This window comes from Mytilus californianus, unplaced genomic scaffold (assembly GCF_021869535.1).
Source record: "Mytilus californianus isolate M0D057914Y unplaced genomic scaffold, xbMytCali1.0.p SCAF_9, whole genome shotgun sequence".
Classification (NCBI taxonomy): Eukaryota; Metazoa; Mollusca; class Bivalvia; order Mytilida; family Mytilidae; genus Mytilus; species Mytilus californianus.
In genome coordinates this window covers 56,910,806-56,982,894 of record NW_026262745.1, presented here as the reverse complement: position 1 = coordinate 56,982,894, position 72,089 = coordinate 56,910,806, and the positions used below count along the sequence as shown (strand labels likewise).

Genomic DNA, 72,089 nt, shown 5'->3' with positions numbered 1-72,089 from the left:
TCCCAACCAACATGGCCTACACGGCTAAAAATAGAGCTTACGGGGTAAAAATGCTAGTTTTGTCTATTATCTTGACAACTGCTATAAATAGAGAAAATCTGACAGGGGTCGGAATTTTCAAAATGTTGAGATCTCCCTACCATCTTTTTACGTCAAAACTGTCAGACGAGCTCGTGTTGGAGTTTTTGCCCTTAAATGACATATTTTTTGCCTATTATTTTAAACTCTGCAATAGATAGATACTTTACAATACAAAATTCGTAAGGGGTTCCTCGGAACCCTGTGTCTCGCCTGTGATTGCTGTTGTCAGTGTAAAAGTGTAATGTTGACCTAAAAGGTGAGTCCATTTATCAGTAAATACAGAATAAAAAAAAACAATTTTTTTCTTAGATGCTATTTCTTGGTCTTGAAGATTAGCGTCTGTCCAAGTTTCATAACAATCCATGAAGGTTTACAAATTAATCATGTCAAAAAAATTCAATCCAAGATTGTCTGTAAATGTAAACTGTAAAAAACTAAGTCCATCTTTCAGAAAAATAATGAAATGAAAAAAAATATTTTTTCAAAAGTTTGCTTCAGACATTAACTCTTAATCATAAAAAAGCTTCTGCAAAAAAGGATAAAATTGTATGTAGGTTTGCCAAAGTAATTGATGTGTAACAAATTTTAACCCCAGACTGTAACTCTTGTTAACTGTAAAAAGAACTAAGTCCATTTATCAGTAAAATACGTAAAATGAAAATAAATATTCAATTATTGAAGATTTTTAACAATTTTTTGCATTTTTGCCTTGTATCTTGAAAACTACAATCTATAGATAGAAACTTTAAAAAGCAAAAAAAAATAAATTTATAATTATTTCATAGAAAGAAACATTAAAGTACATGAGATGAGTTTAATTTTGACAAGTTAACTGTAGTAAAAATATGACAGCACAAATTATTTTAGAAGTCTGTTTTTATAATTGGATTTCTTTGTATTATCTCCTTGGTTATATAAAAATCAATGTTATGGTGACTGTAATTTGTTAGGTATCTACACCTTGTTAGATTATTGCTCTTTTTAAAAAATACACTTTAAAACTACATGGATATACAGATTTGTATTTTAAATTTTGACATTTTTCAACAGAATCATAGAAAAAAATCACAATCAGTTTTTTGGTCTAAACATTCTCTTATTACACCTTGGTATGCTTTGTTTTATATTTTAATTTATGAAAAGAAAGGAAATATCGAAACACTTATGATGTATCAAGAGCAGAATGCTTAATTTGAAGAAAAAATAGATACTTTTTAAAGATATTAGAAAATGCATTTTTCACTGAATTATCTCCCTTTGTACAATAGAAAATCAATACTTATGGCATCCTTTATTGTAATTGTATTATTTTCATTGTTAGTTTAACTTACATTGTTAAGTATAACAGGAGGTTCTCAAGAGCCTGAATCGCTCACCTGGAACGTTTTGCTTAAATCTATCATCAATGATTATTTTTGCTTTTCAATATATATTAATGAGTGGCTTAAAATGCCATTTAAATGTTCTTTGTATCTGTCATATTTTCTTCAAAAGCAAAAAATGCATTTTACCCCTATGTTCCATTTTAGCCATAGTGGCTATGTTTCTTGACGTACAAGGAAGTGAAATTCTAAATTTATACTAGATACTCTGAAACTCATTCAGCCCAAGTTTGGCTGAAATTGATTCAGCAGTTTCAAAGGAGAAGGTTTTTTTAAAGTAAGCAAACTAGATGAACAAATTGTGAAAATTTTTCTTTAAAGGACAGTAACTCCTTAAGGGGTCAATTGACAATTTTGGTCATAAAACTTATTTGTAGATCTTACTTTGCTGAACATTTTTGCTATTTACAGTTTATCTTTATCTATAATAATATTCAAGATAATAACCAAAAACTGCAAAATTTCCTTAAAATCATCAATTCAGGGGCAATAACCTAAAAATCAGATACCCGATTTGGCTGCTAATTTCAGGGAAAGTAGACCTTGACCTAATGAATATTTTAACATCTTGTCTGATTTGCTCAAAATGCTTTAGTTTTTGAGATATAAGTCAAAAACTGCATTTTACCCCATGTTCTATTTTTAGCCTTGAAGGCCATGTTTTCTGAGGAAACAGAAAATAAAACACAAACTTTATTCTAGATAGCCTAAGAATCAGCTTAAGTTTGGTTTAATTTGGTTCAGCAGTTTCAGAGGAGAAGATTTTTAAAGTTAGAAAACATGATAAACAAATTGTGTAAAATTGTCCTTAAAGGGCAATTACTCCTTAAGGGGTCAATTGACAATTTTGGTCATATAAAAACTTATTTGTAGATCTTACTTTGCTGAACATTTTTGCTGTTTACAGTTTATCTTTATCTATAATAATATTCAAGATAATAACCAAAAACTGCAAAATTTCCTTAAAATTACCAATTCATCTGAAAATTTCAGGGCTAATAGAATTTGACCTAATGAACATTTTTACCCCTGTCAGATTTGCTCTAAATGCTTTAGTTTTTGAGATATAAGCCAAAAACTCATTTTACCCTTATGTTCTATTTTAAGCCATGGCGGCCACGTTTTTTTGACGAAATAGAAAATAAAACACAAACTTTATTCTAGATACCCTAAGAATCATTCAGCTTAAGTTTGGTTGGAATTGGTTTAAGTAGTTTCAGAGAAGATGTTTGAAATAGTTTACACCGGACGGACGACGACCGACGACGACGAACGCCAAGTGATGGCAAAAGCTCACATTTCCTTTGGAATGGTGAGCTAAAAATGCTTTTAAAAATGTAAAATTTATATATTATCTACAGATTGATATCTAAAATTCATTGATTCTGTAAGAGAAATTGTAAATTTTGACATTATTCAAGGAGAATTCTAGAAAGTACTAAAACAAGAGCCCACCAATCGTATATGCTAAAATGCGTTATCAACTCTGTCACTTAAAATAACCAAATAGAGATATGTTTATATTTTTAATGGACCGAAGGCTGTAAGTTTAAAAAAATGTAATTTTAAGATTTAAAAAAAAGCATTTTTACTGGATTATCTCCCTTTGTACTATATACATTAAATATTTATGGCATCTTAAATTGTAATTGAACTATTGTCATTGTTACTTTGACTTATTTTGTTAAATATTATAGTGCTGTTGAAAAAGAAACACTTACATTTCCAAAATTATCTACAGAATACTATTTTAAAGGCATTGATTTATTGAGAGAAAATGTAATTTTAGGCATTTTTCGAGTAGAAATCTAGAATGTACTGCAATGAGACCCCAGCAAGTTTACTACCTAAAATGCATAATTATGTATTCCAATTAATAAATCATATGGAGTTATCTTTATATTTTTAATGGACCAAAGGCTGAATAGTTTTAAAAAGTTGTACTTATTATGATTTTCTGAAAATACTTTTTTACTGGATTATCTCCCTTGGAATAATCCACAAACTGTTTCTTGTAAATTTAAGTACTGATGAGTTACTAAAGCTTCAACACATGATTATTCAATAAATCATCATTCTTCATCTCGTTGTTTCTGCATTCATAAGTTTCAGGGTGTTAAAATTTGCCATTTTCACAGAAAAATACTGCCTCCAACATGGGGAAACTGGTTCCCGGTACATTACAGCATCTCCTAACTGAAAGGCATGGGAACCAGATGATATATTTGTTTTATGGAATTCTTTCATAATGTTGTTTAAGCATACAAAGTTTCAATCAAATCTGATGACCCCCATTGTGGACTGTTTTGCATGGTTTTATGGAAGACTGGGTGTTAATATCATCTTAAGATCATCTTATCTGCTAAGAGTGTATCTTGAAGTAATCTTAGAATGATTGACAGCCCTTAAATTTCATGTTGCACTCGCAACCCTAAGAGTACTCTTTATCCTTCTCGGAATGCTCTCTTAGTTTTAATCTTAACGACTGGGTATCTCGATCGTCGATAATCAACTTAAGATCGTCTTTGATTACTCTTAGCAAATTTTAAGTGTATCAGCATTCGTTTTTTACTGAAAACTTAACTAAGAGTGGTTATGGGCACCCCTATCTCTCTCTTAATTGATAAAATGTTGCTTGCAATGTTCTTGCTTGTGCGTTCATGAGAGCAAAATAAAATATCCATAAGGATCTTCAGAGATCGAACAAATCCATTGGATTTCCTAGACGACAGTATGATTGTCCGTGAAAATAGGAAAATGCCCCGAGTACATGTAACAGAATTTTTTTCATCATAATAACTGTCAGCATTGTTTCCGATTCGTATTTGTTAAAGTTGGCTTTTCTTATAATAATAAGATGTGGTATGATTGCCAATGAGACAACTACAATCGTACGGCCTTCAGCAATGACAAAAAACTATATCATATAATCGGCTATTAAAGGCCCCGACATGAAAAATTTGAACAATTCAATTGAGAAAATCAACGGCCTAATCTATAACAAAACAATTTACGAAAATCAATAATGACAGACATGAACCATCGTCAACCACTGAACTACAGACTTCTGACTTGGAACAGGCATATAAAGAGTGTTGCGGGGGTAAACATGTTCCAGAGCGCTCATCCCTCCCCTAACCTGGGACAGTGGAGTTACAGCACAACATAAGAGCAAACTCTGAAAATCAGTTGAAAAAGGCTTAACCATCAGATCGACACAAAGCAGAAAAACAGCTAAAAAAAACACAAACCAGACGTGGCAGGGTATTTATACATCCCTAACTACAAAAAAAGACACCAAGTTCAGATCTAAGTGTACATGTTGTTATTGAAAGCTAGTTCAAAGCCAATAACGACTACTTTAAAAAACCATTTATCTAAGACTAAAATATCAGTCAGTATAATCCAACATTCAATGAATTTAGTGTAAAGACGTCATAAACAGTCTGAGAAACATATCACCTTTTGCAATGCCAAAATATAGGTATCGACAGATTCTAGTGAAAGTGCATACGTGTATAACAAATATATTTAGTATGGTTTAATTCACTGATAAAATATTTCAATATAAATCAATATTTATACCAATTAAAACAATATTAAAGGTATAATAACTACAGTGTTTAATTGTAACCTTTTACATGTTTTAGAATAAGTTCATTTAAAGGAGTAATAAGTAAATTTTCAGGCTCGGTAAACAAGAGGGTAGGAATGTCCTTTACTGTCAAGAGGTCATTTTCAGCTATCGTTAACGTCAAAAATCGTGATTTGTCAAAATATCCTTATAGTGATTCGTCACAGGTCTCAAATAATCATCTGTTAACGTTTTATTTTCGGAAAGAATTTATCGTGACTTTTCAAAATCAGCCTTGTTTTTATCGTCATAAAGAAAATGTATATTATATTGTCATGCATTAAAAATTATCGTTAACGTCATTTGGCAAGATATTTTTACCGTTATTCGTCATAAAGGTACCCCCATTACAACCCTTAAACTACATCACCGTAAAAATTAGGATGTGCCATTCTGTTTGAAATAAGTTTTCTACAGGTACAGCCAAACTCACAAACCAAATCTGTGTATCTAAGGACAATTTAGTAAAGGCTTTAAGTAACTTGTGGTAACGAAACCCTCGACTCAATAATAATTTACCAGTAATACATACATCAAGTTCATTGAAATCTAAAACCTCACTACATTCAAGGACAAAGCGAACGAGTTGAGAAATATATAGGTTGGTTCCCTCCGTAAAATATTCAATATGCCTTCGGAATATACAAATATTATATATATTGTCAAGATTGTCAATAACGGCCTGGTACCAGTCTAAAAAATCAAAACATCACAAGACGATGCCAAAGGAACACCACCGTCAAAAAATGGAAAATTAACAATAGAAAAAGAAGAATCGTCTCTTGTTTTCTTCTGAACTTTTGGAGCACCTCTTTCTGCGATTTTTGTTTTTTATTCAATGTTTGAAAAAATTCTTTCATATACAAATAAAGAGATATGGTATGATTGCCAATGAGACAACTATCCACCAAAGTTCAAATGAAGTGGGTGTAAGCAATTATAGGCAATAGTAGGGTTTTCAACAATCATAAAAAGGCTATAAAAGGAATAGACATGACAAATATGAAACTATTCAATTGAGAAAACTAACGGCCTAATTAGTAACAAAACAATATGACAGACATGTACATGTACCAACGACAACCATATGAGCAAACTAGAGGCTCTCAAGAGCCTGTGTCGCTCACCTGAATTTACTGATGCTTTGGAAATCATGTAAAATAAGGTTAAAATCATGATTAATAGTATTAGATATGAGATATTATAATGATATCTAAGATAATAACAAAAAACTGCAAAATTTCTGTAAAATTACTAACTCAGGGGCAGAAACCCAACAACGGGTTGTCAGATTTATTTGAAAATTTCAGGGCAGATAGATCTTGACCTGATAATCAGTATTATCCCATGTCAGATTTACTCTAAATGCTTTGGTTTCAGAAATATAAGCCAAAATCTACATTTTACCCCTATGTTCTATTTTTAGCCATGGCGGCCATCTTGGTTGGTAAGCGGGGTCATCGGACACATTTTTTAAACTAGATACCCTAATGATGATTGTGGCTAAGTTTGGTTAAATTTGGCCCAGTGGTTTCAGAGGAGAAGATTTTTGTAAAAGTTAACGGACGACGGACCGCGGACGACGGACGACGGACGACGGACGCCAAGTGATGAGAAAAGCTCACTTGGCCCTTTGGGCCAGGTGAGCTAAAAACGATAACCACTCAATAACACTCAATGCTCAATAATCAACTAAAGACTTTGGACAGGCACATATAGGATCATATAGAATATGACGGGATTAAACATGTTTGTAGGCCCCAAGCCTCCCCTAACCTGGGACAGTGGTTTAACAGTACAATATAAGAACACACAATAAAAACAAGTATTGAATTTAAGTATGTTTTTCGACCGTTCTATTAAACGGACAAATGACTTTTACTATCGATTTTGCCTCAAATTCTAATATTCTCTTCAAAAAACAAAGACGGTCACTTCGGAAAAGTCGATAAGAGTTATATCTTAACTCGCCGTCAGTATCATGAAAACCTATCTTAAGTTTCATTTGAGATAAAACTTACAAACGCTATACGAAAACATTCCGATGTTGCTAAGAGCGTATCTCTAATCCCCTCGTGGGTTACTCTTAACAATATTATAGCTATCTGAGGATACACTTACGACTGTGAGATATATATAAGATGGCACTCTTATCGACTTTTCCGAAGTAACCGTCTTTGATTTTTAAGAGAATATTGGAATCCGCGGCAAAATCTGTAGTAAAAGTCATGTGTGTGTTTAATAGAATGTTAGAATATAGATTAAGAATCATTTTCAAACATTGAATACATACAAAAATACCAGAAGGAGGTGCTCCAAACGGTCCAAAGAAAACAAGAAAAGCCAACTTTAACAAAGATGAATTGGAAATAATGCTGACAGTTATTCGGTTGTTGTGGTTATTTTTGAGGCCAAAATATGAATCAATGTCTAGAAATAAGATATATTTGTGAGAATTAAGTATTTATTACAACATAAGCCAATGGAGTGAATTATGTCTCCCAAGTGTAGCTTAATAATTTGATAATACAGAAAAATATAACGGTAAATCCCAACAAGTTGGACATGAAACAGCAAATGACAGTTTTCAACAAAAACCACTCTAACGAATATTAACATTGTTAATACTTGCTTCCCATAGTTAGAGGAGAAACCTCATTGATTTTAAAATTCAGGGGCATTGAAAAGAATTATTATACCGGTACAACTATGGCCACGTCAGGATTGTTCAGATGTTTAAAGTTCAGTTTCGATCATAAACATATCAGTATACCAGCATACAAGCCTTTAATTCAGTCGTAGGCGTTTGTTGCTGTAGTTCATATTTGTTTTTCATTTAGTGTATTTGTATATAAATCAGGCCGTTGTTTTATCGTTTAAGTTGCTTTACACTTGTCATTTTGGAACCAGTTATAGCTTGCTATGCGATGCTAGCCAAGACTCCGCAATAAAGGCTGTACAGTAACCTTTATATATACAATTGCTTACATCAACGATATTTGGTCTTAGATGTAGAGTTGTCTCATAGGTTTTCATACCACATGGTATTTGTGGATGGAAGATTTGTTCAAAATATGGTACATTTGAAGTTTGGTTGACATCTTATCATAAAGAATAATATAAATAGGAACCTTTTTACATCAGCGACGAAAGACTTGAAAATTGGTATTTGCTGCTTCTCCGCTAAGCACACAACATTAAGGAGTTAGAGCAAAGACTGGTCGGCCCGGAGTAGGAATAATGTGTCCGCGTAGGTTGTCATGTCTTCCTGCGAACTGTTACCTTGTGAGCTAGCCAATGAAATTCTGGCTCAGCGTGTCTGTCAAGTACAAAGCAGGTTCAGTATTCATTTCTCTCTATCATGTTCTCGTCCTGAATATACATCTGACCTGCCGCTGGACTTTAAAATCATCCATCCATATTTTACATAAGGGACCTCACTTTGAATGTTAAGTCGTTTATGTTTGAACTATAATAGACACTTGTGTTTTATCTTTCGCAAAAACTATCAGTGAATATCATATTGACACCTATTGCACAAAATGTTTTATTTTGTAAATAAACAACTAGTTTACATGTTTACAAACACATTTTCGATGAGATAGTTTCTCTGAATACGTCTCTCTGCGTTGTCAACAGATAATTCCTCATCCATATTGAGTTCATTGTCACATTCTTCAGGGTCCAAATGAGAATCATCTAATGGAATTCTTCTTTCTACACAACGGTTATGGAGAACAACAGTTGAAAATATGATAATGATATTTTAGTCTGGTGTGAAAGTCATTTTTTGTTAACAAAGATTTGAATCTCATTTTTGCAGATGCCGTAGGTGCGTTGCGTTCAATAACGGATTTTGTTGACGTTGTTTCTGGTGAAAGATTTGGTGTTAACAGCCACGATTTTTAACCATTTGCGCTGTCGCCAAGGATCAATCCATTTTCGATTACGTTACTTTTAAAATGCATCTGAAAAAGAACATGTATTCCATATGTGTGGATCGTGTGTTGATCCAGGCTATTTTGTTACCACATTAAGGAATCGATTTTCTGATCGCAAACACATTGGATATTCAAGGCATGATAACCTTTTCAGCAAACGTAAACATATTCATCAAACTTGGAGCTTTGATTGGTACTAATGTACCATCAATGGCTCCGAAAACCTGTGGAAATTGTTTTATATAAAAAAAAACCCTTATACACTGACAGCTGTTCCTCTTGCCCCATTGGGAATTTAATGAGCCGATGGGCATTTTCGGCAAATTATGCTGATTGTTGTGGAAGCCACCGTGGAGCAGACATCTTACAAACCCAATGTGCATCGCCAATAACTGACAAATAGCTTCCGGATTCGTAATACCTCAGTGCTATCATAACCTGACACAAAACGGGCATTGAGCACGATATTTTAGTCGGTATAAATTATTTTAAAAATAGCTTGCCTAGCTAGAATCATGGACGATCCTGTGGTCGTCTAGGAAATCCAATGGATATTTTCGATCTCTGAAGATCTTTTTTGATATCCTACTTTTTTCTCTTGAAGGCACTTGCAAGAACATTTCAAGCGTTATTTTATCCACTAAGAGAGAGATAGGGGTGCCCTGATCACACTTAGAGTTTTCAGTAAAAACAAAACAATGCTGATACACTTAAAATTTGCTAAGAGTAATCAAAGACGATCTTAAGTTGATTATCGACGTTCGGGATACCCAGTTGATAATATTAAAACTAAGAGAGCGTTCCAAGAAGGATAAAGAGTACTCTTATGATTCGAGTGCAACATGAATTTTAAGGTCTGTCAATCATTCTAAGATTAATTCTAGATACACTCTTAACATATAAGACGATCTTATCAGATGATCTTAAGCACTGAGATTGCTTCATGATACTGGCCCCAGATATTTTAACTGTGTGTATTGAAAACAAAATGATGAAGGCAGAGATGCATAATAATTATGATCATAATCACATTAAAAATAACTATTATAATAACAAGTTCTTTATCATGTTTACGACTTTGAGTAAATGAATTGTAATTTGTCTATTTTTTATTGAGTCCCTCAAACAAAGACATGCATACAGTACATATTAAAAAGCAAATTACTATAAACATACGTAAATCCATTTTACACCAAAATATCTTTATGTACAGTAAGTAAACATTTCATATTATAACGCAAAACAGTAATATTAATAGATTTAGATAATGTCTTACATACATACTATTTAAAGAAAATTAGTTTTACTATGATTCTTGAACTTTTATTACATTAAGACAATTTATTGTGATGGTAAAACAATACAGAACTTGACTGCAAAATAATGAAGAAGATTCTTGTAAAAATAAGTATATGGTCTTAGAAAATATACATCGTTATTAGAGACTGATCTCAAATTGAAGTGTTGAACATCTCCATTAGTTAGTATTGATAAGTAATCCGGTGTAAGTTTATCTACAATTTTATACGTGTATGCATAGAATTTGGAATTGTAATCTTTTTGTAATTGTTAACATTATCATACTATATTGTTAATGTGTTATTGTTAAACCAAGATTGTATTTCATTCAAATTATTTAAAGGTGTTATTGATGTTTTTAAATATATATTCTTAAATTTGTATCCGTGGCTTATAGGATTTATCCAATCGAGATAGTTAAATTATCGAATTTTAAAATTCGAGCTTTGGCGAGGACATTAGAATTCGACGGTTTAACTATCGAGACTGGGTAATGAAAAGCTATCAACCCACAGGTTAATATTTAAGAATAAATTTTTATTTTTGATAAACGAAAATCCCCGTCGAATGCCTTCCACATTCCTAATTTCAACGTCAAAAACACGTTGATTTTTTTTAAACAACGGGTCCAGAAAGAGTTAAATTGCCAAAGAATTAGAGAAATGTTTTTATTATGAAAATGCAATGTATAATCTGCATAATTTATGATTTACATTGAATTACTTTACATGAAGAGATATATCACTCATACAAAATCGAAATAATTGAGAGCCTCGGCGAGGACATTAAAATTCGATGATTTTACTATCGAGACTGGGTAGTTTAAAAAAAGCTAACAATCCACGAGTTAATATGTAAGAATCTGTTTCTCTAATGATGATCAAATAATTTTCATTTCTGATAAACGAAAACCCCCTTTGAGTGCCTTCCACGTTCCTGATTTCAACGTCACACGCTTAATTAATTGATTCGCAGAAACTTCATCTATATCTCTGGAAGCAAGTACATTTTGTTTAATCCAGAGAGCTGATAACGGTTATGACCTTTTAACTTGTATTCAATACTCTACTAAGATCATCCTCAACCACACGTTGATTTTTTTAAACAACGGTTCCAAAAAGGGTTAAATTGCCAAAGAATAAGATAAATGTTCTTATCATGAAAATGCAAAGTTTAATCATCAGCATATGATTTACCACTTGATGTAAAGCAACCCAATACCGATCTGTATAAATTAGTATTTGATTACATCACATGAAGCGGTAATGATATCACTCATACAAGTTAGAAAAAATAGAGAACCGAAAATGGAACCTTGGGACAAGCTTTCTATAAGTTATTTATTTGATTATTAAACTTCTTGCTAATCATCCAATACATATGATTTTAGCCAATGTATCACATGTTCTCCAATTTGATAAAAAGCAAGCGTTCCTAAAAGTATGCATAGTTAATAAGGTCAAAGGCCTTACTAAAATCTCAAAAACAAAACACTTTACCTATTATTTCTCCATATCAGGAAACAGGAAAATACATTTTAAAATTTTGTCAAGTATTTATACGATATATGCATAGTTTTCAAAGTTTTAAAGCTTTGGTATTTTTGAAGTGCTGCAAGGTTCAAACTATTTATATTTTAGCCATGAAGGTCTGTCTTAAATGTTTCACCATGAAATATTTCTTGAATATAATGAAATTAGTTGAATTAAGTAATTGTTGACTTGAAGTTACTGTATAAATTGCATAATTGAGATTGATATAAAACAAAAACACTATTATACACAAGTTATGTTTCCAAGTGGAAAAATAATCATAACATGACTTTTTTTCATATCGGATGTCTGATCAGCCCCCGGTCGATATCTTAACCAGGGTTGATGAATTGACAATCATTTGCGAATACTTTTGTTTAAAGAATAAATAAGTTTACAGTACGTGGCTTGCATCTACATGAGTGAAATTTAAGAAAGCCTGTCTATTGGGTCTTGTTGTGCAGGTAGATTTTTCCTTTCCACCTCTGCATAGATTCGTATGTTCGTGTCTTCCAGACTACACGATATGTCAACAGTACTTTCAATTGCGTGTTCTTGACCACTTTTATTTGAATTTGTCGGTGACCCATCCGTTATTTCCATGGATTCAAAACCACTGGTGGTTGGTATTTTGATAGGTATTTGAAGATGATCGTACGGATTTTGGAGCAGTGTATTAGACCGTAGATCTGTTGCACTATGATGCGCATCTAAAACGAAGTTGGTCATCATTTTTAGATGTACCAAAGAATGGTACGGATGGAGATATCCTTCATCGTCTTCTGTTGGAGATATCGTAGAACCGCTATTTGAATCCGTCTCGCTTTCATGTGGGGTGTTATCGATGTTCAGGCTAGCATTAATCATATTTGTTTCAGCTATTTCCTCGTAGTCATGATCTAACATATTCATTTCAATAACGTCTACGTCGGGTACAGTTGCAGACTGTGGTGGATTTTGACCAGCTATTGGCATGATTTCGATCATTGACATTCCTTTCCTCTTTCTATAAAAAGCGTACAAAAAACTAATACACGTTATGAAGAACACGGTCATAGCGCCACCAATTACTATGTAAATAATTCTTTGCCTTTCAAAACCTAATGAAAATTCAAAATACAATCAGTCTATAAATGTCGTTTTTGTATGTATATCAAACTCTAAATTAAACATTAGAAAAACGCAAATAAAATCAGATTTATTTGATGACTGTTGTGCAAATTGTGGCAAAATTTTAAAATACTTATCATGTGTGTGTGTGTGTTGGTGTATTTGTGAATAAAAAAATGTTAAACAGCTGATTTATGACACAAAGGCAACATACAATTTGGTCAAGTTATTTTATTGATCGTTTATTATGAATTTCTACACCGTATTCCTTCTTTTCCACCAATTTCGCTAAACGACAATAACATCAGGATGTATCTTCAGAAAACCACTAACGAGGTCGTAGACATCTAGGACAGGTACATGTTAATGAGACATACAACAGTAGTGTCTTTTTTTTTATTTCAACCTTCCCCTTTCAATCTCGATCATAGGAATAACAAAAGTTAGATAAAAGAACGCATACAAACTAAGGGATTAAAACTCTTGATGATAAATTCGTTCGTCTAATATTGTAATATTTGCTGTTGTTCTTCGCTGTAAATTTCATATAAACGCGTCATTAAAATCATTTTGCAATTTCCAGAGGAAATCTGTACATTTATAAACTATCAGGCTATCTAATAGTATCTATTTATCATCTTTTTTTTCCTTAATGTGTTTATGCCTAAATAATAAATAAAAATTCCACCCAATAGATTTTAGTATTTAAAAATACATTTGGAATGTGAGTATCTTAAGATTAAGTCGAAGTAATTCAGGTATAAAAAAGTAAATAATAAGCATCAAAACATGACTATGGAGGTTTATTTCATCCAAGAAGTTGTTACAAACAGTCCTTTTATACGCTAATTTATGAGATAAATATAGTTTCATAAAAATGTGTTCACGAACATCAATATATTAAAAGACCGCATTTCTAAGTTTTGAAAAAAAAAAGATGTCTGGTATATAGGTGCTGTATTATGGTGTATTGGAAATGAGCAATTTATTTGTCTGAAATAGTAATCATCATTGATTTCTTTTTTTATTACAATACACATTAAAAATTGCGGCAAGATGACAATTAAACTTTCAGTACCACATGGTAGTGGATAACTTTGATTGATTTAATAGAAAAACAAAAGGAACATGGGGTATCCATCCATGACAAAAAATCAGTACATGCACAGCAAAATACACACAAAAAGCAAAGAAACGGCGCTTTTATTGCTGTTCTTCATCTCAAAGTCACAATAAGGCCTTCAACAAGGAGCAAAAAAAGAAAAACTCTTACCTCACTGCAAGTTTAAGACTACACCTAGCATTCTTTGCAAACATAGTTTGGATAGACTTTGAAAGATGTAACACCAATAAATCGGGCTTGGTCAAAAAGAGCATACTGGAAAGTAGTACATATTTATAAGAAACTACTTCCTATGCATATGTATAAATATAAAACTATGTAGAATATGTATTATTAATTTTAATGTATCAGATGAAAGGTGAAGGACTTGTGATCCTTGTAGAACACATATTGACTGATAATTTTGAATAATACAAAAATGCATGAATGAATTCTTGAATTGGGGGCATATCTTGCCTGTTTCTCAGATATGAAGTACCTGGTTTAGTCTTCAATGGTACCGACTTGTACATTTTATGTTACCTGTGGATTCCTTTGCACTTGCTGTTTCAGTCGGTTCGATACTATTGGTGTCCGTCAATTCTGAAACTAAAAGTTTGAAATGGACAGACAATGAACACTGCATGTCTAATTGGATGTATAGTCCATAGAAATGAAGTAAGTAGAAAAACATGTAGAAGACAACATATAATCTTACTAGATAAAAAGTATTATACGCTCTCACCCCATATGGAATTTACTGACCCAATATATATCGTATTAGGTCACTTACACACTATGTAAATAATAATATCATTTGTCATGCTTTGAATCGACAAAGTTTAAGGGACGCGAGTGGTAAAAATATCTGTCTTTATATTAAAGGATCTCTCCTCAACGACAAATTATCTATATAAATTAATCAAAGATATAACTAAAGACAAACACGACTTCAGGACTCAGCCTGATCCGTTTTATTTTCGATCAATGTTATAACAAACTATGAATGGCGAAGATACAGTACTTTTCAGACTAATCTGAACTCTGTAATACCTACCAGGGTAAAATAACGGATCAGGATATTTCCTGAAGTTTTGGATCCAACCAAAGAGTTGTTAGTGGTGTTCACAAAATAGAGTATGTTTTAGTTCTTGACATTTTACATCTTCCTGAGATAGATTACGCGTTATCAAAAAAACTAGATTTTCGGAAACATGAATAACTCATTTGTTCTATTCCGCTGCTTTATGATTGCTACAATAACTTAGTAAGAATGGTAGATATCGATCACAAGGAGGGTCTGAATTATTCAGTTAAGATTTAAAATTAACTGGATTAGTTGTCTTTTTTTCTTTTTTTGTGTTACTTATATCTCATGTATATGTTTGATGCTGCAAGATTTTAAGCATTCAGGGCACCAATGCAAATTATTTTCGAAAAAAATACACTTAGTGTCTAGTAGTTGTATTTTATAACCCCTTGTTCCATAGGGAAATGCGTATACATGTATGTAGAATGACAACATATTTTATTGTCCATGGACTTTAATTTATGTCAGTTTTTAAACAAGGAGACACAGGTAAGCCGTACACTACAGTAAAATCTGTAAATGAAACATATATAAAATCATTAACTAAATTTTGACTAGTTTTGATAGTTGCATTTATTTGACTTCAAGATTGAATGATTTTATACTTGAGAGGTGTTCTTTTTAATATTTTAATCAAGTAAAAGACTGGTATTTTACTTATCACATTATAATATAACTTTTAAAAAATTGAGTCTGATGTTTAAATTTAATTAACATAAAATTGTGTTTACTAGCATACGTCACAAAATCAAACTTGTAAGTCTGAAATATCAAAAACTTCAGAATCATAACCGATGATACTCTAATACGGTACTTTGTATCTTTTGTCTTTTTATTAGATTTTTTTTTGCTTCGTATCGATCTGATTTTTAACTAATTTTTACAGTTTATTCTGATTTTGTGCTGTTACATATTTGTCCAAATTCAACGGATGGTTCAGCGCTCACAAGCATATTCATTTTCTATGTGCCTGTCACAAGTCAGGACCCTGTATTTCAATGGTTGTCGTTGGTTGCTGTCCATCATATTTGTTTTTTATTTGTTTCAGTATAAATCAGGCCGCTAGTTGCCTCGTTTGAAAAGTTTCACAAATTGTAATGTCTTGACTGTTACAGAATACAATATGGGCTTTTGCTCATTTTTAAAGGTCATACGGTGTCCCATTTTAACATGTTATAGTTACTTACATCAATGTACTTTTTTATGAAAAAGTGCCGCATAAGCAATCAAACAACAATCTTTTTGTATCATGATTTTTTTTTTATAAACTTAAAAGCAATTGTACCAATTGGATTTATCACAAAAGCACTACATTGATTTTGTGAGAAGGGACACTTTGCATTATTTATTTATTTTTTTTTTTGTCGTGGAAATATGAGACGTCTTTTGGTTACTTTAGTCGCAATAATGCTGTCTCGTTGACGTAAACTGCACTTCTCTTCTTATTCATATTCTCGTGTATTCTATAGCAATACATATCTTACTTATATTTCATAGATTGTATAGTTAATTTTTTAAAGTAACTCATGAAAATTTGTGAGTCAATGAACTTCAAGGTAGATTTTGCACCCAAACGACCTGATTCGTAAGATAAAGAATGTTTTTCCACGCATATGGCGATGCTTGTATATCCAAGGAAATTTTATCATTGGAGTCGTCCTTAAGACTGAATGATTCAAAGTTTGTTCCATGCAAAAGATTCACAAACTAGATGAAGAAAAATGAATTTCAAACAAGGTTCGGAGTTTTATAAATCTAGAATTCATAGCGTGGAAATCTTTTTTCTCGTAAGAATGCTTTGTGATAGACCCGCAGAGTTTGAAGTTTGGAGCAAAGAAAAAATCGAAACGTTAATGCATCTTATTGCAAAACAATTATGTGTAATGAAAGGAAATGGGTATATAGTGATTTTCGATATTCTCGATGAAACGCTCCTGTGAACTACTACCGGATGGGAAATGTCCATAGATTACCATATTTGTATACCCCAGTCAACTCTTGGGGTCGATTTCATTTAAAAGAAAAGAACAAAAACCGACAGAGGTCATTAGGTTCTATAAACGTTTGTCTTTATATACGGTAAAATTTTATCGTTTTCTTTCAATCTCATATCGGTATAACTACGCAAATATTTCAACTTGTCAGGTTTTTCCCGTTTGTGCAGCATTGTAATCTTAAACAGATCTTTATTCATTGCTGATTAGTTTCTTGATGTTTAAGTTGGAAATGATCGGTATATTGCCAGGTAAACAACAACCAAACATCACATTATCAACAATTACATGTATGAACATACGAAGTTGGAGACAACAATAATGCATATTTCTAAATAATAAAGCATTTTTTTTTATTAACAAATTTTGTTATTACTGTGAGAGAAAACAAATATTAGCCACAGGAAGGCAATATTGCACTATCATGACTATGTCTAGTCCATCATCTTTTACGTAGATCATCCTTAATTTATTCATCAATTTACATATGTATACAAGTCAAAATGTGTAAAATTAATGACAGAATCAATACATTTATAAAATACTCTACAAATCAAGCAACATTTGTTTACACATAATCTTCGTCATTTGGTCTAATTCATTTCATTTTTACGCATATTGTAATTAGAAAGTGTAAATCTGATTACAATACAGATCCTGTATGTCCAAGCTTTGATAACAAGGATCTGAAAGCACCCCATTCTACTTACTGTTTCAAAGACCTTTCTGGATCCCCCTTTTTTTAATGAATACTCTCCTTTAAAGATTTCATTGCTTGAAGTATTATTTACCAGAACAGAAGGTAAAACATAGTGTTGTCAGATCCTTGTCAACAAAGCTTAGAGACAGGATCTGTATTCTAATCAGATTGACGTTGCATCATGATAGTGGATTTCTCTTTAATTTCCAAGGCTAAGAACGTGTTCGTCGTCAATTAATTCATATCCATTTCCACTCTTGTCTACTTCAATAAACAAACGAGGCTGCACTGGTGGTGCTAGAATTGGCGGAATAGACGAATTGTTTACCCCATGTTCAGGTGAACTGTGTGGTACATTCTTTTGGTTATTTTGATATTTATAAACCGCAGCAACTGAGCATAAAACTAGTATGATGAGACCAGCACAGATCATGTATATGAGTATTGCATAGTTTGTAGTTGCTGTATAAAGAAAACATTCTTATACTTATGGATGAACATTAAGCAAATGAACATATACATAATAATTATTGTTAACTTATCTTATTTTATCACTGTAGTTTGTGAACTAAATCAATTGACTTTGTATATATATATATATATATATATTGTACAAGATATAATTTTTCTACTATTTGCGACGTGATGATGTCTCTTTACAATCAACATTAAATTAAACATTAGGTTAATAAAGTATGAATTAATTTTAATATTTTTTTCTGCTGACCTAGAGGATAAAATAAATGACTGAAATAAACCAAAATAGGGTATTTTTATCCGTTATCGTCACTCCCACTTCATCTTCTACGTTTATTTATCTTTACTATGGTTCACTACACTCCTTCTGTATCAAGGCAGGATTTTCAACTATTTTTGCTGATGGCTTGTTTTACTGTTTGTTGTTTGCATTATTCACAACTTCATTCGACACACAGAAATTCACATTGCCATATTATTTTAAATGTTTACAGTCGCCTCATTTTTAATTTGGCCTTTTTAACTTGTTTGATTCGAGCGTCACTGTTAAGTCCTTTGTAGTCGAAACGCGCGTCTGGCGTACACAATTTCAATTCAAGTATATACGAGGATACAAATAAGGAGATGTGGTTTGATTGACTAGTTTATTCGTGCTTACTTTTAACCTAAACTAAACCTTTGATGTTAGCAGTAAGTCTTACACGTCTTAAAACATATGACTGTAAGATGAGTAATTTTTTTGGAAAAGATTTGCATTAAAATTCGTGACTTTCAGCATTGGTATACAACATTCCCGTTGATGTGTTGCCGTTATGTTCGATATTTTCAAATATTCAATATAATGAAAATTACTACATGTAATATCTGTTGTGTGACTCACCTACAGCTACATATTTTGCTTGATTGGCATCAAATCCCCTCTGGCTTTGTTCTGTAGTTGATTGGTTTTGGTATTCTATGGAAACATTTCAACTACAGTTGTAGTCTTTGAAAGTAATATAACATAACCAGCATGTCAAAAACGTGCACAATTGATTTCTTTTTTCTGATTATTATTAACATCCAGACGAAACGTGAAATCAAAAACAGGGATTCACAATCATTTTGGAAAACTTGTTTGATTTCGATACATCATACATAGAAAATGATGTGAAAAAAAAACTAATCATAAAAAATAGATTAAGATTATGCCATGAAATTTTCAGTTGATTTGTGACTAATAAGTTTGACTATCTCAGGAATTGTCCGTCTCTCGCTTAAGCAAAGGGAATGGAAAAAAAAATAAATACATTAATTATGACCAATAGTGTTTTTAACAATATGTGATCATATAGCAACATTTTCATTGATCGGGTTTTGAAGACACATACTGTAATTAAATTAGATCCGGATTCTGATCATCTGTATATAATTGTTTCTCCCCTTCCTGATGTGTTCCCAATTTTATTAATCATTCAAGCCAATATAATATAAGTCATATTGTTGAGTTAAAATTTAAAGATGACGTATTTATCATCTGAATCTAATAGTTTTGAATCGTGGTACTAAGCACACACAAGCGCTACAACGTCCAGTTTGCCTAAGGTCTTTCCCAATTCACCTCTTGTACGATGATATACCTCCCATGAGACCGCATGGATCAGTTTGTTTAAAACAAATATTTTTTTTTTGGCATTTGGGAGTGAAATCTAGTTCATTACGGGTCATGGCGTTAGCGATACATCTATGCGAGAAACATGATATCCTCACTCCCTCTTTCCAATAAGGGTAGTTGTATTAATCGGCTGCTAATTCATCTCTTCCCTTTGAAAATGGTATTGTTCTCGTCTTTGTACTTCTGTTTTTTTGATACGAATAATGAGACAGCATCCAACACCGCGAATATTCTTGCGAAAAAATCTTCCGCATGCATAGATATTATCCGTTTTCAGTGAATTTTTCCGTTTGAATAATCTAATTAAGATATAATATTCATAACGTTGGAAAAACAATGTCACAGTACTTCGAATTAGCATGTATTTATTTAGGTTATAATCGTTATGAGATCTTATGACTCTACATGGCTGCTACATATGTGGCAGTATCTGCTTACCCTGTCGCCTTGCCTCATATTACACTCGCTTTGAGTGTTTTATTTATTGATCAGTCTTTATATGTGGTCTATGTAAAGATTTGTTTCTAATGTCCTGGTTGTTTGTTTTATTGCCATGGCGTTGTCAGTTTCTCTCTAATTTTAGAACTTTGATTGTCCCTATGGTATCATCCAACTCGTTTTTTAAACATTTATGACAGTGATTGACTAAATTAATTGAAACTCAATCGAACAACCTCATGTATGTTTTAAACATATGACAAAATCGCAACAGTTTCAAAGTCTGAAGACTGCACAATTCAACTTCGTATTCCGTCTCCCATGACTATGACATCTTTAGAAATATTTCAAGCTTAGTTTCATTTTACATTTCGAGAAACAACGATCAAAAATGCAAAACATAATCCAAGGAACTGTTTTATTTTCTGAAACGGAAACTCAATTTACTTTTTATCAGGACTAATAACAAAAATCGAGTTGTAAACTTACCCACTATTTGTGAAATGCGTCTTATAAAGACCGTTATTATTATGATTTTTTCATAAACACTAAAAACTCGTGTAGGAAAGACATTACGAAACTACATGTACTTGTATGATTGAGTTATTATTTATCTACCGAGTCACATGCATATAAATATTGCTTACGTTTGACGGTCGAATGTTCACTCAATGTTATGACTGATGTGGTTAATGGAATACAAGACCCATTTTTATTGTCACATCTGGAAATAAACAAGTTAAATACTTATTAAGTGCAATGTATGTAAATAAAATCATGTCAAAAATTACTAATTCTTAGTAACGTTACTTTATATAAATGGACAGTTTAACATGTATTAGAAAACAAAATTACAAAGGTGTTTGAAAACAGATACAAAAGTTTGACTAGTAGGAAACACTTATGCCCATATTTTAGTACACGTATGTGTCGTAATGTCAGGCCATTCAAGAATTTTTATGGTCAAGCCGCTGTCAAGGAAAGCACCCGTACTCTTTCATCATAGTGAAACTATCAAACACCCGACCCTGAATCCTTAAATCTGTATTTAACCTTAGTATCTCATAAAATAAATCACAACATTATTGCCTTCGAACTCGAGACCAAGATAAAGTCAGGTTGGGACAGGGCTGAACATGTACTTCCCCAACTCAACAGATTATAACTGGCTAAGTATCTAGGAGTCTACTTATAGCGGTTAATATCCATCATCACAACACCAAGAGTCACTATGACATTTCAGTGGCAGATTTCAACTTCGTTAGAATTGTTTTTCTTTTTTATTATTGAATCTTTAAGTCAATAAAAGGGGTGTCATTGGTCGCAGTTAACACTCAATGATTTAATTCACATTATAGCGATTCGTACATGACACTTGTATATTAAATGACAATTTTTCTTCTTCTAACCAATTACTACCATTTAATATGTGTTTATAGCTGTATATCCATTAGATAATTGCTTGAGTGATTGTAAGGGCGTGGTTTCGAAAGATATTTAAAAGAGAAAACTATTTGAAAAGATATGTATAAGATAATTGATTCGGCCTAATTTTGCTTTGAATATTATAATGTATCAAAAAAATCACATTCATTTAGTAATACGTGTAAGTTCCGACTTTTTGTAGTAGTAGAAGGTGTTTTTGTTATTCAAACGCAACTGATTAAATGACTCGTTACAAAGGAATTTGACTTGACCTATGTATTGTGGTATTTAAGCATCGTTATCACGATATGGCTACCCTTCAATCAATGAGTAAAATCAATATACATAGATCATTCTAGCGAAATATAAATATGTCCAATTATAACTTTTCATATTACAAATTATTTGCCTGGAAAGACCTCACTTATATATCAGTTTGCACCACGATGCTTTTTTGGTTTATGGGTTTCATAACGAGTGTTAAATTGATATCGTTTGATATCAACTCGTGTTATTTAATTTTAATATACTAATAAACGATATCCATTTTTCAAGAGCTGTTAAATCATTTCTCTTATGGTCAACACTCTTATTGTGTCGAATTAAAAATTCCGCAAATCGTTGATCTGTTCTTTTTCACATGTACCAGTATGACGTCATATGTCCTTTTCCAGCGTCGAACTTTTAAAACTTTTTGTACGCTTCAGACATGAGCATGTAACAAAATTTTATTAAAAAAGAAGATTTCCATGTAAAAAGTGTGAGTGTTTTTTGAATATTAATGAAGAAATCAGATATGTCCGTTGCCATTGACGAAATGTATATCATCTTAACCCTTGAAAGTCATCAACGACCTAACAAATAGCCAGTGGAAATGTCGTAATATCGTCTCATGATGCTGGATAAGCCAATCAAATAAAAAACAGTTTTCGTTTCATTTTTTCATTTCACACTCCGTGCAGTGTGATACGAGATGTATCTTTTTGTGCAAGAAATAGATAACAGGCCAGAACCATAAGAGAATTATATTTTATATCACATAACCAGAGGGTCTTGAAACGACCTTATTGCAAGTAATTTTATTTATTGTAGGTGTACAATTCATACTCATGCTGGTCGTTTCTGGCTGAAAGGCGAATCGTTTGATTACGTCAATATATGTTTTCATTTCGTATGAAAACAATCCATGCAGTATGAAAGTAACCCATAGCGTATCAATGCAACCCACACATATAGAATTGTTTGCCTTGCCTACATAACTGTTCAAAACTGATTTTTGCATTTTTCGTGTACTTCGTTCATACAATTATGCCTTGAAAAAAATCTCAAATGTAATTCCTTAAAAAAAAGTTGTTCACAATATATCCTCAAAAATGAATAATTATTATATACAAAACTAAAACATTAATATATATTTTTATCCTATTCAATAGTAATGATTGGAATTTTCTAAATATTTCACGAGCATTAAACTCGACATCTTCATAATATACCAATTTCAGTGAAATATTATAATAGATTTCACTTCGAATGGTACTGCCTTCATCTCTCTGGAGAATTTCTGCCAAAGTTTAGTTTTTAAATTCTTTCTTTGGTTCTCAAAATTTGAATAACCGATATTTATTTATTTCGAAAATCGATTGATATCATAATTGGTAGCTGTATTTTTGAACATTTGTACCTAATGAAAGCAAATGACCATCATAGGTTTAACCAGAGGCGCTTCGGCATTCAATTCTATAATGAATTGCATATGTCATGCACTAAATATCCTGGGATCTAGATACATGTAGGTTGTAAATAAGTTATATGCTACCTAAGATATCCTTTGAAGGGACAAAAAACCTTAATTTAATGCCACGCATTAACTAGATTCCCTGACTTTGCCTTTTTATTATGTAATATATGCCTTGTGTGCTAATGTTCTAATTTTTATTGGTTGGTTATAAATAGTTGAGAGGACAGTTTCAAACATTTCTATTTGATGCAGGTTATGTCAGAAACACCATTCGTGCACTTGGATATCCAAATTATATTACTTAGTATCATTGGGTGTTTTTTTACCTTCATTACTACATGTAGTATGACTACATTGCATTTGAAGCAACAAAAGATTCAATACCTGTCATTTTCTTTACAGTTGCAAATATAAGCACATTTCTGTCCATACAGGTTTTGAGGGCAGGATTCACACTTAGTTCCTGCTTTAAACGTATGATATCCTACTTCACATTCTATAAAACAAATTGAATGTACTGTGAAAAATCTGTAGTGAAATAAAGAAAAAGAGTATTAATAGGGACGTATTATAAAATAAAGTAAATACTTTACACATTGGTAAATATATCCTTTGAATACACTTATTTTAATATGTTATAACTGCGAGCACTATCAGATCTGTACTGTGCGTCTTATGTGCTTCTTGTTAGGTTATATTTTTTGCTTTGTATTGATCTGATGAGTTAAGTCCCTTTCAACTGATTTTTATTGTTTTTTCTTATGTTATACTGTTACACTGTCTGAAGGTTACCCCTTCGTTATTCAAAAGTCCAAGTTCTTTTTCGAATTTACAAAAGGCTGAAGACTCCATCGATGATACTCGTTTGAAATAATGCTATTGCTACCCTCGATTGACATAATTATATATATATATAATTTAAAGTATGTATATGTAAATGTCCATAGTAAGAATTGTGCTTGAATACTAAGATATATTAAATAATCTATTCTTATTTTTTATATTTCAAATCTTAAATAATCGAGTTCAAAGTATTACAAGTTTCCATTTATACAAAATAATCATGTGATGCTGTATGATAACCAAAAAGATCGCTATTCACCCGAGACTAAAGAACTAATAGTCATTTTGTGGCCTTCAATAAAGAGCAAAATCCATACTAATAGGTAAGCTATATGTATGCCAATATGTTGAATGCATGCATGTTACATTGTGTATTTTCAAAACGTTTGTACCGCACATAGGTCATATTTATGATACCCGCTTAGTCAGCAGTGGTTTGATTTGAAAATAATTCCTTTACCAAAATACTCCTGAACTGATAAGATTGTTTTGGCAATGTTTTAAGAAGCGAGTTGTCTATGCTCATGATGATCTCATGTACACTTTATGAACACAGAAAAAATAAACAATGCATGTGTGAAAGATTATCATGAAAATGTTATTTATGATGATCATAAATATTTATCTATGTTATTGATCAGTTGGTAAAGCAAGAAATGAATTTTGAAAATCTGCAATGTTCTTCCAACATGATTCATCACTATTACTAGTCGTTGTTATTGACTCTTAAGCAATTCAATTGGGATACGCTTTTATTTTTTAACTACAAACTGCTGAAAATTCCGTTCATGTTAAAAACTGTAATCGCTTATTGATGCATGAAAAAAAAATATTATCTGGTTTTATAAAAAATATTTTTAATTTCTAAATACATTCAAATGGGAAAAACGTGGTGGCACTCGATTATTGCATTTGTCATACCTTGTAGCAGATGCAATGCATTCGACTGCAGACATTACCGATTTTTCCAAGCCTGAAAAACTGACATTGGAAAAGTCCAAAAAGGAAACTTAATACGAGTAAGAATAAGATCTAATCACTCTAAAGAACAGTCAGAATGGTATGTCAAAGAACATCACCTAACTGTTTTAGAACAGTTTTAACATAAAACTGTTCTCGGGTAGAACTGTCAAAATCTAATATGTGGTAGAACTGTCCAGATTTGTTCCCAGATATAAATTGTATTATTTGTTGTAGTAGAATAGTCATGGACTGTTAGAATTCTTATGGAAATGGGATAGGATTGCCTGTTAGCCTAGTAACCATCAAAAGTGTGAACAATTAAAAGTCACAGTGCCTCACCTTTTTATAATCTATAGTTGGCTTCTGGATGACAAATAGATTACAATTTAAAAACCAGAAAATCAACGGCCTGATTTACGATAAAGATCATAAACGAAAAAAAAAAACCAACAAATAAATAAAGCAAAAAGTAACCAGCAACTACCCGGATTTCATGCTCACGACATGCACACAAAGGATGTGTCTGATTTTATTATGTACGTTAGAGCTCAGTCCACCCTCAACAATGGAGGAGTGCTGTAGTAGTACAACAATCGAACCAACTGAAAATTAGTTTAAAAGTGGCTATAATCTTCAAATCGGTAGTTAGCCCCAACTATGTAGTTTTTAATATGTAAACGTTTCTACAGCTACTGAAACGATACTTACCTATGCAACTATTGTCAACAAATTCGAAATGGCGGCAACATATGATATTTGACAAATTACCACTGTAAATACAAAAAATATATTATTTAAAAGTTGAGTAAATCAAGGCCAATTAGGAGATAACTGAATAATGTTTAAGCTCCGACGGCATCAATTGGCGACGCGTTATCGGAGCCAGTAAACGGGTATTTCCGATCATCAAATCACCAATTGATGCCATCGGAACTTAAAATGCAATACTGTTATCTCCATTCTAATGAAACTGACAGAAAACAACGTCATACATTTAAAATTTCTCATACGTCGTCTGCGCTTGCGCGTACGTTTTCATAGCATCAATTGTGAATTCATGCCATGAAAATTGGTGACGTTATCCAATCAAAATGAATGTTACAAAGATGTTGCATTAGAATACATGTTGTATAAGAATTTAGCATTTAATGTTGTCCGTTTAAATATTATTGAAGACAACAATCTTTTTACACTACATGACATGATTGATTTTTGGTGGGGATTGTAGTAGAGTGAAAATATTTTTCGATATTTGCTATTGAGGGCATAACTATAAAGATCCGTGATCGAAAACTCAAAATAAAATGATACAATTAACATATCAAAAGGCAACACATGCACGTTGATTTCGAATCAATAACTGTATAACATGTATAATATATGGAAATGTGCAGTTTACCTATGACAGATTCCTTTTATCGTTTGCGAAAGTCCTGTTATATTTCCAAATATTAACAAAAGCTTTGTAAGTAATAATAAGAACAATTGCATCTTGCATGCATACGTTATTCCATCGTTGTAGTTGATATAAAACAAGGAAACGTTTGACTTTTTTTATGTTTTATGTAAATTAGACCACCGGAAACGATTATAAATGGAACAGAATTACCGGAAATATAGAATTGTGTTTATTGTTAATGTGCCAAGGGTAATTCAAGTAAAATGTTGTTCCCGAATAAATTATCACATTTTGCTTGGATTGGTGCGAGTACGAAACGAAAGGCTTATTCGGCGCAGATGTATAAGATGTATAAGAAGCGAGACAGTTGAAGAGCTAAATTACCAAATAGGACCTAGAAAAGAGGGAGTCGAAACTTTAGTTTCTTTATTAATTCTAAATCTATAAACGGACAATTATAGAAAGGTTTGTTATAAATCAAAATCTGTTACTTATAGTCATGGATAAAATTGATCTTTCCGGAACAACTTAAATAACAGACATAACTCTGAAAAAACAACACACGGGTTTTCTACTTAATTGAAGATATTTCAAAATGCTTCCTAATACCTTAGAAAGTAACAATATTGATGTGTGCCTGCTTGCCAGCGTTGATTGCTAAACATATATATCATAAGCTAAGTTAACGTTTAAAAAAATCACAATGCAACATTAAAAAAGTATTATATGAAATACAGATTGTCAAGGTAAATTTAAAAAGGGGAAGTCCATAAATCCATCCTGACACAATCAAACGTTAGACAATATCAAACAACGTAACGAATGGAAAACAACTGTCATATTCTTGACCTGGTACAGGCATTTTCCGAAGAAACTGGTGGGTAAAACCTTGTTTTAAAGCTAGCTAGACCTCCCATTTACATGACAGTTGTTTATAGTTATGTTATATTAACAAAAATGGATGCGAAACCCAAACAGACACAATTGGTGAATGTGACAATAATTGGGACCCAGCAGCCAAAACTGTGTAAACATATATATCTAGGACAAGCAAAACAACAAATCTAAAAATTAAAATGGACACACAATTAAATTTTGCAATAGTTGATTGTAGACCTAACAATGCCGCCAACAAAAAACAATTATTTTGTATGGTTGATAGTACATACAGAATAATAATAAAACATAATACTATGGTAGAATGCACTTTCCCGATAAAGCAAAATTTAGTAAAATATAAATATACTTAGGTAAACAAAATGAAAACAACCCTATAAAACCTCAAGCGTACAAATAACACTTTTGATGCACCTGCACCAGGAACTTTAAAATCCCAGAAACCTAAAAGTTAGATGTAACTAGATGTGTCGGAACGACACGAATGGCCCCGCTCGCGAAAAACAAACCTGGAACCCGTTTTAGGAGTCGAAATTTCAAAGTCCAAAGCCTGTAATTTTGGCAAAAATCAGCGGAGCAGAACCAAACGTTAATTCGATCTGTAACTCATCATAGAAGACTTACATAATTAAAATCAACTCAATATGTGAAGGTGTTTAGAAAAAAGTCCGTCCGACTGTTATTTTCACAAAAATTTCAAAGTCCAAAAACCAGTAACTTTGGCAAAAATCAGCGGAGCTGAACCAAATGTAAACTTGACCTATAATGGTTTACTTTTATAAATTTTGACTTGGATGGAGGGTTGTCTCATTGGCACTCATACCACATCTTCTTATATTTATTGATCTGTAACTCATCATAGTAGACTCACATACTAAAAATCAGCGTAATGTGTGAAGGCGTTTAGAAAAAACGTCCGTATAACTGTTATTTTCACAAAATCATCAACAGTGAAAAGCCCGTAATTTCAGCAAAAATCAACAGAGCGGAATCAAACGTTAACTCGATCTGTAACTCATTATTGTAGACAAACATACTAAAAATCAGCTCAATATGGAAGGGCGTTCAGAAAAAAAAAGATTGTATGACTGTTATTTTCAAAAATAATACAAAAGTCCAAAGCACGTAATTTCGGTAAAAATCAGTGGAGAGGAACCAAACGTAAATTCAATCTGTAACTTAATAGACTCACATACTAAAAATTAGATTAATATGTGAAGGCGTTTAGAAAAAAAATCGGTATTACTGTGAATTTTATAAAATTTAAAAGTCCAAAGCCAGAAATTTTAGCAGTTAGGTGTTCAGAAAAAAAAATCCGTATAAATGTATGTTGTGGAATGACGGAATGACGGAATGACAGATAAGGGTAACAGCCACGTCAAGATTCGTGCGCCAAAAAGGAACAAAAAAGTACAAAAAAGTTAACACTGAATATTTGTCTATAAAGTCTTGCTACTTTTCGATGAACTTTTTGAGACATAAAGACAAAAACCTGGCTGATTGATTTTTGCGTAGACAACTATGACGTTTAACAAAGTCTGAGCTACAGCTGCAAGCTCTTGAATATCGTATGAATTTAGAAATATATACGCCACAAAGAGGTGAAATATGTATACTGCTGCTTACGTGAGCATCGTCTCGTTTGTTATAGATTCTAATACTGCGATGACCGTTGTAGTGAAATTCGAGTTATATGTATAGAAATACGGCGGAGGCGGCTGTATCTGTGTTACAATAAAGTAATGTTGTTTAATGCTGAAAATATGCAATAATAAATAAATACACATGTAGCCAGTATTAAAGCCACATGACTTATTTATTACAATTTCCAACTATAACATTAACGACACAAGTTCCACAATTCGACAATAAATGTCTCTTCAGTGATGGCCTAGGCCAAAATAATTGAAAATGAAAAAAATAATTAAAAAAATAAAGAGCTTATTAACCAAAGAGTACAAAAAGTATAGCCAAAGCCTGCTGAAGAATCGGGGGTTGCATGAAGGAGATATATTACTTAATTTTAGATAATTTCTAACATTTTGTAACAACACATTTTTATAACACAATATCTGTATTTGCATGTCCTGTACAGAAGTACTAGCTACTGGGCTTGTGATATCGTCGGGGACTATCAGTTCACCAGCAGAGGTAACAATACAGTAGTATTAATGACATTAACGTTATCAATTTTGCAGCACTAGATGCACATTTCGACAACAAATGTCTCTTCATTGAAGCCCGATGCCAAAATGTTTCAAAATCCCAAAAGATATTTTCTTGAACCAAAGTATGTATATGAATAGACCTTTCTGTTTTTACTACAATTGATGTCACGTATGCAGTAGCTGATATATCCAGCAGGTACATAAATTTCATTAGATTTATTGTGCTGTTGTTTCCCACATCCTTCCAGCTCTTTTTGTTACATATTTTCAGAATTTGAAAATTTCATCCTTCAATTTGGTCTCTGTTATTTCTGTAATTTTCATAACATGTCATGACAACAACAACAAAAAAACAACAACAAAAAATAACGACACAAACCCCATTACAGGATATGGTTATTATATAATGATGCACAGATACTTGAACTTTTATACTTTGTAAAGATAGATAAACACATTATTTAAAATTATGTTAGATTCAAAAGAATCTAAGGTTAAACAATTATATATAAGCCCAGAGTTGTTTTTTATAAATTACTTGGTATACAGAACCGCTAACCCGATTTGTTAAAGTTTTTAGAAAAAAATAAATATTAAAGGGTCATGTTGGGGTTTTTTTTTTCGCTGACCACAAAAAATATTTTTCTCTCATATAAAACATTTCTTCATTACTGCTTTTTATTGTTAATTATGTTTATTTTATAAAGAAATAATGTATCTATAGTATTTGTATCCTATAGAAAACGTTTGTCTTGAAAGCAAGCTATTTGTTTGTTTGATAGTCTCAATGACTCAATGAAATGTTCTGTTTCATGGGTTGAACGAAAACAAATTTTGTCCATATGGATATCAAAAGAGTGTTGATATTTTACCCGGCAAAAGATTAAAGCAATATTACCCATCTCAAACACTGAGATTTTTTTAGGTTTCTGCTTGGTTTCTGCTCCCAATGTGGGGCTCTGTATATAGTTTGTTATTTTGTAAATTTGCTACGTTTTAAAATAAATAAGGACAAGAAAGCTATTGATGATAACATTACTTTATTAGAGTTTATAACATTTCAGAGAAGGAGAACAGAACCATAAAATTATACGTATAGACCTTGTTTATAGTATCTATAGCAACCGACATTTTGAATAAAATTTTATTAAATAAAGAACGCAATTTAAAGAATTTTTATAAAGTATTTCCATGTCTTTCAAAATTGGTACTGTAAATATGTACACTGCAGATATTGATTAATAAATGAAAATATATCTTATGCTAAAACATCCAATAACAACGCTCCAAAGTTGACTTCCGTCACTTTAGTAGGGTTCACAAAAGAAAAATTTAATGCTATAACAGTGGAACACATCATTTTCCCTATGATGGTCTCCCTTTGTTAATATGAACGCGTACTTCCGTATCCTATTGGAAATTGATTGTTAGTTCATGTAGGTAAGATATATTTATATCATGTATTGGCAAAAAGCCATTGAGGTGATTTTGTGGGGTTATGTAAATATTCGTGTTTATTAATAGACAAATGAAGAATTCTATATGAATAAAATTATATGGCCTTGTATTGATTGTTTGTACACACGATTAGTTTCATTGTTCATAGATTGTTACCTTGATCTAGAATTATTGCATGTTTCAACATTGACTGATAGGGTTTAAATAACTGATAACATTGTTTAGCACACTACAACAATGTGTCTTTTTATAATATTGATTTGTTTAACTACACAATGATGTACACAGTGTTTTTAAAGGTCGGGAACACTACCTTATATGGATATGCATAAATTAACATACTTATGTCCTCGCACATGTAATTGTTTATTTACGTATGACGCAAATTTATTTTACCTGGGTTTTTGACCAATCCATTAAATGAGTAACAATGCATGAAGGACTACGTATTTACGATCAGCCGAGAACACGTGTTATTTATTGAAATACAACACATTTTTTCATGCATTGCGGGATTTAAAATTTCCCTTACTTTTTCATTTTTTGTATCCATATTTATAGTCCGTGATATAAAGTATTCGTTTCATGCTCAGATTAACGAAGAGTTGTTTCTATGCTAAGAAAAGAGTGTTTGAATTACCCGAAATATAGCCATTAATATGATAAATGATTACACAAAGATTTCAGGTATTCGTCCACAAGACAGCAACGAAACAATAGTGAAAAATACAATTACCCATAAGACAAACTTTCATTCAGATAGTTAAAAAATAAGGTATCCTTGAAGTTTGGGTTCGTAAAAAGGGGGAAGACTTAGAGTGTGTCAAATATCTGTTGGGGTCACTAGAATTTCCCAATTTTAATAAAATTGATGTTATGATATTGTACCTTCTTTTATGATTAAAACGTGATTTAAATCGAGGAAGGGCATGTATTTTTTAATTCGTCTTTACAAAAAAACACGTGTAATCGTCAATCGGGGACATTTATACCCGACTATAAGTTATGGGCTTTTCTCACTGTAGAAGGCCTTACGGTTGCCTATAATTGCTTACATCCACTTCATTTGAACTTTGGTGGATAGTTGTCTCATTGGCAATCATAACTCATCTTCTTATTTCTTATTTGGGGCGGCTTAGTACCGAAATTTGACAAAATCATGCAAATGGTGATACAAGCATAGGATTTGGCACATACGTTCTTTAGGGTGTACTTTATCATATAAGAGGGGTAGCTAACATATTTTAGATTTTTTTTTTCGCGGCGGCCATCTTGAATTTAAAATTGACATAATTTTGCTCAATAGTGGAGATTGAAAACAAATCCACACCTTTTTTAACGTGATATAGGTGATGAAAACTATTTGAAATACAACAAAATGGCCTGGAAATATGCCAAACAGACAAGAATTGTAAAAATAAATCACCACTTCAGGTTAAGGTTGTAAAAGTTCATACAATCGAGTGAAATAATGGGGGTAAGGATATCCGATAAAAATATCCGTTTGATATATAGGTAATTATTTAAGATATGCAGGAAGGTCGATTAATTTATTATCCTACGATATTTTCCGATGTGTTTCATACTAGCAGCTACAGGAACACAATGTTGTACAAGTCAAACCAGCTTTATAACACTTGCATCTACCAGAACAAGTTTTCTTGCATCCACATTTGTGTAACTCCTGGCAAGACGCTGCCATGGCTGCTAATTGTGTCCAATTGGGAATCCATAACCCATCTGCGGTCTCCTTAATCCATCCCCAATCGCCCGAACTAGGTAGATGTTGTTCATGTGTGACTGCCTGTCCCCATACATGACCACCTTGATATGCAGCTCGTTTGGTATGCTCAAGTAGTGCAACTATGGTGAGCGGAATTGTGTCATACTGTCTTTGTTTGCGTGCAAACAATTCAAGCCTGGATTCATTGATGTCAAATGTTGTTGTAGTTCTTTCGTACATAACTACAACAAATGCCTCTATCAACTCCATATCAGCTTCACTGACCAATGCAGGTTTCTTACTCAATCGCCCAAAACACCTCGGTTACGTCATCAAATATTCTCCACGTCTGCTATGTCGACTTCTTTCCCTTTCCATGAAAAGCGCAGACAGTCACATTCAGTGAAAGCATGAACAAATGGCAAAGCCTGTGATCTAGGACCAAGAACACGATCAATTTCCAAATGCAACCCTACGTTTTTCTACTTGTAGTGTCTTGAAAAGAGACACTGCTAAAACCACTACATCAGTGTCGACTTACATCCCCTTTCAGCTGTACTTTTGATATGAACAAATATCCTTATGTCTGCTTCCTTGTGATTACAAGGACTGAGACCATCATGGTCATCATAGGAATTTGTCATAACATCTTTGCCTTTTGTCACAAAAATCATTTTGTCAGATTGAATCGAGCAAATTTGATCGGCAAGGAAATAAAACAATTCAGTTTTGTTTTCGCCTCGACCGAGCTTTTGGAGTCTTACTGTTGACACAACATCTCTGACCTTATCCATCGAATGTTTTATGGTAGCAACTGAATAAGCCTGTTCCTGAAATAATGGCATTAAGCAGGTAAGACTCACTTCAACAGTCGGTTCTCGCTTCTCTGAAGAATAAAATAATGACCATGAAATATTTTCTGATGTAATAGTTTCACCCAACAACCTAACCGTATTTAAGCATTCATACTCATTCTGTATAAAACTCATGAATAGATAGTCATGGTTTAGAATGCCAGTTACATCCTCGGGCAGAATAAGGGGTTCTGGTTTTGTTTTAAGATATGCAGGTTTCATATTCATGTACTAGTAAGCTTCAGGGAGTTCAGGTGCCTTTTTTGATTTTGGTTTACTTGTAGGTTATATTATCTGATCCCTTCTAACACCAACATTTTCTTACATTGGATGTTGAAAAATAGAGATTACGGTCCCATGAAAAGATGATTTCGATGTTGTTGAGCTTGGGTTGTGCTCTATGTTGTCGACTGCAGCTGTGGTAAACACTTCGCCCTTTAATAAAAGCGGACTACCACAACCTCATTCAAATAACTTTCAACTACAGCTTCACCTAGTTGAGTTGATATTTCCAGTACCCGATCATACGAGATGCATTACCCATGTTGAAATAATGTATCTATAAGCTGTCTCTTCCTGATTTTTGCAAAGAGTAATAGTCCAAGTTACGCTCAAAATCGTGTCTCACGATAAGCTGAATGTCTGTGTTGGACAGGAACCTCCTGGGTATTTGAATGGTAATTAAACATTAATAGTTGGGCCAGAGGTAAGTCGGACTTTGTAGAAACGTTGTCGAAATGCGATTTAATATCAGATCCATGCTCTAACATTTTCACCAACTGTAACAAAGGAGGTTGTAAGCTGTCATCGATATCTTCAGATATTAAGAATCCAGAAAATGTTGTCTTCTTAGTAGCTATCTGGCAGCGAATCATTTCGGCCGTCTTTTCCATATGCATGGTGTCAATGTAATCACAAGCAAACGCAATAGCTGGTCCTATATCTTTTTCAAACATCAAAAGGACATCTCTGCCTTTTGTGTGTGCTTCTAGTTCTGGCATTTTCTGCAAAAGCTTGACCTTCAGGCGCGTAGAATGTACCTGTGCAGAAGAGGAACCAAGTTCTGTCAATCTTTCTTCGTATAGGACTCTTTATCACAAATGAAACATTTTTATGAAAATAAGGAGATGTGGTATGATTGCCAATGAAACAACTATCCACCAAAGTTCAAATGAAGTGGATGTAAGCAATTATAGGCAACCGTACGCATTTTCAACGGGATTTGGTTGTTGGTCTATCGAACGAGAAGCACTTCTAAGAAGTTTAGGGAACTTACATTCACTCGAACTTCCAGATGGTATTGGTGACATATGGCGTTTCTGGGCTCTCTCAAGTTTTGTATTGTTAAACTTTATTCTGCATAAATTATAGTACTTAGCATTTTTCTTTTTCATTGTGCTTTCTATTCCCTCTCCGTCGTTTAATCGCCGAATATCTAGAGGGATAGGTAATAAATTTACTTCATGAAAAAGAGGGATAATTTTGCCCAACATTTTATATCCTTCATCTGACGATTTCATAGGGTACGTTGTGTCTTCCTGACACAAACAACATTTTGTTCAATCTGTTTCCCAACTATCTGTTGAGGAAGATGACAAGCGAATTCTTTTCGCCATTTCAGAAATAAACTATTATATAAATAAACTAAAATGATCAACAATGTAACGATAGAACAATAACGCAAATATTGTCTGAGTAAAATATCTTTACACTTCTGATATTCAGGCCGAGGGGTTATCCTTTTACCACCTGTTTAGCACTTTGTTGTATGGGATATAACTGAATTCGGTTAACTCAATTACAAGTTTGCCTTCATTCAGCCCGATCGTTCATCCAGTACCATTTAACCCTCGTGCAATCTGTACACCATCCAGAGGAATAAGCCCCTCCTCCTTAGCTCGGATTTCCCGCGTTAGCACATCCTGTCGATTCAGGTACCACTCCATGACTTAATAATTGGGGCAGTCATGGAATATTTGGGAGCACTTTAATCTTATAAAGCTGATACTGACCCCATGCCGAGATTACCGGCAGTGGTTTATACCAGAGTGCCATGGTAGTGCAAATAAATCACTCTCTGACTAATAACTGGTAATGATCACATTTGACGTAGTCAAGCAACATCACAATGGACGGATACCAAACAATGGTTAAGGACGTTAAGTAAAGACTAAACATTAAGAACTAATTATAAATAAGGTTCGAAGACGAATCCCAAACGATGATTCAAATAAATAACTATCAAAGTACTTTGATTTAAACATTAGCGTGTGGTAGTTTGGGTCAAATGTAAGATATTTATAAAACAGGAAGTGAGTTATCGACCGATATTTGACCGGAAGTGATGTTTTATTACTACAATAAAACAAATTAACCTAGTAACATTTTGTATGAAAATTAAGCAATATGTATGCAAAAGGGAACATACATTTGATGTGTTTTACCTGGATGGACGCCATTTTGAAAATCATAGATGGCCGCCGTGATTGGATGGATTTATTTCGTGGCTACCCCCTTAATATGATTAAATACACCTTAAGGCATGTTCTGACAAAATTTCATGCTTGTTTCACCAAATGCATGATTTTTGGGGTAAGCTGCTCAACTGTATATATACAAATCACGTTTTAGAAAACCTAAATGGGTAACATGGCACCCACTTTGATCCGGAGGATTTAAATGATTGAAGATATTGCACGTATAAAGTCAATAGGACAGCAGCCGAACGATAAAAATACCTCTCAGGTATATTTTGGGATAAAATTAGCAACAGACGGACTTCACTGATGGACAAAAGTATACAAAACATTATGTTAAGCTATTACCGTCCCCACTTTTTATACCACAAATTTTTGAGAATACTGAATATGATGTACCTACTTTTAGATCAGGTCCTGAAGATTATTTATATCAATTTTTATGAAAAAGTTACCGATGAAATAAATGTTTTAAAATTAGATAAATATACAACAAAAAAACCGTTTTTTCGAGAATCCTGAAACTTTGACAAACATTAATTATTTCCAAACAATTGTTATACCAATTTAGAACATACTTATGTAAAGAAGATTTTCCAAATGTTTTTACAAAAATCTGCTTGTGTTTATCTTTTGAAACAAAAATGTTAGGTATGTCTATCCAAAGGATAGAAATGTCCACAAAACTGAAATTTTCCGTAAATGTCGAAAACTTTGACCTCATTTATATCTTAAGGATGTTCGCTCCTTTTGTTTTAGATTTTTTGCCAGATATTCGGCATCCTCTGGTTTTATCCATGTAGTGCCATTAAAAATTTTGCCCTCTAATCCATACTTTTCTTTTCATACTTTTATTACATAAAATTTAAAAAGCCATATTTGAAAATCTTATAGAATCCTTGTTATATTTTCATTGTTTTTGAAAGAATTAGGTGACAATATTAAATGTATGAAAAATCTAGAGAGAATCATTTCCCGTCAAATTTTCAATGCCTTATATCTCGAAAACAAGCACATGGACCCTTCATTTTTTTCTGCTTTTTTAGTTCCTTCATTTATATACTATCAATTTATAACAGTTTTTTAAAAAGCTTGTTATTTTGAAACAGAGTAGCGAACATCCTTAAAGTAGCACATGAAGGTATATTTTTTATTACATATTTGAATTGACTAGGTTACAAATAGCTTGTATGCAACTTTTCGTAAAAAAATCACCGTGGGATCAAAACTGTATCGTATACCCTTATATAGGATACGAAAAATCCGATAGCATATATATAGATAGACGTGTAACCCATTCCTTCCAAACTTTTTGACAGGTTTTCAAAGAGCTCAAATGATTTTTATACTGGACAGTGGTCACTTCACATAGGAAAGTTCACTGTTTCACGTGAAATTAATCCACAGATACAATGCATAACAATGGACAAAACCTGATCAACTACTTTTACAAGGCGAAAAAGAGAGTCGAATCGTGAAGCCAGTAAACAATATTTTTTTTAATCTGAGCATGCAAATTGAAGATTATGCTATATATTTTACATTAAACCTATTTGCTGAACAAAAACATTTATCATGAGTGTCCCAGACATTATAAAAGTTGAAAGTTTTCCCACTAATTCCAGGTGTTTTTAAGTGGTAGTAAACTCGTAGTAGCCCACAATGCATTGTAGTTCATTGAGTCGATTGGTCAGTTTTTTCAAGGCCATGTATACCTTCTATTTTGGAAGTTACTATGCAAATATATTCTGACGTCAAGAAATCTAGAGTTCCCGACCTGTTTTAAGATAAAATGAATAAAGTAAACATAACTAAAACAAGGAAAAATCGATAGGGAATATGAATAATGAAGGAAATTAAACGCAGACCATACACTACCTGTAGCTGATCATTTACTTTATTATGTAAAATACATTTATCATATACGTGTAGAAAATAATGGTATATTTGTACCTCTTGATAAAACTAGTATGTACATATATATGTAAACCTCAGATTTATGTAGGCCTCAAACCCGTGTCCGTTTCTCAAATCTATGACCAATCGTGACGTCAATCGCTAATCCATGTCCGTTAAAAAAGATACGGCCCCAAATCTGTGTCCTATTTTCAAATTTGTTTTCAATCGTGACGTCATTCGCAAATCTATGATCTTTTAAAAGATACGGCCTCAAATCTGTGTTCTTTTCTTAAATCTTTTTCCATTTTGTTTCGCCATGCGCAAATTTATGCCAGTCTAATAAGTACGGCCTTATAGGATTTTTGTTTTATTAAGTCATTTTCCATAATGCAATGTTAAGTTAGGATGTGTTCTCCATGTGTGTGCTTAAAAATTTTACATGCGTGTGTAATTATTGTATGATTTCATGTTATTGTAAAACTACAACATTTTCAAATTGTTTGCTTTTCTTGATCCCTTGTTTAATTGTTCTGTAGTAATTATCGTTACTTCCCTTTACTCATTACGTCTTGATAACAAATACGAAATATAAGTTAATAAACAACCTGAGACAAAATGACATCTGTATACAACTAACTGAAGATACATGTATGGCCTTCAACAATGAATTGAACCTATTCTGTATCGTAATCTGTAAACACATACATCTATTTCTTCAATGTTTCAATGTATAGGTACCACATAAAAATGTTTAGGGTATAATTTATTGCCGGTTTAACAACGACATTTTGTGCCACTATCTTATTAAAAAAGGTTTTTTTCTGGTGAAACTATTCCGGTTTCGAATCTTTGTATTTTTAAAAATCCATTGTGTACCATGACATCAACATTCAACAACCACAACATAATTATGTGTACAAATTATTGGCATAACGAGCATACATGATACTTTATTAATGTGCCTTCAAGAATGAAACTACACATATTTATTTACTTGATTACGTCTTGCTATGTCTTACGTCACCACATTTCGATAAAGGACATAGATTTGTGACAAAAACGGCCATAGATTTGTGACAAAAATGGCCATAGATTTTTGACAAAATTGGTCATAGATTTGAGTTAATAAAGGACATAGATTTGAGACAATATAGGACATAGATTTGAGACAATAAAAGACATAGATTTGAAACAATAAAGGACATAAATTTGGAACGTCTATGACGCAATATTTAAAAGGACATAGATTTGCGGAAAAGACATAGATTTGAGGCTGGACATAGATTTGAGGCTTTAATATTTATTCATTAAATTTGAAGAATTGTCTTAGCCGTGTGATATGACTTTCGTTATCAACTGCTTCCGGTTTATATCAACTGCTTCCGGTTATTATCGCATGCCTTTATTTAACGTTATCGCAAAGCATTTCGACGTCATTCTGCAAATTCCGGAAAATAAACCTCAGTGGTACATTTTGTGAAAAACATAACTAAGTAGAATAAAAGAATGAATATAAGGAAACATGAAAATATATAATTTAAAAAAGGCAAAACAAATAATACAATAAATGAATTTTATAATGTTTTAAAATAGTTTTTCTTGTCTGTATGGCTTCCGCTAAAGTATATGATAAAAAGAACATAACATGTCATTTTTCATATCAGACCCCTTATCAGCCCATGGTCAAAATCATCCCTAGAGCCTGTCGGCTCTCGGGCTGATATCATGACCTAGGGCTGATAAGGGGTCTGATATGAAAAATGCCGTGTTATAATCTATATTTATCATATACTTAGAGTAAATAACTTATAATTTTTACAGTATGATAATATCCTTAAACTAATGTAAATTCCATATTTTCCGAAATAGTGTTTAGCGGGCTGATATGACAAATTTATCACATGCTTCCAGCTAATATCACATGCCTTTCCGTAACGTTATCGCATGGCCTTCCGGCGTTACTCTGCAAATTCCGGAAAATACACCTTAATGGTACGTTTTCAGTGAAAAAACATAACAAAGGAGGGTACAAAATAATTATTAGGAATTCAATGTTTTGTTGAAATTTTTTTTATCGTCAATATAGAAATATATTATACTGTTGTTTTTCTCCTCTGTTGAAGCATTTGATAGAAAGATTTCATATCGGATGTATTACATTTGGCGTCCGACATCCGTAAACTTTTCACTTTTGAAGTTCAACTTGAGAAGCACTAAGTGGATCGATATATTAAACTGGTATTTTTTCTCCATTGTTGAAGCATATGATAAAATGATCATAATATGTCATTTTTCATATCAGATGTATTATCAGCCCTAGGTTCAATATCAGTCCAAGAGCCGAAGGCTCGAGGGCTGATATTGAACCTTGGACTGATAATATATATGATATGAAAAATACCATGAAATAATCTGATATTACGACAGGAAAGCGTAGTTAATATGTATTACTGTATGTATTTCTCTAGAATCTACCATCAGACAGTACAATGGCAAAAACGAAACAATCGAAAGTTGCTACAGTGTCTGACGACAATAATCAGCTATTTGTGTTGGAAAAAATAAATCTTGATTTTTTTCTTACATGATTATCTTTGTAGTAATTATTAAAATTAAGATAAAGGATACATAATATTTTTGATAAAGATTATGGCTTAGCTTAAAGACCCAAAAAGAAACACAACGTAGCTGTTTTATGTCAACATCACCTGAAGATATCAAAACGACATATTGTTTCTTAATAATCCAGAGTGTTAAAGGGTAGCCCAGGTGAAAAGGGCAAGATGAGGTATTGCCATAAATTGACGTCCTACGTCGTTTTCGTTTGGGAAAAATCCTCTGAATTCAACAGCGCAATTGGGACCACACTTTGCCGCAATCATCATTATGTTCCTACTAAACAATGTGTGCCAACTTATGCCACCCATGCAAAATAAAGCAACTTGGCCACTGTGGCTAAAAGTAAAACAAAAGGGTGAATGCATGTGATTATCATCAAACCTGTTACATAAATAAAAAATCGTACGCGAAAAATGATAAATTAGCCAAATCTATTAAATTCATTATTAATAGACTCAGAGCTTCAAGAACAAATTAAAAATACTTTGCGAGATACGATACATTGAGAATATTTTGTTGACATTCCTGGTAGGAGATGACTTCTGTTAAATTTTATTATATTTTTTTTATTTGTTTAAAGACAAAAAAATCCGATTTAGAACATCATAGCTTTACATTAAGTTAAGCCTATCATCCTTTGATGATATACCCTTTATGATATGTTACAAATATAAACTCATTAAGGATAGAGGTTTAACCCAAAAGTCAATACAATTGTAACATGTGTATCTTTTAGTTTAGAATATATAGCAAAGTCATCTTGAACAATGAAACTGTAGGATTATGTTTCTTAATTGGGAAGAATGTATGTAAAAACAATGTTCTTAATAGGATAGTTATATTGTTAACTTACAGTTCAAAACACCAAAACAATTGATAAATCAGTAGCAGCTGCCCCGAAGCACATTATCATCTTGATATGATTTATGATTGCAACTGATTAAACATTAAATTTTGAAAAACAAAATCAATCAGTGCAGTTTACTGGTGCAGTACAATAGGCACCGTTAATGTTAGGAGAATATTAATGACTTCAAAATTGAAAAAATTGAAACAATAGAAATTCATTACAAAAAAAAGAAAATATCTCATAATTCAAATGTCCTAAATCGTTTTCTTATATGCTTACCAAAATTTAAATTATTGAATCCGTGGTTGTTAATAATAGCCTTTTCAAATGCTTCGATACAATTTAAACCGAAAGTTGAATTATCGTTTGCATATCAAATAAATTGCAGAATATTTCTTTGCATTTTAAAAGAACATTTACATTTTGGTTAATTGTCCTATTGAACCATACAAATGGACAATCATTCCTTTAAAAAAAACATATACGATAACTTCGCTATATATAAGTAATATTTGATGAAAAGAGGAGCATTATAATTGTAGCTGTGAAATAAAATGTAATGGTAGCTTATATTTTTAAATGCGTTGCTTTTGAACTGTAAATACACAAAAAAGATAATTCCTTTCTCAAAGATTATATGTTCTACATACATACTCACAATAAGGAAACGTTAACAATTCCAACCATTTACTGTTATGTCATGTATTATCTAAAAAATGTAATAAACCATTAAAATCATTAAGACTTATTCAAAAATGCAAAGCCTACAGAGGAGGTCATGAATCTAATATAAGCATTTCACTCACAATGAAACCATTTTTAATAGACCTTTTCAATAAATGTCTTCACTTGACGCTGACAGGTTTGATGTAAGGGGTCGTCTCAAAAATAGACACGATCGCATATGACTATTACTCGTAGTATAAAGACTTGAGAAATGTTTGGTTGTATGTCTGATAAACTTACCTCAATGGTATTGTTCCCATCTATGTCCAGTCCACAATATAAAACAATATTGTCGACATCGTGATATTTACAATGTTTACACGATACCGAGTCAACATCGTTAACATTGTAAGAACTCTTATATACTGTTTACATTGTTGACATCGTTAGCATCGCGATGTATACAATGTAGTTACGATATCTTGTTTACATAGTTTACATAGAGATTTTAACAATGTTAACACGATATTGTGTCAACATCGTTAACATAATATACTGTTTACATCGTTGACATAGTTAACATCGATGTTTACAACGGAGTAACGATTTAATGTTTACATCGTTTACATCACGATATTAACAATGTTTACACGATATTGTATTAACGTCGTTTACATTGTAAGAACTCCTATATACTGTTTACATCGTTGACATTGTTCACATTGCGATGTTTACAATGTAGTAACCGTATCGTGTTTACATAGCAATATTAACAGTATTTACACGAAATCGTGTCAACATTGTAAACATTTTAACAAATCTAATATACTGTTTACATCGTTGATATAGTTAACATCGCGATGTATACAATGTATTATCAATATCGTGTTTACATCGTTTACATTGCAGTGTTAATCATATCGTGTCAACATCATTTATATTGTATGAACTCTTGTATACTGTTTACATCGTTTAAATTGTTAACATCGAGATATTTACAATGTATTAACGATATCGTCTTTACATCGTGTACATTTGTGACTAAATATAGGAGTTATTGCCAATTAAAGACGACTCGTTATTTTTTTAATTATCAAACAATTATATCAAAGTGTAAACAAAAATTTATCATTTCTGGCAATAATATGGTGGTAAAAATGCCCGACGAACATAACTATCTCATGAATATGAGTATTTTAATTAAACGAATTTCCTTTTTTAAAAGCTTTTTTTTTTTTTTTTTAAGTTTCTTATGCACAAAACTTTTACAGATAACTAGCAAATTAACACAATCAAATTCATAAGTATAACATAATAAACAAAATTATTATAATTTAAACTATTGAATTAATCATTATTGAAGGTAGTGTCATTAACATAAGCTTATCTAGAGGACTAACACAAAGGTAGTGAATCGGTAAACAATAAAAACACGATGATGACACACTATTTTCATCATCGCGATGTTGAGGATGTGAACGATATAAACACAAATGTAAAGACTCAGTACACAATATAAACACGATGATGACACGATATTGTTAACATCGCGACATCTACGATGTAAACGATGTAAACAGAAAGGTAGGGACTCGGTATACAATATAAACACGATGTTGACTAAATATTGTCAACGTCGCGATGTCGACGATGTGCACGATGTATACACAAACGTAAAGACTCGGTATACAAAATAAACACGGTGTTGACTCGCTATTGTCAACATCGCGATGTCTACGATGTGAACGATGTTAACACGAATGAATAGACTTTGTATTCACTATAAACATGATGTTGACTCGTAATTGTAATCATCGCAATGTTACTATGTAAACAATGTAAACACTAGGTATAAATACGATTCAATGTAAACACAATAATGACACGACACAGTAGACATCGCGATGTTGACAATATTAATAAAACATCGTTCATTGGACATACTTCTTTGTTCCTTGTTTTGGTTGTTAAGCATTTGTTACTTAAATTCATAAACTTTGGATTGAGTATATGGAAAGGAAAAAGGCCGTAATATTTTATTCCATCTTCTAAAACGATGAGCGTCTAGCTTTCTTTGTGAAATTGGAAAAATTAAAAGAAATACAGTGAAATATCTCTATCAATTTGCTACTTCAATTTGAATTGTTAGGTAACATTCTTGTCCATAGAACTTACGAGGCGATACCATCAATCATGGGACAACATAATACTGCTTGAGTTAGCAGGGTGGCCCTATCCAAAAAACTCTGTAATAGCAACATACTTTCAATTAACCTATGAGTAGTTGAGAAATATAGGATATATTTTTGAATATGCTTCATACGAACGGAAAGTCGATTCCGACTTGTTTCAAATCCATAAAGAATATGCTTAGTCAATAACAAGGGAAGTTTGAAGTGCATCAGTCCTTTGCAACTAAAAATAGCGATGTGACCTTTTTCATTGACCTTGAAAATCAACTAGATTCTTTTCATCCCTAAATTGAAGCTTTACCTGAATTAAGTTCTTACAACGACAATTTCAATGTAGAATATTAATACAAAGATTTTAATTGCTTCTTATTTGCTATTTGGAAAGATCCGAGACAACTATTCGGGGTTAGGGTGGTAGGATTGTGAGTGTGGAGTGAATTAACGCAGTCATGACCAACAGCACCATAACAAAACAAAGTCATTGTACTGAACGTATCTACATATAACAATGTTACTAACTTTGAACATGAGTCCTCCTTAGTACATGTATCTTTCGATATGATTTTGTTTTTATTCTTAATCTAAAACGACTCATTCAGTACAATATACTAATAGTCCGTCTGTCATTGGGTTCAAATACATGATATCTTTCTAAAAAACCAATTAAGCTTTGAATTCTCATCGATATTTTCCAAAATAATTTGTTTGATATATATTAGTATCATTGTTTTGGCATTGCTTTTGTTTTTTCAGTTGCATAGAAAATGTCACTCAAGTATTGTATTACACAAATGGTGAGTATACACATCAGTATGACTAATATTCTAATACATGTCATTTGTCGAATCGGCTTATCTGGTAGATGAGACATTAGAGTTGATTTGGCCAATATGGTCCATGTAAGCTATTGTTAACACTTCGCGTCCGTCTTCTGGACTTGTTTGAATCAGTTGTATTAGTAACGGAACACACTGCAATAAGAGGAGCACGTTAAGATCATTTGGTTAGATGATGAACAAAATACAAGATTTTCTAGTTTTACATATAAAGACATTGCAACTAACACTTAATTCCAACAAGAAATACATGTTTCTACTGCATAAACAATTACAAATTACCATTCATTCCAACCAAAGTATTTTCTTACTCTTCAGTGGTCAATCGTATCATTAAAACATCCTTATATACTTTCTGGGAGGGATCGACTCGTTTGGGGTTGTGTGGACAGTTCTACTGCCCAATATTTTTGGTATTTCCTCTTATCTCTTTTTCGTTTTTTTTTTTTGTATATTGACCAATTTACATTCAGTTTCAGGTTCTTATATACGTATGTTCATACAAATCATATGATATCAAGTGTCCTCATATTTCACATTGGAACTTACGAGCATACCATGATTGCAATGATACATCACAATATTATTGTTTGTTTGACGAAAACAGCTGCATGTACACTGAGTTTTGTAGACGAACACCAGATTTTGAAGGACCAGGTATTATTTTCATTACCATGTAGTAATTTCTTTCAAGATAATCATGCAATTACTTTTATTTGAACATGTTACTGTTGCGTAACATTTTGTATACATTAGATTATCCATGTCTACCATCTCTTTGTCAGTTGTTCGTCGTACTCATTTTTAGAGATTTCGTCTAAGCCATATACATTGGTATTTGAAATCAGCTATCCTTCGAGTTATCTTTAAAATATTTCAAACTCGTGTTCTCGAATATCACTAACCATTGTGAAAAACCCTAATAACAATCATAACAAAGGTATATGTCAATCAAAATAACCTGCCCACTATCTTTGCAAACATAATGTCTAGTCAAAGTACACTTTTAAGTAACAAGCTTTATTGTAGATTATAAGCAGTTGTTTTCACCTAGTCATAACTATTTCAATAACGGCAATGTTACGTTCTGTTATTGCCTAGAGGAGTTTCAGTAATGAGACTTTATTTCAGATTTGAATTAAGAAAGAGTACTTCCACCTTAAAATTTTAATTTTTGGAATTAAAAAAACAATAATTGCAATCATGTTTGAACCCTAAATATGAATAATGCATTACACATTGATTATATTTTATAGTTTAATCGTTTATAAATTTGAAACATATAAATTTGATGTTACATTAAGTGGTGAATAGATGCATACAAAGATTTATGTTAAGCTTATAATTGTATGTTTTAGTGCGGAAAGCAAAAAATTATTAACGTGGAGATTTTGAGCCATCTATAAGCCATACTCGAATCAAAAGTGTCTGAAGATGTGCAACAGAGTATTATTTTCTAAAACAGTCCCACAATTTTGAGTAGAAGGTGATTTCCTAAAGGTCACCGGTCACATCAAGCTTTTAAACGTAGGTTGAGGTTTAAACATGGCATTGACGTTAAACTTAAGGTAAAAGCGTATAACTCTATCGCTGTGAAAGTTGATTAACTTGGTGGAACATATAGTATCTTTGATAGTATGACACCTTAAATGGAGAGAGCAAACACATGTTGCAGAAAGCATTGGCAATCTGTTGCTTTAATAGTCGTGATCAATGCAAATAGTCACATTCAATCGTTTTATTTGGACAGAAAGTATCAATTTGCCAGTTTTCAACCGAACTTTATTTTTCTGCTATTTTCTATACTATGTACCAAATAAAAAAGAAAGTATGACTAGATTAGTTTTTTCACCCCTTGAATCGAGAATCAAAAGGTATTTCGAATCTATTAAATAACATCGATCAGATGCTTATAAGAAGTAAGTCTGTCAAATACCACAAATGTAATATATAACTTTGAATTGTCCCTTACGCAAACTTTCTCTGTTTTTAGCATTTTATGGAAAATTGCAAATTCTGCCTCATTTTGAAATTTTCTCATTTATATTTAGATATGAACCAAGGTTTATCCAAACATATATATTTTGCTATGTGTGTCACAGATGTTATTCTGGGTTAAGTATTATTTGATATGGCCTTGGTCAATAACTTAATTCATGTATAGCAAAACTTTTGTGTAATATGAACTCTTTATGTTAAAATGGCCAAATTCAATAGAAAAATAAGAATATGTGGTACATTATATGATTGCCAATAGAGACAACTATTCACCAGAGATCAAATGACATAGATGTTTTTAACCATAGATCAACGTACTGCCTTCAACAATGAAAAAAACCCATACCGCATAGAAAGCTATAAAAGGTCAAAATATGACAAAAAATGTGAAATATAAAAATGTTTAGGGCGTCAAAGTGACATCACCTCTGACTTATCTGTCACTTTGTTTGTAACGTGCATTTAGATTGCGTATCGCTACATATTTCAGGTCATCACTTCTAAGATTGATGGTCTAAAATTTATGTGCAAACGTTGTGTGGTTAACAGCTGTTTCCTTTTAGTTAAGTTTGAATCAAATCGGAGATACTCGTATTCTATCCGAAGATATCCGAGCATAAAGTTGTGATTTGATGGTTTTAAATATCGTATACTTACTCTCTCTTCGCCAGTAAATCAAATTTCGACCAAAGTAGCGCAATTGAACCCTGCATAACTTTAAATACAATAATAAGAATAGTTAGTTAATTGAAGGAAAATTGAGGACAGTACGTTGGCTTTTGTATAATGACAGCTAATAGTTGATATAAAAAAGAGGAAATGTTTTATAATTGAAAATGAGACCACTATCCACCAGAGTTTAAAGGAAGTGGTATTAAACAATAATAGGCCACCATACGGCCGCATTTTTAAGTAGATTTTTTTTTAAATGGCTTTAGTTTTAGTGCCATTGAGTTGGTTCATCAATGACGTATACGCATGTATCCACTTTTTAATAGAGACAATAAGGCATGTTAAAAAAAGGGCACACTCCTACCATCTTTTTCTACATTATTGATAGCAGATATTTATTATAGATTTCGAAATATATAGATTTTGTTTTCTAATCTGTTTCACGGACGGAAGATATATATATAATTCCTAAGATTTCATTATGTTAAGATCAAAGGGGTGTATCAGCAATGTCTCAGAGAAGTTAAAAGATCAGTGCCAATTACCTAGTTTAAAAAAAAATACCCCTTGAAACATGTGAAAGTATTAATGATATGAAAAACTGTACTGTAAATGCTCTTAAGTCCACATTTCTTAAACGATTGTATTGAAATTTATATTGGAGTTTTATTTCAGCAATGTCTGTGTCAGTGCTGATCAATTAATTTTGCAGGAGTTATGTCCATTAATAATGTTAATTCTATAGAAAATTGCCTTGTAATGGCGCTCTAGTATACAATATTGCCAGATATTAATGAAATTTATATCAAAGATTTATTACAGCAATGTCCGGGACATGTTTGAAAAACAGTGTCGATCAACTATTTTGAAAAGAGTTATGCCCTTGGAAAAATTAAATTTATGTACGATTGCATTGTAAGCGCTGTCAAGCTTACATTTTTGTGACATTTATAAAAAGTTTTAAAGAATCAAAAACGTTTTTGTTTAGCTATATTCCTTGGACAGATAAAATATGTGCAACGCGTGGGACATTGAAACTCTGTTCTTTTATTCTTTTTGGAAAAGCTTATTTGTAGTTTTAAGCATAACTAACATGTTTCTGATATTTTTTGCCTGTATTGAAATCCTGTACAACTTTATTATGGTAATTGCAAAAGGTTTTGTCCTCCTTACTGGGAGGTTAATTACAATTCTATATAAAATAGTCTCTGTTGGGCAGCCCGGATATTAGCGTTTAGGAAGACACGTTTCTGTGTAGGCATGCTAAATAATTTACTACAGGCATTCTTTAACATGATATTGTTTTTTGTTATGTATTTTTGTTATTTTTCTACTGTTCGTCTACAATTGAGTTAACTTTACATTATTATGTATTCTTATGTCATCCCATTGTTCGATATTAGATAAAACATTTTTTAACCCGCAATACATGTATGCACACGAATAAGCGTAATTCAGGACACGTGTCAGTGCCTGCCATTTGTAATCTCTTTAATGTTTTCTTGTTTAAAGAATTTAGTGTTGATAGCAGATCTGATATTGTGTCTTTACATTATTGTCGGTTTCATTTTAACTCCTGCTTGACACATATGTCTATTGTTGAAGACCGCATGTCTTCTTTTTGAAAGAAACACTTTGCAAATAAGAACAGTTTGCTTACACATTTTGTTGTCCCCGACCACATTCGAATGTTGATTGATTGATTCACGTTCAGTGGCAAATGTTTTACCAAAATTCAGGACGAACACAAATAAACAATTCAAAGGAGGGTGGAAAAATTGAACTGTCATTGGAACAAGAGGGTATGTTAGATAATAAGAAATGGCAACAGGCCATCTAATGAGTTGTTGCAGGATTCTTTAACGTACATAGAGCCGTGGCATTCTCCCAACAAGATGCATCAACTTATCCTACTTCTATAAGCAGTCAAACCCTGTGATTTATTGTCTTTTAAAGGCGGCATAAAAACATATATTCAGGAAATGTTGAGTAAAGGAACTACAATATATTTGTAAGTAGAAAAAAAGAGTGAGTTGTGTTATCAGACGACAGATTATTCAATATAATTGTTCTTTTATACTAAAATCGGAAGTAACGTACACACCATGTTTTTTTCAGGATTGAAGGTGGTAATTTTAGGAGGTTTAAATGGGAAAATGTGCTCCTCTAACCGATATCAACCATTTATGTTTTGGACAAACGGAAGCAGTGAATGTATTTTCCAAAAATCTGTATGCAGTGAAGAGGGGCAGATAATTGAGACTGACGAATTAACGAGGAAAGATATCAGTTGCCGTTGTGATAACACAAGAGGCTATTCATTTGTTTTACAACCCAAGGATATCACTTTTTGCGTACCGTCCCAAGAAGACTGTTCGTGTTACATAGAACAATGTCCTGCTGGACATATTCTTAATGCAGGTACCCTATCACTTGAATATAAGTTAATAATATTCCTGATATAAACGGGGAGAGGACATTTTGTTTAAAAATAAAAAGAAGACATTGAAAATGTCTCCAAGGTATCTTCCGTCTCTCGTTTTTTTAAACATTGTGCATTCAATATTAAAGAAAAACACACAAGCGACTTAACCTATACATAATGTATACTTAGCGTAAGTATCAGACTTATAATGCATTTGAAATTGGTACAATGATACATGTGTAAAAGACAATTCGTAAAATCCTATTTAGAAGAGTTAGATGAAAGAGGCGGAAGATAGCAAACGAGTATTCAAATTCAAGTCGATGGCAAACTGACAACGCAATGGCAAAAAACAAAAATCGACAAAAAGACAAACAACAAGATACAACACACAACATAGAAGGAGCAACACGAACCTCACAGAACCGGCGGCGATCTCGGGTGCTTAGGAAGGGTGAGCAGATCCTGCTCCAGATGTAACACTTGTCTTGTTACTCATATGCAATACGTTGATAAGCTAATCAAGTGAGTATGCTTCACATGATAGCGGATTGGTTATTGACTTTTATCATATACTTAGCATTAATATGATAGCTTTTGCATATGTGTAATGAACGGAAGTACACAAGCCATAATTTCCCACCCGGGCTGATAACCCATATCAGGGGCGTCTCGTGCAAAAAACCCATAACAGTGCCTTTCGTGCAAGTTACTTCCGGTATTTCCGGTATGGTATGTTTACTTTTCCATTGTGACGTCAGATATTTTTTATTTTGACGTCAAAATTTTACGGGAACTTTTGGGATGTCCAGTAATGGCGGACAAAAAGCGATAAGGTTTATTGGATCCAGTGGTAAATCTGTTTGTACAGAACCAGCTGTTATTGAAAAAAAGATGTTAACATGGCTAAATCCGATGATATAGATTTTCAAAATGATGCTAGTTTACAATTAGTACTTGCTAATAAATGCCATTGACAATTATGAATCATATCATATAGTACAACATGTAGTAATAATGATAATAAAACTGTAAATACTTCCTCCATGCTTCCAGCTTCCAAATTTTTAATGTTTCAAAATGCCTCTATAGGAAATGGTACCATAATATATATGGAGGTAGTGATGCTATTGTTGGACATTTATAGTGTATTTGTTGGATTCATGATTTAACTTCTTTAAATAGTTTTTGACTGTTTTAGTTATTTCATTTGTTTATTTGCCTTACATAAAACAATTGTCGGAAGTATATGATATGGAGATTAATACATTGTCTTTTCCATATCGGCCCGGGTATCATCCCTCGACCCATATCAGCACCTCGAATGTATTAATCTCTATTTATCTAACCCCAAACCATCACTAAATTCGTCAACAATCGGTCATGTACATTATGAACCATTGGCCATCAAGGAATGTGAATTCTCCGACCCTATGACAATTCAGTTTCAATAAACAACATATCCTAAATGTTTGAGTTTATCTTTTTCTGCTCTAAATAACATTTGGTTTTTATACAGGATATTTGTGTACAGCAGGTAGTCTTGGTCACAACAGAAACACTACCAGTGAATCACACACGCATTCAAAGTAAGCTTAAACGTAAATGTATCATTATGTAGTCATTTGTTATATTTCTTTAATTGAAGTGTAGGCTGTCTTTAAATATAGTTCAACCTTTCATAGGAATAATTGTAATTGGATCGGAGCATACTACTCACTGCAAATTCAATGAATCCTCGACGTTGGTTTCGGTGGAATGCGCGATCGTAACTAGATATCGATTTAAAACTACCTCTTTGTATTGAACACTAAAATTCGGTTTGTATAAAAAAAAAAAAAATACTTTGGTCGATGCATACCTTTGATAGAGATAACGTGTATACTGAAGCATAACTAATCATTCTCTTACACCGCAGCAAAGAAACTTTTGATTAAAATTTAAAACTAACGACAAAGAGGATGTGGTGACATGGCAATTGTAAAAATTGCTTTCCCGCTACAACTCAACATTATGAGAATGAAGACCAAATATAGAATCATTCCCTTCAATATAAGCAAAGAAAAATTTGACAAATATTTTCTACTCAAGTTCTGTCGGACAGACGGACGGACGGAGTCGAACAGCAACCAGGTCTGCTTTAGCCGTGGTGATGCACTCAAAAGTGTGGCATCCTATATTGGGAAAGTAATCTCCCAAATTATGAAATAACGTTTGTCTGAAATTTTAAAGTAAACTACAAAATTATGACATACATTGTACATTAAGAAAATCACAAAGCGTTCAATTAAGGGCATACGATACAGTAGAGATCCCTTGTTGATTTTTTTCTTGAAATTTTGGTAGAAGGTCAATTTTAATGTGTACTTTTGAAATGTGCAAAGAAAAATATACCTTCATGACTTACTTTTTGTGATAATTTGGTTCGAAATTTGCATATTGAAGGAAAAACACTGAACTTGCATAAATAAGGACTTTTAAGGAAAGTAACAATACTTTTGAACGAACAGTCATAATTTAACCGGTGTTTTTTTTTGGTAAAATGTTCCTTTGAACCACGGCATCAAAATGCTGTAACAAGTTTAAGGTTTAACTTAATTTTTGTTTTTTTTTAAATTATATTACTATTAGTGAAATAAAGAAATTGACAATATTTTTGAGTTTATTCAGAGGTGCAGAAAAAAATTGATCGTTGATTTTTTCTTAGAATTTTGGCGGAGCGTCCCTGAAACATTCCTTGATTGATTGCAAAGAAAAAAATGGGGGTTCATGTGCTTGTTTTTTCAATAAAAGCAATAAACCATGATTTTTAATGGCAAACGGGACGTTTGCTAATAAGGCGCTAAATTACGTTGAAATAAGTTTTAATCGCAACAACGTCGTGAAATCTTTCCCGTCCTTCACAACTACGCTGTCAAGTTCATTAGTATAGCCAAGGTTTTTTTTCGAAATCAATGATATTTATCATCAATATTTATAAAGATAGTTACTCGTAAAGTAGCATAAACTATTTGCCAAACCTTTATGAATTGTTACGAAACTTGGATAGAAAAAGTATTTTAGTAAATTACTTTTAGAAAAGAAATGACCGGAAACAAAAAGAAAATAAATCTAATAAAAAAAAATAATTTGCATCTCTGTCCGAAATTAGTCCTACATTTCATGTAGACAATACAGCTTGAGCATAGTTTCAATTATTCAAAAGGCCCCGACGTGACAAACAATTATAAATTACAAAAAAAAGGTAAATGGGATAATATAAAAATAAGGACATTTGGTATGAGACAACTTTATCAATCATAGTTCAAATGACGAAGATAAACACAATTAAAGGTCACTATACGGCCTTCAACACACAAAAAAGCCACATTTATTTCGTAATTGTCTCAATATATATAGTCCATTGCGGTGTAGTATAACATTTCATAGGAAGTACAGCAGTCGATATTAGAGCACACCATTGCATGATTCTGTATCAATAGATAGGTTACCTTAGCTTGTATTCAGGCAGGGTATTTTTTATTACGGTACATATTTGTCTATATATTGTACCTCCAATCTAGGATTGGGTGCAACACCATTGTTTGTCCGTCCGTCCGGTGGTCCAACAAATTTTTGTTTCTTATCTGATAAACTACCTTACGGAAAGACTTCGTATTTGGTCAGTAACTTAACGACAATGAGTTGCAACTTGTAAACACTTTTCTTGTTTGTCAGATACCTAATTCCGGTGAGCCGATACTTCGATTGTTTTCTCTCAATATGTACATAGGGGTTAAGCTAAGCGCACGAACGGGTGCGTTTTTGTTTTGGTCTGTAATACGTACGGGGCTCATAACTGTGTTTACTTAACTGAGAGTTATTCTTCATACACATATAAATATTCCACTGGGTTAGTTCTCAAAATGCCGTTTAACTTTTTAATGTACCTATTCAAAGTCAGGAACAGTATATATCCGTATAATTGTCATACGATTTAGAGCTTGCCAAATGGTGTATATATAGATACTATATTATGGTCAAGACAGTACGTTGAATTATTTATTGGGCTTTTTGTGAAGTTGGGTTTCTGTCTCCTCGACGTATTATTTTATTTACATATCTTTTATTCATTTCCTATATGAAATAAAACACATACAAAACTATGACTGTGGATTTGATTTTTTTTTTACATTTCAAGTAAATACTGTTGACTTCATTACTAATGAATAAATATTACAATTTTCGTGATATGGTCAATTTTTTTAGCAGGTACCTTTTTCAAATTCGAGCAGATGATGATACATTGGTATGGGTATAATGTTCTGCAATATCCCGGTTTATATAGCATGCACGGGACAATGATACAAAACGATTAAAGATCTACAAACTTAAATAAGTTCTAACTAGTAAACAAAAATAGTCTAATGTAAACTGTCCAAAATGAGTTATAATATCATATTTAAAGCAATTAGATATTTTGATTAAGCATGGAGTTAGAATTTATCGGCTATCCAGCTGTTTTTAATAATTTTGGAAAAATTAACATTTTCATTTCTGTTTCATTATACTTTCATTGTATTTGCAGCAATAAATCAACTGAAATGAAATTTCAACCTGGTGAGTTGTCAAAAAAAATTACAGTATATATCTATAAGTTTTGAATAAGAAAATACATATCAGACATCTTTTTTAGAGCATAAAAGCCAGAGGTGCATATAGAGGACATATAGTTGCTTACATCTACGTCATGTGGTATCTGGTGGATAGGCAATCATACCAAATCTCCTTATTTTATGTAAACATAAAACCCAAACAGTTTTATGTCATTTTAGTGAGAATGAGTATAAAACTTTATAGTGTACAAGTAAACGGAAGAGAATGGTCATGGTGTTACGGTGTTTCTAATTTTAGATGCAGTAAAATATATGTACCTTAATTACTTAAAAGTTTTACTGTTTGATTGTTTTTATACTGAAAACATTGACCACACCAAAATATGTTTTTTAATGTCTTTTGCTTTAGCTTCCTTATATTGTGGATACTAAGACACAATAGAATTCGTCCACAATACACTAAAGCAAATTATACATACACGATACGACAACTTAATAGTGTGGCAGCGTCAAGTTTTAAGTTCTAGTGAACGTAAAGAAAGTCTTATTAAAGAAACCATCTTCGATACACTTTAGCTATATTATTCGTCAAACAAAATTGTGAATTAAAGCTGTTTATAATTTGTTAATACATTTTGCGGCACTTACATGTATTACTGTTTCCAATAACAACGTTTTTCATATATTGTTTGAATGTAAGTGTTACATCTGCAATCATCAAGCTTGTATTTGTTAATTTTCAGTAAACCCGGAACCAGGTCGAAAAAGATTCACATACAGAACACCAATCGTAACGGCTTCAGTTGAAATTGCAGGTGAAGTGTAACCTAATGATTAGTTTAAAAATGATATATCGCTTTTATCATGTTTATTATTAGGTAAATTTGCAGGACTTTTAAGATTTTAAGAGCAGAGTTTTTAAAAGAAAACAAAGTATGAAGGAAGTTAATTGCACACATTTAAATGAATAACAAGATGTGTAAATTGTTCGTTAATGCTTCTAGACGTTATTTGTTAAGCTTTGATTCGAGTTAAGGACACGATACCATTAATTTTAACAGAAATTACCATAGAAATCTGTAATCAACACCGAAGAGTTCAAAATAAACAAATATAACAGTTAAAACACCAAGATATATAACAAAGAATTCCGCGTATTACACGTACATGAGGAGATTTTTGAAAATCACAGATCCGTCCATCTTTCCTTTAATATTAACATTCAAAAGGACGATAAAATTCTCGGATATTTATACTGTATACCTAAATGTCACAAAAATCCTTATAAAACGATGTTTATCCGGGTCGTCAAATATTGATTCTAAAAAATTCGAAAGATCTATTCCAAAATCTTCAATCACCATCTTTACGATTTTGCAGTAATATCTAAATTTATTAAGGCCTTTGATTTCTCTACGTAAATGCCTGTACCAGGTCAGGAATATGACAGTTGTTATCCATTCGTTTGATGTGTTTGAGCTTTTGATTTTGCCATTTGATTAGGGACTTTCCTTTTTGAATTTTCCTCTGAGTTCAGTATTTTTGTGATTTTACTTTTTTTTTCACACTATAATTCTCCATGATCAATCGAAAGATCGACTACATCGTCTTAATCAACAGACCTTAATTTCTACAAATTCATGTTTTAAGTCATGCACAATCTTACTTTCTAAATAATCACACTGATTTTAACAACAAATACACCGAGACAAATATCCTGAGCGAAATTTTATTTTATTTTGATTTTGGACATTTTTCCGAGTTCTAATGCATTAACTCTTTTTGTTGTGCATCAGAATAATAATAAAAGTTCTGTATATTTTTTTTCTAATTGCAATTTTTTAACCCAGCGAAATCGGCATAGCGTTTGAACATAGGTTCCAATACATGTGGATTTACGTGGGAGGTATATTATAACAGCCATTATTATGTACATCTCTGAGTCTGCGCTAGAAATAAATGAGAAGATGTGGTATGAGTGCCAATGAGACAACTCTCCATCCAAGTCACAATGTATAAAAAGTTAACAATTATAGGTCAAAGTACGGCCTTCAACACGGAGCCTTGCCTCACACCGAACAGCAAGCTATAAAGGGCCCCAAAATGACTAGTGTAAAATAATTCAAACAGGAAAACCACCGGTCTAATCTATATAAAAAAAACGAGAAACGAGAAACACCTATGAACCACACCAACAAACGACAAACACTGAACAACAGGCTCCTGACCTAAGCATAGATGACCTATTTATAGATATATCGAGAATTTTATCACGGTATTGTTAACAAAGCGAAAGAAGCACGTCATATTAGAATAGTGCATCACTACTGGCGTACTTGTATTTGTATTCATATGCATAAGAATTCATACAGAAATTTCTAAAAGAAAAAAAATCAATTGGCTATAGGTTTCTCCTTATTTCACTTTCTGGTATACTAATACCCATCACTCACTCAATACCCCACATTTCAATGAGTGCTTACATCTGAGATTACGGATACTAACGAAAGTAGTCTTGAATTTTTCCTGGATATTGACACTTACGGTCCCATTTTCAACAGAAACAAACCCTCTGCTGTATCTTAGGGCGTCTGCATATTTCAGTTCATAAGTTACGCTCTTGCATTTTTTCACTTTACGGACTACATTAACAGGGTTGTTGCTCCTTAATTACACAAAAACTGCCCTAACAATTGTTATGTGGATGAACCACTGAAGTCGACATGTCATACATTTTCAAGTTACGATCACGAATTGTTTGACCGATACGGTGTGTCGATGTCTCAACTCACTAGAGACATGCTTGCACGGTCTTTAGGTACCAGTCGTTTGATCTGAAATTTTACTTATTGTGTCATTTTACTGAGTGCGGATTTGCATAGCTGGTGATGCATCAATCTTGCTCCTTTTGGACTTCATGTGCGAACCTCTCGGTTTTGGTTTGTTTCCTTGATTTGTCTTTTCTTAATCAATTTACGAGATTTGAACATCTTTAACATGCTTAAAGTACAGCTGCTTTAATGTATTTTCTTACAATTTCTTTTGCAGTCAGAAAATTGTTGTTATGACTTACATGAAGGCATTAGGGTAGAACAAAACAGCTACTATCCGATTATTTTATCTATTCCTGCTTGGATATAGATTGTATATTTTTTTAACAAGAAGATGCCTGCATTTGCGACTTGGCGTTTTTTTCCTATTACATGTTTTGCAATCAGGTGTTCAGCAGAACAAAGGTATTACTTTGATAGTAAATCATCGTCACTCATTTTAAATTATGACATCTCATCTTTTATTCATCTTCAAAATTGAATTGTTCATTATTGTATTTGTAATTCACACATACATATATATAAGAGGGAGAAGAAACCAGTAAAGCGAAGAACAACCATGAATCAACTTAAAAAATACCCCACCCCCCGAAAAAAAAAGTCCAACAAAGATCGAGTGTTTACTCAGGTGCTTCGAAAGGGTCAGCATTGCGTACCGTTCGTGTTTATTATAAAACGATTTCAGTAATGTATGTTTTCGTGTAGTAGTAACATTAACGGTATCAATTACGAGTTCTCAGCGATGCTCGAGGCAAAAACATATGAAAATCAAAAACCTAATGGAAACACTTACATGACTTATGAGCTGATAAAATAAAAAAAAAAAAACGAACTTATAAAAATAAGGAGATGTGGTATGATTTCCAATGAGACAACTATCATTCAAAGTTCAAATGAAGTACCTGTATCTTGGCATTGCACAAGGTCATCTTTTTCTCTGACTGTTTATGACGTCTTTACACTAAATCCTTTGGAGGTTGGATGTGTACTGATTGATATTTTAGTCTTAGATGCATGAATTTTTTTATTAGTTGTTATTGGCTTTGAACTAGCTGTCAGTAACTGCGAGTACTCTAAGGTCTGTATTTAGTATCTTTCTGTCGTGCGGATGTATAAGTACCCGTCCACGTTCACTTTGTGTGTTTTTTTTTTAGATGTATTTCTATTTGTATCCATCTGATGAGTTAAGCTTTTCAACTGATTTTTATAGTTTGTTCTTATGTTGTACTGTTACACCCCTGTCCCAGGTTAGGGGAGGGTTGGCGCCTTCAAATGAGTTTAACTCTGCCACATTCTCTATGTGCCTGCCCCAAGTCAGGAGCCTGTAATTCAGTGGTTTTCGTTTGTTGCTGTGTAACATATTTGTTTTTCGTTCGTTATTTTGTACATAAATTAGGCCGTTAGTTTTCTCGTTTGAATTGTTTTACATTTGTCATTTTGGCGCCTTTTATTGCTGACTATGCGGTATGGGCTTGGCTCATTGTTGAAGGCCGTACGGTGAACTATAGTTGTTAATTTCTGTGCCATTTGGTCTCTTGTGGGTAGTTGTCTCTTTGGCAATCATACCACATCTTCTTATTTTTATAGATGTAAGCACTTTAAAGTTTGGCCAAATCCGGAAAGGAAAACAGGTTTTTGCATGAAGGAGATATATTTCGTAATTTAAAATGATTCCCAAAATTAAACCAGCAAATTGTAATCAAACGATATCCGTATTTTCATGCCATCACTTAAGAACTGGGTTCGTAGCTAGTGATTACCTCGGGAACAAGCAGTCCACCAGCAGAGGTTTCGACCCAGTGGTAGTAATAACAGTAACAATGCTTATTGTACTTCACCAGATGAGCATTTCAGCAATTAATGTCTCTTCAGTAATGATCGAAGCCAAACTATTTGAAAAATTCAAAACCTTATTACAACGCTGAAGAGCTGATACAATAAAAAATGACACAAATACAGTAACATCCCAACAAGGAATCACAGCATTTGCATGAGAGAGATATGTTCCTTAATTCAAAATATTTCCACATTTTAATCAAACAATATTCGTATTTTTATGTCAGCACAGAAGTACTGGAAAGTGGGCTAGTAATATCAGTCCACCAGCAGAAGTATCGACCCAGTGGTAGTAATAAAATTAACGATAGTAATAATAAAAAAATACAAAAAATGTAGCGGATTGAAGAATATTTCTTTCTTACCCGTAGATATTTCAACAAATTCAATTAAGATTGCTATTATATATTGTAATGCCGGCCTTTCCCCCTTTTTATAGTAAATCTATGTCTGTATAGTTTCTGGAAATTATTGAGGATAAATGATAGATGTTAGTGAGATGTCTAATGTTGCAAGTAATGTCAGACTTATAATTTGTTATTTTGGCGGTTGTTTCAATGATACGAGCGATTTGTGTATGTTTAACTTAGTTTGTTAAGAAGTTTTATTTCACGTACTGATTCCATATTTTCGCGGTAGTTACCTTATTAGAATATAAACTCAAATAAAACTCTTCTAATGATCTACTAATGTATTTAAAATCAAAACCCATCTTTATTGATGAAGATCAATCCATGTTAACAAATGATATCAACATTACGGGAATTTCCCTTGTGTGATCCATGGTTGCCGATTGGTAAACAATATGTAACAAGCTCTGCCATTGGTCAGTCGGAAGTATAAAAGCAAAAGCAACAACAGAACCGAGGGATTGTTGGGTTGGAAAAGTTAGAGAGCGGCAAATTCAAATAGAGATGTCTGATAATTATAATCAAGCGTTGAAAGTTAGTAAAGACGGTATATAATAATATTTAATTTTGTTTTTATTTAAGGTTGTCGGTGCCGGTGCTAAATCAGGTTGCCGGTGACGGTGCTAAGGTTGTGGGTGACGGTGCTAAATAATTAAGGTTGTCGGTGACGGTGCTAAGGTTGTGGGTGACGGTGCTAAATAATTAAGGTTGTCGGTGACGGTGCTAAGGTTGCCGGTGACGGTGCTAAGGTTGTGGGTGGTGGTGTTAATTAATATTGCCATTGACAGTGATTAAGTTTGTTAGTGATAGGAATTATTTTATGAATGACGAGAATAAATAATATTGTCGGTGAGGGGGCTATTGTTGTTAGTGATAACAATAATTAAAGTTGTGGAGGAAGGTGCTAAGGTGGTTATTGACAGTCCTAAGTAAGGTTGTTAGTGACGGGAGTAAAATTGTTGCTTTCTGTATTTAATTTTTGTTTTAGATATTTTATGATGATAAGTCGATGTTGAATACTGTGAAATTGTGATAATATCCTTAAATTGGGATTATTGAAAGAGTCCAAATAAGGGACCACCGGGTTGAATTATATATTATTAGCTGGTTATTATCAAAAGTTTGTTTGTATACTGTAATACCAACCATTACCGGGGACCCGAACAGACCAGTGACAGAGCCTGCAAGACCCATTCTCTCCGTCGTGGATTATTTTTGATATTAATAAAAAATGAAACTTTATTTTATTCAGATATTCTATTTAACAACTGAGTATATATATATATATAACCACAAGTATACGATTTCCCTTTCTGTAACGTGTTTTGGTTCGGCGGTAAACAGTGGACGTCGAACCTTACACTTTATAGAACCTTTTACTCTCTCTTTCTTTGTGACCCTGTGTTCTCTGGTGGCCGACTCTAGCACCAGGGAGGCAGCGTTTCAATATTCCCTAACATTAACATTTGACGTATGCGAAAGTTTGAATTGTCAACAAAGCTTTACTCTTTATAAGACTATTACCGATATAAACATTACAGATATTATAGAATAAAAAAATACCAAAATATAATACTATAAATTAGACCTCAAGCAATACGAACTCCTTTGAAATCAAACAAGGAATGAACCCAAGTTAACGTCTGGTCCATAAGTAGCAGCCGTCATAATGCACACGGCAAGAAAAAAAAACGTTGATGCACAGTCGAGGACACATTGCTGGGACTGTGTTTACTACACGGGGATAATATAAAGTAAAACTATATATAACAATCCCTTTTCCGATCGGGATTATTTTTACTAAATATTAGTCCTTGTTTAGTCATATATTCTCTTATTTAGTCTGAGCTTTACATGGCGATGACATTTTGCAGTTTACTTTTTCGCTACATTGTATGTTGTTCATGTTGTTTGTATCCTGGTTTTAAGATAACATGGACACATTTTGTATATTGAGGGGGGTTTGAATATTATATAAACAAGTTGCTAGATTTATTGCAAGTATTCTATTATTATATTGTAGTTGTCATTGTTATTTTGTTGGTGATAAGTTACATAATAATGATAGCAGATAAAGGTTAGTATTGTTATTAAGATAATGTAACCAATATGTGTCCTCATAATAAGAAATTCAAATTCAAAGTTAGTTCTGTAAAATAATTCTAAATGGCTAGAGTACATGTATTGATGTTACTTGATTCCAAATACTACACTTTCAATGGACGAAGCAATCCTTTTGTACAAAGGAAGAGCATTTCAAAAGACAAAAACATGAAAAGTATAAAAAGAGTATATACATATGGTATTCCAGAAAAACAATTAGGAGAAATGTAATCTATAAAGGGTTATTTTCATTTACTAGATAAACATTCTATAAAGAATTTTTTTTATTTATAAGTTATCATTGATTGTCTTTTCTTTTTTTATCTTTGTCATTGTATATTCTGTATTTGTTTGACTTATGATTTTTAAATATCCCTTTGATATAAATATGTTTCGAGTATTTGTTTCAAAGTAATAGCATGATTCAACATGTTTTGTAATAGCCTCTGGGTTTTGCAATCAACTAACACTGCATCAACCCAGTGGTCGGTATCAAGTTTCACGAGTTGTCATTAATATTGGTAATAGAACTATTCATACAAGCAGATACAAAATTTAAACGTGTTACTCCATTTGATTCTCAACAAAACCAATGAATTACAAAAAAAAATAAATCAGAAAAAATAATTGAATGTTTCCATAATATAATTTTTTTGATCCAACTGCGTCCCTTTTTATTTGCTCTATTAATGTTACGGAAATTAAAACAAAAACCAATGAAATAAACAATCACTAACAATTGTTTTATTGTACTCCATAACAAACAGAAACAAGCAACTGTATTGACGAAAAAAAGTTACAACAGACCCCTGGAAATTTGCATGAAAAGGTACTTGGATTACAACCAATTATTCAAGGTAGGGTGGCTTTTGTATCTACGGTTTGTGATACGATTAAACGGGGTAATTAATTGATCGTTCAGGACTTTCATTCATATTAAAAAGTGTTTACATTTCAAATAAATTTTCGTCATCATAAAATATTGCATATATTTACTTTGATTTAAATATTACATTGAAACCATTTTTTTAATGCAATTGCCATCTCCATTGTTTTTCAAATAATTATAAATAATTTTTTTGAATTTTTGGCTATTTACAACTTTATAAAAAACTGTATGGTCAATTGTAAAGATGGTGTGTTGACATAAAAATATATTTTTTTTTGGTTATTTGTTATTTGGATTGCTGTATCAATGAAGTTGAACCTACATCTATGTTTATCAACTCACCTGCTCTTAAAGACAAGATGAGTTTTTTCCATCACTTGGCATCCGTCTTCAGTCATTTGTTCGTAATCTGTCCATCTGTCGTTCATAATCCGTCCGTCCGTCGTGCCAAATTTAAAAAAGAATCGCCTTTAAAACTTCTTCGCCATAGCTTACGACACTTCACTTGAATGCTCCTTAAGAAATCTTTTTTAAATATTATCCAAGGATAATATTCAGCAACAAACATGGTTGATATTGCTAAAAAAAAAAGAACAAGGCAAAATGGAAGAGGAGTTATGGTTCTTGAAAGATTGAAAAATGGTCTTTCTAGACGTGTCCGTGTTTTAACTCATGAACCGTTCAACGAAAGCTTTTCAAATTTTAATATGTTGTTACTGATGACAAAATGGATGGCAAGTTCAATATTGATGATTGTCACTTTTACCGTTCAGAAGTTATATTGAAAAATGCCAGGACACAAATAAATGTTAAAATATCCGGTTTGCTGTCGCTCTGACAGTCTTTTGTTTGCTTCTGTGTTGTGTCTATAGAGTGTCTATATGCCATTTTTTTATTTTCTTTGTTGGCATAAATGTTTGTTTGGTTTTATAGTGATTAGAATTACAACACAATGTTGACTGCTGTACTCCAATTTTCTACATTTGTACCTATTATGTCTATTTGTTTTGCTCACACATTGTTTTCATATAATGGAATTCTATGCGACTGTGATAGAAGTTAGAGGTTTAGCTAGCTATAAAACCAGGTTTTATCCACCATTTTTTACATAGGGAAATGCTTGTACCAAGGCAGGAAAATAAAAGTTGTTTTCCATTCATTTGATGTGTTTGAGCATTAAATTTTGCCATTTGATAAGGGACTTTCCGATTTTTTATTTTACTTCTTGTTAACATGTTCAGCATTAAAAGATCAACAAAATATTCAACTAAGATTAAATCGTTAAAAAGCCCATTATAGGAGTTGGTGCCCTTGAAAGTCGCTTTTTACCCTTTTTGCAGAAACTGTAATGGATAGAGAGGAACTTGAAATACCAAAAGTAATCAGCACAATAAGATTTACAAATGAGTCAACATGGATGAAATTTTCAATCGAAACCTTGATGAGTGGTGAGTTTTAACCATTTTGTTTTTAAAAAGTTATAGTAGATATAGAGAAACTTCAAATACATTCAGGACCAGGAAAATATGATCCAAAAGGTAATTCTTGGACTCGGTATAAGACGCATTGATCTCAAATGACGATGTTTTACTGATTTTGAAATGTTGCCAACTATTTCAAAATCTTTAAAAGAAATGTATCAAACGTAAACGATAAAAAATATTATCAATACAAGACCTACACAAATATCACTAAATGAGATTTCCAAATAAGCAAAATAACTGATTGCAATAAAAGAAAAAAACAATATCAAATTAACATACTCTTACCAGGTGAGCGATTCAAGAACTTGATATATTGTTCATATCATTGAATAAAGTGAGAAGCAACTTACATACAAAGCTCTTGTTATATTGTTATGAATGCTATGGTAATACATTTCAATTTAAGACTTCAAAATCAAATGATCTGTTTAATTTTGTTCCCTTTTCAGTCTTCAGTGAAGATATTCATGATAGTTACCTATATATCTTGATGAAATTTTAATCTTCGTACTTTCAGAACGCCACGTGAAAGAGAAAGATGCTAATGATTTTATAAATACAAAAGCACTAATATTCATGCATGAAACTGTCAGAGACAATACAGTAACAATTATTTCTGGTCCACCAGGCTGTGGTAAGACATCAATGTCTTATCGAGCTGCTTTGCAATTGAAAGAAACCGACAATTACAGTATGATTGTAGTTTCAAATCCATTGAAGCTTATAAAGTCTATAAATGTAGAAACAAAACAAGTATTTGTAATAGACGATATCGTAGGAAAATATTCATTAAACGGAAATAGTTTACAGACATGGGGAGCAGAGGCAAATTTTATTACAAAAATTCTAAGTCAAAATTTGAATACTAAATTGATTGTTACATGTAGATCATATATCTATAGGAATGAAAAATTCAGTTTATTGAAAATTCCTCATATTCATTATGATATGTTAGCAGATGAAATGTTTTTGACAAAAGAAGAGAGGCGACTGATATGCAGCTGTTATACTTCTGCAGAAGAAATGAAGTCACTTCATGATAATACTATAATGTTATATAATTTTTTTCCATTGATTTGTATGCAGTATAGAGCTCAAGACAAGAAAAGTATAAATGATTACTTTATACATCCGATTGATATTATTGAGACTGAAATGAATGAACTGAGGCTTTCGTCAGACCCTTGCTTTATTGCTTTGGGGTTATTAGTTATTTTTAACAACACCATTGATAAGCAATCTTTGATGTTGCACGTCCATAAGATACAAACAGAAAGTAAGGTTGCTGACATTTTAAATGATATGCTACAAGATTTAGATTTTGGATATTTTGTTTCATTAAAAGCAATCATTGCAAGCCTTTCATATATGGAAAATATATACATTAAAGAAACGTCTTTAACATTTACCTGTATAAGTACATCTTTGTTTAGTATGTTAGTGCGAACTGTTGGGCGACATTTTGTACCATGTATTTTGAAGCATAGTAATAGCGAATTCATTAAAGACTACATTGAAGTAGCTCCATTTTCTAAAGAGCATAGCCTTCATACCATTAATATTGAAAGTAAGTATGAACAACTTTATCTTAAGCGAATATTAAAGGATATTAATGATGGCTTAAACTGGGAGGTTTTCTCAAGTGTTCAAATTGAACATGAGAATCGCCGTCTTTTATTCATAGATATTTTGAAAACAGAAAAGCCAACCTTCTGTAAATCCAAAAAAGACGGAACAACACCGTTGCACGTTACTTCACTTTTTGGATACCATGATCTGTCAGTTTTTCTAATTGAACATGATAGATCACTGGTCAATGCTAGAGACAACGCAGGTCAAATACCATTACATATGGCTTGTTCAAAAGGCAATGTAGGTGTAGCTAAATTGTTAATTAAATCGAATGCCAAAGTTAATCAATTCGATACTAATAAAGTAACACCATTTACGCTAGCTTGTACATCTGGTAAAATCGAGCTGATAAAGTTTCTTCTCACAAAGAATGTTGATATCAATGCTATAAATTCATTCGGATCCTGTCCTCTTCTTGATGCATGCACTAAAAACAATGTTAAAGTATTTTCTCTTTTACTCGAACATAAAGCCAAGGTAAATTGTTTAAATAAAAATGGTGACACTCCTTTACATTTGGCATGTCAGACCGGACTGACTAAAATAGTCAATTTGTTGATTAATTATGATGCAGATATAAATAAACAAAATTTCAAAGGTTACAACCCATTTCAGTTAGCTCTCATCAATGGCCATACAGAAATAGCTGATATGATCCGAAACCCCAAAACGAAGATAGATTAGCTCTATTAATCATTGCGTGTAAAAAAAAATAAAGTAAACATGTTGTATATTTTAAAAGAATAAAATAGCGTATATTCAAAAAGAAATTAAGAAAAATACGCTACAAGAATCCTCAGATGAAAAATAAATTTAATTCTAAGCAGCCTTACGCTTCGTCATTTTTGTAACAGTAAGTCGTTTATGGATTCAATACGTTTGTAGTAACATTCGAACCATAAATATATATGCAATTGAAAATAAGTAGTAACGTACACAGTAGCTTTGAACTGGTTTAATCCTCTTGTTAAGGGAAGATCACAAGAAGATAAAATTAATTGGTCAAAAAGATATGGAATTTCGATTACAAAACAACAACCCTCTTGTTTGAAATCTGGACTTTACAGCTAATGTTTATCGTGATTATCATTGTCTATCGATAACAAGGGTTAGTAAACAAAAACTGAAGTGGGTATTAAATTAGAGTGCAAAACAGAGTACAATGACATTTAAAAAAAAAAAAGAAACAAAAATGTTTTTGTATGATTATTATCAAAATTTTAAGTATCTAATTAAAGCTAAACAGGCATCTAACTACGGTTGCAAAATACTCACGTCAACTTGTTAACTATTCAATAACGTAAATAACCAGAAGAAAACGATTTAAAATCTGATTGGTTTGGTAATACATCAAGTCCATTCACAGAAACACATTTGTAAAACTACATTGACTTATGCATTATTTGCGTAGGCCTAAGAGTTTATGTACGCTGATGGTCAATATAACTAAGACACTGACTTAAAGTTTTTATTTTTATTTTGTCATACCTTTTTACTGATTTTAAACAGGTTTTGTGACAAAAAATAGAAAACGAAATACTTTTTTTATTAAAAGTTTGGTCACCTACCATAACAAATGAAATACCACTTTTTCCGAATATCACAGCGATGACCTCTTCTCTGAGTTGCGATTAAATCAAGTTATAAGCTTTACGTTTTAATTGCGTGTTACACATCAATGCATAACACATACTTTTGTTTTATCTCAATGTTCAAACGTGAATAGAACACGAACACATCTACTTATTTTTCTGTATTTCTTGAAATTAATCAATGCTAGGAATTGAGGTCTTTTTAAACTTTACGTCAGCAGTGATAAGCAAAGCTTAGACTTTATCCTTCTATGCTCACATCTCTTGTCAAGATAGTTATCCCATTATAAAAAGCATGTTTTCTGCATCGACGTGACCTTTATAGTTGATGTTTCAATATAACATAGTAACGTACAATCTACTGATAGTCATGTGGATCTGTTTAACATTTTCATACTAGTTTTATAGATTGATAATGATTATTTGATACACCCTTTATTGGCCGTTGATTATTACGTCAAAATTTATACCATTTTAAGGTTGAATTTTGAAAAAAAAGTTTTGAGAACATTATGTTTTATAAACGCATGTAAATAAATTTGAGATATATATGCATATGTTTTTTTATACTGCAGCTAGAACAGAGTGATAATTGTTTACAATGTAAATTTCATGTAACGTCACTTTTCTTAACAGTCGTGACCTCATGTGCGAGTTGAAAATATGTTGATTTTTGTGTTACCGTTTCAATGACTTTCGACGTTAGCAACAGTTTAACTCAATATCAGATCAATGTCAGAAAAATAGAAATGTTTTGTAACAGGCAAATGAGTGAAATAAGCCTTTTAATTTGGCCTTTTTTAAGTTTTTAAGCCTCATTTGTTTTTTTGTTTTTTGTAATTGACTGCATATTGTTTATCTTATATTAAATCTAGTCGAAGTTGTATGTATCTATCATGTCTATGTACTTTTGCTTATTCATACAAATATTGAATTTAGTTAAATGTAAGTTTACATTATATACACGTAATAAAATTTATATAAATATCGTTAAGTTGTTTCGATTCTTCAGATAAAGCAAAATGAACTACTGGGTGATAAGGTTACATATAAAACCTGAGCAGGATGTGCTTTTCTTAAAAAGAAGACCTTGTGTAGATCAACACACCGATGTCCTAGTACAACTGTTCTGTTATAGCTTGTTAACGTTCTAAAATATAAAGGTTGCAATTTGCTATGCAAGGTTCAGTAGTACCATGCTGCATTTACTTCAGTGAAAGCTATTATTAACAACCAATAGAAATTTTGTGGTTTAAGTCAATGGTACATTAAAAAAAATAATCAACACACCACTATCAATATAAAATAAATTCTGCTTCAATTCATACAAATGAAAATGAAATCTGAAGATACCACCAGACGCAATCAATGCCAAAGGGGGATAGATAAAAGGTTTACCAAAAAATGGCTGTTGTTTCGGAAAGCATCGCTATGATTAGTTAAGTCATTCATTCGAATGTTTAAAGGACGCTACCAATATTTAGTTCTCCGTTATGAAACTTCTGCGTCACATTATCGTAACCACAACACGTCCTCATTTCGTTGTTTATGACATATCGTCGAATTAAACTTTTCCAAGGATGTGCACAAATAATGAGCAACGAGGCGGGTGCCACATATGCAGCAGGATATGTTTTACCTTTTCGGATCAAGCGAGATCACCCTGGTTTTTGTGTGGTTCGTGTAGCTCAGTCCTTATCCCTAAAGTGTAGATTTTTTTAGAATCTGTCGTTTGTCTCTTCGTCGTTATTTGTTTTCTTTGCCATGGCGTTGTCAGTTTCTCTTCGACTAATGAGTTTTTAAAAGTCCCTTGGTATCTTCCACCTTTCTTGTATGCAGAAATTGTTGGAAAATAAATCAATGGAGTTTTTTCAAGAATAGTCAACGTCATCAAACTTTGTCAGAATGAATTACAAAAATGAAAGAGGTTTCACAGGGAGAATAAAAAATCAGTTATCAAACAGAGAAAAATAAAATTACTTTCTTGAAAAAGAAACAAAATACACACAGCAGTAAGCAAAAGACTACACTGAAATCTAAAGATTTAGCATGCAAACCAATCAATACTTGACGCTGTATGCACGTGTTACTGAAGGGTCAACAATACCTGCTTCAGTAGTTATTCCCTGTGTGTTATATTATAAGATCCGTTCACACAATTTCTATTGGTTGTAAACCATTCAAATTCTCAAAACCCGTACGGTCTTCAACAATGAGCAAAACCCACACCGCATAGTCAGCTATAAAAGGCCCCGAAATGACACATGTAAAATCATTCAAACGAGAAAACTAACGACCTGATTTATGTACAAAATAATGAACGGAAAACAAATATGGTATACAGTAACAAACGACAACCACTGAATTACAGGCTCCTGACTTGAGACAGGCACATACAGTATGTGGAGGGGTTTAACTAGTTTAAAGGCGCCCCCCCCCCCCCACCTTTATTCTGGGACATTGGTGTAGCAGTACAACATAAGAACAAACTATAAAAATCAGTTGAAAATGGCTTAACTCATCAGATCGATACAAAGAAGACATGACAGGGTAATTATACATCCCAAAAACAACAAAAACACTACCAAAGGGGGATAGAAGGTTTGAGGTTAACTGTTGTACAGATCTGAGAGTACTTACAGTTACTGACAGCTAGTTTAAAGCCAATAACAACTTATAAAAAAATCATACATCTAAGACTACTGCATAGCAACACAATTTACCAAATGCTACACATCTTTTAAACATGCTAAATATTGCTGAAAGTCATAACAAATGTCGAATAAATTAAGCAGGACATTAATGCAAATAATTGTTGACTGAGTAAAACAAAGGAGCATGTGATGGCATTAATCAGTAATCATCCTTCCCAAGTAGACGAACGTTGTACAAACTCATTTTAAACCATCTTTGCTCCTTTGTATTTTATCGTGCGAAAGCTGCTAGAGCGTAACACACCAACAAGGAAACATCAACAACATTTCAAACAAAGGAATTCTGTTCAACAGCTTTTAACATTTTTTTCTTATGTTATGATGTTACATTACTGTCCTATCTCAGGGAAAGGTTGAGCGCTCACAACCATGTTATACGTCGCCAGTTTCTGTATATGCATGTCCCAAGTCAGGATAGTATTTTCGGTATTAGCCCTTGGTTGCATTCTATCATAATTGTTTTGTATGTCCCCGTCACAACAAAGGGAGGCTATTAAAGTTCACCCTTGTCCGTTTGTAAGTACATGCACGTCCGTACGTACGTCTGAAATTGGTTTTTACTTTTCTAACGTTCTTTGCTTCAACCAATTTGAAGATGTAAATTGACATGACGTATATCTAAAATTAAAACTTTCTATTACCATTGTTTTGAACAGAGATAGCAAGTGAATTTACAACCATAAGTTTATCATCAGTACATACAATAATAAGTCCTCTAATCAAAAGATCTTCAATAGCTTCTAAAAACAAAATCACTGTGTGTAATAGCAGAACAATTGTTTTGTAAACAAACGGAAAGCCGTGTAGTATAAAAATGTATTTTATATGCGTGTAAAATGGTATCAGTAATGAAAATCATAACAACCAATGTGATACCAAAAATCAATATGTCTCTTTAATCTACCTCTGACGATAATTTTAGACTGACCTTGTTCATATTCAAAATTGTCGTGTGTAAGAAAGTGTGCACTCGATTGAAATAGAAATATTTAAATACTCATCTTATATGAAATAATTCCGTTTTTTTGGCCTATCGACTGCTTTCGGGTTAAATGGGCATCTATTCCTCAAATGTTGGTTAGATCCACAACCATAGCAGGCTCCTTGCTGAAACAAAGCTGACTTCCGCTCGTGCTGGCCATGTTGGAATATAACGGGAAACCGGCATACCAACCGGGATGAGGTTCTCGAAAGGGCTGCTGTTGGAATTTTATTTGTTGTTTAACAGCTCTGAAAATGTCCTGTTGTGAAACATCAGGAGATTCCTCAAGTGATGTTGGAGAATCCGGGTCCATTGTCAAATTCATGATAGGCAGCGTACCAAGAAAATTCGACTGCTCAGATTGACGGTGTCGTGCTGAATGATTACATAGGCAATAAAATACCGCGAAAATAGTTTTGAAGCGGGAAAACCTAACGCCCTCTATGCTACATATGATGAAAACACCCAAGAGAAATTAATTTCAT

At 32.5% G+C, this 72,089-nt stretch overlaps 3 protein-coding genes across 3 annotated transcripts; 2 read left to right on the top strand and 1 right to left on the bottom strand.

The window, feature by feature from the left end:
* Window positions 1–17,726: 17,726 nt before the first annotated feature.
* LOC127715012 (uncharacterized) lies at window positions 17,727–26,909 on the bottom strand. The gene is made up of 6 exons (XM_052221039.1): window positions 26,803–26,909; window positions 26,112–26,173; window positions 23,982–24,093; window positions 21,082–21,158; window positions 19,223–19,297; window positions 17,727–18,327 (listed from the first exon to the last, which is right to left on the bottom strand). The coding sequence occupies exons 1-6, from the start codon at window positions 26,892–26,894 to the stop codon at window positions 18,065–18,067; spliced, it is 681 nt and encodes a 226-aa protein (XP_052076999.1). The 5' UTR covers window positions 26,895–26,909; the 3' UTR covers window positions 17,727–18,064.
* An 18,442-nt stretch (window positions 26,910–45,351) lies between these two features.
* LOC127715961 (uncharacterized) lies at window positions 45,352–55,957 on the top strand. The gene is made up of 6 exons (XM_052222064.1): window positions 45,352–45,399; window positions 45,915–46,098; window positions 50,230–50,532; window positions 52,056–52,125; window positions 55,104–55,135; window positions 55,875–55,957. Exons 1-6 carry the CDS (start codon window positions 45,370–45,372, stop codon window positions 55,955–55,957), a joined length of 702 nt encoding a protein of 233 aa, XP_052078024.1. The 5' UTR covers window positions 45,352–45,369.
* A 9,248-nt stretch (window positions 55,958–65,205) lies between these two features.
* LOC127714919 (uncharacterized) lies at window positions 65,206–68,897 on the top strand. The gene has a single exon (XM_052220940.1). The coding sequence runs from the start codon at window positions 65,261–65,263 to the stop codon at window positions 66,998–67,000; it is 1,740 nt and encodes a 579-aa protein (XP_052076900.1). The 5' UTR covers window positions 65,206–65,260; the 3' UTR covers window positions 67,001–68,897.
* The last annotated feature ends 3,192 nt before the right edge of the window (window positions 68,898–72,089 follow it).

Bases quoted from the DNA above. Each gene is read 5' to 3' on its own strand.
- LOC127715961 (XM_052222064.1), top strand. From the start codon at position 45,370: ATGTCACTCAAGTATTGTATTACACAAATG. The intron at 45,400-45,914 runs GTGAGTATACAC...ATTTACATTCAG, and splicing joins AGTATTGTATTACACAAATG to TTTCAGGTTCTTATATACGT. The intron at 46,099-50,229 runs GTATTATTTTCA...TGTTTTTTTCAG, and splicing joins ACCAGATTTTGAAGGACCAG to GATTGAAGGTGGTAATTTTA.
- LOC127715012 (XM_052221039.1), bottom strand. From the start codon at position 26,894: ATGCAATTGTTCTTATTATTACTTACAAAGCTTTTGTTAATATTTGGA. The intron at 24,094-26,111 runs GTAAGTATCGTT...TTTGTTTTATAG, and splicing joins TGTTGACAATAGTTGCATAG to AATGTGAAGTAGGATATCAT. The intron at 19,298-21,081 runs GTAAGCAATATT...ATGTTTCCATAG, and splicing joins TGAACATTCGACCGTCAAAC to AATACCAAAACCAATCAACT.
- LOC127714919 (XM_052220940.1), top strand. From the start codon at position 65,261: ATGCATGAAACTGTCAGAGACAATACAGTAACAATTATTTCTGGTCCA.